Genomic DNA, 72,089 nt, shown 5'->3' on the forward strand with positions numbered 1-72,089 from the left:
TGGATATGATGAATCGGATCTTCAGACCGTATTTGGATCAGTTCGTAGTTGTGTTCATTGATGACATTTTGGTCTATTCAAGAGACGAGACCGAACATGCTGAGCATCTGAGGCTAGTGCTGCAAATTTTGCGGGATAAGCAGTTATATGCTAAGTTCAGTAAGTGTGAGTTCTGGTTAAGAGAGGTTAGCTTCTTGGGTCATGTGGTATCCGCGTCGGGTATTCGAGTTGACCCGAACAAAATTTCAGCCATACTTGACTGGAAACCTCCGAGAAACGTTACTGAAGTTCGGAGCTTTTTGGGGCTCGCCGGTTATTACCGACGATTTGTGAAAGGTTTCTCGATGATAGCCACACCAATGACGAAGCTACTTCAAAAGGATGTTAAGTTCGAGTGGACGGAGAAATGTCAGAAAAGTTTCAACCAACTGAAAACTCATTTGACTGAAGCTCCAATTTTGGTGCAACCCGAATCAGGTAAAGAGTTTGTCATTTATAGTGACGCATCCCTACTTGGGTTGGGTTGCGTATTGATGCAAGAAGGTCGAGTCGTGGCCTATGCGTCGAGACAATTGAAGCCACACGAGAGGAATTATCCGACCCATGATCTCGAACTAGCTGCCATCGTGTTTGCTTTAAAAATATGGCGACATTATCTGTTTGGTGAGAAGTGCCATGTATTTTCGGATCATAAAAGTCTCAAATATTTGATGACTCAACGAGACTTGAATCTGCGACAAAGACGTTGGCTTGAGTTGTTGAAAGATTACGAGCTTGTCATTGATTACCACCCGGGAAAGGCTAACGTGGTTGCAGACGCCTTAAGCCGGAAGTCATTGTTTGCTTTACGAGCGATGAACGTGCATTTGTCTGTTCTACCAGACAGTGTGTTAGTAGCTGAATTAAAAGCTAAACCATTATTGACTCACCAAATTCGTGAAGCTCAGAAAGTCGATGATGAATTGGTTGCAAAACGGGCTAAGTGTTTTCCGAACGAGGAATCGGAGTTTCAAATTGATGATGATGATTGTTTGAGGATCAGAAATCGTTTGTGTGTTCCAAGGAATTCGGAACTTATTTCGATGAATCTGAACGAAGCCCATTGTAGCCGAATGTCAATTCACCCGGGGAGTACGAAAATGTACAACGATTTGAAACGTCAATTTTGGTGGCATGGTATGAAACGGGACATCTCCGACTTTGTTTCGAGATGTTTAATATGTCAACAAGTGAAAGCGGAACATCAAGTGCTTTCAGGATTACTCCAGCCGATCATGATACCCGAGTGGAAATGGGATCGAGTCACAATGGACTTTGTGTCCGGACTGCCCTTGTCAGCAAGTAAGAGGGTTGCGATATGGGTTATTGTTGATAGACTGACTAAGTCGGCTCATTTCATCCCCGTACGTACGGATTTTTCATTGGATAAACTAGCTGAATTGTACGTTTATCAAATTGTGAGATTACACGGGGTACCTGTTTCTATCGTGTCGGATAGAGATCCGAGATTCACCTCACGATTTTGGAAGAAATTGCAAGAAGCTCTGGGTACTAAGCTGCATTTTAGCACTACTTTTCACCCCCAAACCGATGGTCAATCCGAGCGGATAATTCAGATACTTGAGGATATGTTGAGATGTTGCATCCTCGAGTTCAGTAGTTCATGGGAACGGTATTTACCTTTGATTGAATTCGCTTACAACAATAGTTTTCAATCAAGTATTAAGCTGGCACCTTATGAGGCTTTGTACGGTCGTAAATGCCGTACACCATTGTTTTGGACCGAGCTCGGTGAAAGCAAAATTTTCGGAGTTGATTTGATTAGAGATGCTGAACAGAAAGTAAAGGTAATCCGTGAAAGTCTGAAGGTATCCACGGATCGTCAGAAATCGTACGCAGATTTGAAACGAAAAGACATCGAGTATCAGGTGGGAGACAAAGTGTTCCTTAAGGTTTCACCTTGGAAAAAGATACTCAGGTTCGGCCGTAAGGGCAAGTTGAGCCCAAGATTCATTGGGCCGTATGAAATCTCCGAACGAGTTGGTCCGGTTGCGTATAGATTGATTTTGCCCCCGGAGCTTGAAAAGATTCATGACGTCTTTCATGTTTCGATGCTTCGACGCTATCGATCTGATCCATCGCACATAATTAGCCCATCGGAGGTTGAAATTCAAGTCGACATGAGCTATGAAGAAGAACCGATGCGTATCCTAGCTCGTGAAGTGAAGGAGTTGCGAAACAAAAGAGTTCCGCTAGTAAAGGTTTTATGGCTCAAACTCGGGATCGAGGAAGCTACTTGGGAGACCGAGACCTCGATGAAAGAACGATACCCAAACCTATTTACCGGTAAGATTTTCGGGGACGAAAATTTCTTAAGTGGGGGAGAGTTGTGACAGCCCAAAGTTGACCCTAGTCGGGAAGTGGTTTCGGGACCGCTAAACCGAGTCACCGAAATGTTTGAATGTGATACTTATTGTGTAGAATATGTAATTATGAATGTGTGAAAATTTCAAGCTTCAATTTGGTTGATTTCATGTGAATTTAGTCAATAGGACTTATGTGAGAAAATTCTAAAATGTGATAGGTCAATGTGTGAGGACCTACTAGTGCATGTGGACAAAGGGGGGGACTTGTATGTCAAATTCCCCCCCCTAATGAGTAGTGGCCGGCCATGACAAGGAAGGATGGGCAAAACATGTCATGAAACATGTTTTGTTAGTGGAAGAATAAAATAAGGAGTATGGGTAATAAAGAAATGGAAAACAAAAGAAAAAAAAATGTGTGTGTGGTGTTTGTCCCCCCATTGCCGTGAGCTAAACAAGAGAAAGGGAGAATTTTGTTCATCCTTTTCTCATCTTCATGCTTGCCAAAAACTAGAAAGAAAAACAAAGAAAAATTTTCTCATCCTTTGGTTCATCCTTGGCCAAAAATTTTAAGGAGGAAAGAAGAAGAAAGGTGAAGAGATTCGGCCATGCATGTAGCTAGGCTAAGGTATGTTTGATGATGTTCCATGAGAGGCATGCATGTTTTAGTTGTTAGCTTGAGTTCTACCTAACCCATGGTCTAAATCTTGCTATGTGATGGAAATGGCACTTGACCATGGATGAATCATTCTTGGTTGATGTTTAATGTTGTGGTGATGAGGCATGAGGATGAGTTAAGATTCGGCCTAGGTGGAGGTGGTGTTAATGCCATTGCATGCAAAATATGAAGCTTGTTAATGATGCATGTGATGATGGCTTGATGATTCTTGAACCTCCTTTTTAGCATTTTTTTGTGTGAGCACATATGTGCATTGGTTGCTAAATGGAGAAGAATCGGCTAGCAAGATGTGTGCTAAGGCCGAATGTAACTTTGCATGTTAATGAGCAATGCATGTGTTAAATTGATGAAAAGGGGGAGGATGCTTTACTAGTGTGTATATGTGTGTATTAAGTGTTGAAATCGACCCCAAAAATGGACATGCATATTCGGTCAAGGGCAAGAAATTAGCTAATATGTGGTGTTGATGCATGATTTTTGCATGTATGAGACTTTAATGTCTAATGTATAAATATGGGCTAAGTGCCTTGTGTTCATCTTTTGATGCCTAAAATGATGAAATCAATTTATTTGTTTGATTAAGCTCAAGAGCAAAGGGGAAATAAAACCGATAAAGGGAAGGAAAAAGTGGTTGAATAGCTAGCGGAATCGTTCGACAACACCCGAGGTAAGTTCTTGAGTAAGAGAGCTTAAATTTCGATGTGATTAAATCATGCTCTATGTGTGGCTATTGAGCCGAATGTGCAAGGACAATATGTGCCTTGTGTTTGAGTTTCGTAAACGAAAATGAAATATGAATGTGCTATGAATTATTGTTAGATGTGCATGATTAATTGAATGCTGTCCGGGCTAAGTCCCGAAGGCTTTGTGCTAAGTGAATATATCCGGATTAAGATCCGAAGGCCTTTGTGCGAGATACTAATTCCGGGTTAAGTCCCGAAGGCATTCGTGCGAGTTATTAAATCCGGGTTAAGTCCCGAAGGCATTCGTGCGAGTTATTAAATCCGGGTTAAGTCCCGAAGGCATTCGTGCGAGTTGTTAAATCCGGGTTATGTCCCGAAGGCATTGTGTGAGTTACTAAAACCGGGCTATGTCCCGAAGGCATTTGAACGAGGAGCTATATCCGGTTAAATCCCGAAGGTACGTGATTTGGTAATGAATGAGCTTGCTGTAAAATTCCAGCGAATACTCGAAAAACATCCCAATATGGGGATATGTTACGTATGTGTTGAATTTAATCGAGCCCTTACAAATAAATGTTCGCTCAGTTGATAAACGAGCTACCGGCCTTCGGCCAAGTTAGTTTATTGTGTATGTACATAAGGGTTGTTAATGTTGTGAAGCAAGTTTGATATCGGTAAATTGCGTATTATGAAATATTCCGTTTAGCTAAATGTGTGCTATTCTTTGTGCATGCTGGAATTCCTTGCTCAAACTTACTAAGCATAAATTGCTTACTCGTTACATTGCTCCTCTGTTTTATAGATTTTTGGTTCTCCAGCTATCGGACTCGGGATCTTGAAGTCGAAGTCGCCCACACTATCAAAGGCTCTTTTGGGTACTATTTTGGTTGAATTTTGTTATGGCATGTATAGGACTACCCATTGTTGTCTTTCGAGTACTTTATGAAATGTATAAGTGTACAGCCATGCGAAGATGGCTTGTAGAAGTGGAGTATGGCATTAGACCATTCGTATTTATGAATGTATAGATGGTTTCATGATGTAACTATGTTGGAATGGAAGTGTTGAGCAAATGATCAGCCACTAGAATGGCTAAGTATGATCATATGTGGGCTTATGTATGACAAGGCCTTAGTTGGTCCATGAAACCCCAAATTAGGTAAGGTTCACTTTGAAAACAGAAGCTGATAGCAGCAGTGGTGTGGATTGGAAAAATCACAAGAATTCGTAGGAGTGGAATTAAATAGTGAATAAATTATGTAATCGAACCTTGATGAATCTACTTTCATATGGAAGTAACGAAACAATTATAGGAACAGTACAGAAAGAGATATTCGGGTTCTTGTGGAACAGGGCCAGAACAGTTTCTGGATTCACTGTTCCGCCTTTGGAAATTCACTATAAATTGACCAGAGATAATTAGGGGTCATACCATATATGTATGGATTCCTCTCTGAGTCTAGTTTCCATAGAAACAAACGGCATCAGTATTGAAGCTCTGTGCAGAGAGATATCCCAGTCGTAATGGGAAAAGGTCAGTGTAGTCGACCCCTGTAACATGGGAGACTTTGACTAATAAACTGTACTAATTGGCCCGACCAAAAATTCTAGAAAAAAATCTATAGGTGGGGACATGAGTCTAGTTTCAGGGAAAAATCACAAAACTGATTTTTGAGTTGTGAAACTCAAGATATGATTTTTGAAGCGACTAGTACTCAGACTGGGCAGTGTCTGGAAAATTTTTTCAAAGTTTGTTAACATCTCGTGTCCGACTCCGGTGTCGGTCTCGGGTTCGGGGTGTTACACAACTCGTAGAATCACACTATCCTGAGGACTCTTTTGGTAGATTTTGTAAACATTTGGCTTATATGGCATGTAATAGGGCCAATAGGTATGATGTTATATTTCATAGCTATGTGGGATGTTTGGTACGCTTGATGTTTAAATGATAGTCCTTGTGATATATTTGTTAAACTTTAAGTAAGCTTGTGTCTGTGGACATGAAGTGGTAAAGGTCATGTAGGTTGGTATGAATGTGTTTGAAATGGATTAGATTAGGTGTATGTTATGACCCATAAATGACTGCTTTGGTAATGAGTAGTATGAGCATTCTAATGTGTTTTGGTATATGATACCTTGGTGTGGTTTAGATGAATGACATGTTTTAATTGTCTTAAGGTGTGGTTATAGACTTGTGAACATTGTAATGTGTTTTGGTAATTACATGTTTTAGTTGTCTTAAGGTGTGGTTATAGACTTGTGAACATGTGCTATGAATTTATTTATGTACTTGTGCAATTAGGTGAGGAATAAGCATGAAATTGGTCACTTTTAGGCACACATGGCTTGGGACACGGGCAACCCACATGGGTGTGTGTCCCAAGCATGTTAAGTGTAGGGTTCACTCGGGTTGGGACACATGGCTATGTGACCCAAGTCAGAGAGTTACACAACCTATGCACAAGGGCGTGTGAGGTGGCACACGGGAGTGTAGGACAGCTACACAACCATCTCTAGAGCCACACGGTCTAGGCTCTGTCACACGGCCGTGTGACCTCTGTAGTGGAAATTTTTTGTTTTTCCCTAGAAGTCCTGATTTGATTTGAATTGATCCCTAATTGTTCTTAAACTATTTTTAGAGCCTCGTAGGCTTGAATTAAGGCCCGTAAGTGTATGCTATATTCCATACTGAATTATATATGTATTTGTCAAATTTATTTGATAAATGCATGCTATTTATTATAAAATGTTTTGATTTGTTCGGTAACATTCTGTAATCCTATTTCGACGATGAAAATGGGTTATGGGTGTTACATCGATAGTGGAATGAACAAAATTCTATTAACCTGATCGCGGTCAAAGAGATGGCTCAACACATCGAACTTCTAGGTATAAGAACTCACATATATCAAGTCAGCCATAGAAGTAAAATTAATATTAATGAATTGACCCATCGCTCTCCCTTGTCCAGGCCCCGGCAACTAAGAATCCCTCAAATTGTTGATTGTCGCACCACTGCCCACCTTTCATCCCCCACCTTCTTCTAACACCCTACGCGGCGCCCAAATACTCTTCCACATATATGAAGGGTAATATTTTAATTTAGCATTCATAAAATCACTCCCCTAATACTACTTAGCTTTCATTACCCGTGCTAGCAAACTATCTGGCTTTATCAATAATCTCCAAGCTTGTTTCGCTAATAACGCTACATTAAAAACACCAAAATCTCGAAAACCTACTCCACCCTCAGATTTCGGCCTACACAACAAATTCCACTAGCACCAATGAATCCCTTTTTTCATTTTATTATTGCGCCACTAAAACTTACTAATGATACTCTCTAGTTCACAACAAAGCGTAATTGGTAATAAAAAGCATTACATAGCATAAATCAGGATTGCTTGTAAAATGGATTTAACAAATACCTCTTTACCCCTTATAGAAAGGTGTCACTCACTCCAACTTTCAATACGTTTCAAGAGCCTCTCCTTAAACCACACAAATGCCTCATTCTTTCTCCTGTTGATTATTATTGGTAAGCCTAAATACTTTTCTGGGTTACTCGAGATCTGAACCCCCAAAATATCTCCAATTCGATCCTTTGTTCTTCTATCAACATTTTTGCTGAAATAAACCAACGATTTATCAAAATTGATCACTTGTCCAGAAACACCTTCATATTGCAATAAAATTTCTTTCATTTCAACCACTCTCTCCTCCTTTACCTCCCCAAATCGAATACTATCATCGGTAAAAAATAAATGCGTCATCGTCAAATCTCATCTCCCCAGCCTCTCACCTCTAATCGTCTCCCTACACTTCTGCTTCCATAAAATTAACGAACAATTCTTTGTTCATACTCTCCGAGATAGCAGGCATGATCCCAGCCAGCACACGTTCAACAATCTGCAATCGAAGAAGCCATAAATAACTCTCTAAAATAATAGATGCTACCTCAGTCATTTGTCTTTCCTCCGATACCCATACTCCATCCTTATATTTCAATCCTCTAATGGTATTCTTCTTCCCACAACAAGAAGCAAAATTATGCAAAAAAATCGTATTCTAATCACCAAATTTGAACCAATTAGCTCTCGCCCTCTGTTCCCAAAATAGTACTTCTTTATCAGCCTCCATATTCAAAGCAAGTTTAACATCAATCAACTCCATCAAACTATCCTCATAGGTTCAACTGAGATCAACGCTTCTAGTCTAGAATTCAACTCCTTCACTTTCTGATTCTTGTGTATTTGATCTTCCCTCGCCCATCGGTTCAATTCCATTCCCAATTCTTCTAACTTCATTGGTACATAAAACCTAGAGGAGTCCCAAAATACCTTAATGTGTGTTTCATAAGATTCCTCAAAAATCCAATTCACATTGAATTGGAACTGTGAATTAACCCATCCCCTCTGATTATTTCTATTACACACATTATCCACCAAAATCAAACAATGATAAAAAAAACATGCTTCAGATTCTTAATAGAAAACCCGAGAAATAACTCCTACCAAGCCAAATTGGCCACCCCCTATCCAGACATTCACGCACATTATTATTTGGCATTCGCCCCATTTCCCAAGTAAATCATTACCGGAGAAACCCATATCACTCAAATCGCATTCTTCTAGCGCATCTTGAAACCTCATCATTTTTCTTTCATTTCGCAATCATCCTCCTCGCTTCTCAAAAGAAAACATAATTTCATTGAAGTTACCCATCACCAACCACGGTAAAGAACTATCCCTACCCAACAATTTGAAAAGATTCCATGAATCCTCCCTCCATCTTTATTCAGATGACCCATAAAACCTAGTGAATCTCCACTTTGGCAACCCTTCACCCTCCTCAAGTTCAATATCAATATGCAAGGTGGAAAAACTTCTTAATTGAACCGTGCAATCACTTGTCCAACCCACTGATACCACTAAAAAAGTCACACCTTTCTTGAACCCGCCTCATATGCCTTGCACTTAACTTTTTTTTTATAAGAAACAATATTTGGGTCTAAAATAATAATATTGAGACCTAAATAAGTAAATAATGGTTCAAGTTTATAATACTAAAATATCTTATATTTTATTATTCTACTTTGAAAAGGTTTTAAAATATATATGGTTTCAAATTTATGTGCTCTAACATGGAAGAAATTAGCTATACTGTAACAAGATTTTAATTTGACATGTTTAACTTTTTAATTTAACTCAAACAATTTCACTCGGTTCGAATTTTATTTTATTTAACTTGATTCGAAAAAAATTCAAATCTAGTTATGATGATAAAATATGACTCATCAACTTGATTAACTCAAAATTTTTTCACTCGATTCGATCGAACGCTTACTCCTAAAGCTAATAATATGAAAGATAAAAAGATTATTTTTAACGTATTTTTATCGATTACAATTTTACTCCAAAAATTGAAATAATTGAACTATTGTTTTTGTTTTCATTTAAAATTCTTATTTTTCAAGATAAATATTTATTTTTCAAATATTTTAATAATTAAACCATTACAAAATTTTATAGTTAAAAGGAAAGTTTAATTAAAATAATTATTTTAAAAAAATTGATATATATTAAAAATATTTGTAAATTATTAGCTTTCAATATATTAATATAGATTTCAAAGCATCCAACGTGTCTTTACACCAAATTAATACATTAAAAATCATAATTATCCATTAAAGACAAAAATTTACTCTGATTTTAGTTTAGTTGGCATTGATATTATTGTCAGTGCAAGAAGACGTGAGTTTGAGTACACTAAAATGCATTATCCTCTTATTTAAAGATTGGAGAGGGGCTATGAATAATTTTAAATATTGTATCAAAAAATAAAGACTAAAAATCATGATGCTATAAAAGAAACTAAATAAAAAAAATGTTAAACATGAATAATGTACTATATCCCTTTAATTTTGCCAAAATTTTTAATACCTTATTTTTTATTTTAAATTTAAATCTGAATAATGCAAAATATTTCTTTAATTTTGTCTAATTATTTGATATTATTATTAATGAATAACATAAATTAATTAAATATTATTCAACATTTAAATTATATATATTTTTTAACATTTTGATAGAGAGTTTTAAAATTATAAATTTACAATATTTTATAAAAAAATATTGACTATTGCGTACCAAATATAGATAATTATTTTAATTATTTTTACAAAATTGTAAAAAAAAATTCCCGTCCTTATTTTACATTTATCATAATACAAACTATCATAATTTTAAAAATTAAACATATATATATTACTTTCTCGATCATAAATGTTACAAATTTTATAATAAACTTTTAAAAAATAAATACAAGATATTAAAATTGATATATACAACTTAACTTATGCTTCACACGAAAACTAGTATATTTTTTAATCGCATTTATTTATCCTGTATTTGATTTGTTTTTTTTTTTTGATAAAAAAGAGATGAAATTTTGCAGTAACTTATTAGGCCTAATTAAAATTTGCAACCATTAATTTTATCAAGTACGATATACACATATTTATTTATTTCATATTTAATTTATAAAAAAAGTAATTATTGATTAAGTATTAATTTAGTTGGCATAGTAACTTAGACACGATAAAAAAAATATAAAAGAAAATTATAAAAAAAAGTGAAATACTAGATAAAAAAATTTGATTAAAAAATAAACATGCGAAAAGCAACTCTGGAAAAAGTTGTAGGAGGTTAGAATTCCCTTATTCAATTAGAAGCTCTGCAGGTACAGCAAATGCCAAAGCAAAAATCAATTTGGAGGAGGATCAGCCTATTGCAAAACTGCTGCAAGGAATGGAACTGAAAGTATGGATTTTGTGTAGTAATCTTCAATTACATATCTTTCGTGTCTTATTTTTGTGCTTGTTTACCTTTAAAGACATGAAAACGATTATTAAAACACAAAAAAGTATGTGATTACATGCCCTGCTGATGCGAACCTCGTTCATTTTTATCACTTTCTTAATTCCCACATTGCCAAGTGATGACAATGGAGCAGAGTGCTGGACCTATATATAAGAGCCCAGCTCCCACTGCTAAAATCACTTACCTGGACGGGGTCAATGGATGATCATGAAGATCCATGGCTTAGTGTAGTGGTTTCCATTGCACTTTGGAGGGGTGCTTTCCTAAGGTCTCCCCAAGTGGGAGAGCCTACGTCATAATTTGTGGCAGTGAGGGCCTGCGTTCGCGCGGCATTTACCAAGTTAAGTTCAAGGTTTTGTTTCTTTATTATTAGGCGGTGTATCGAGGTGAAATTAGCACCAGGATTTGCAGTTTCAAGGTCTCTCCTTCTTAACTGTTGGGGCCATTGCTTGCTCTGCTACCTTAAACCCTTTCTAAAATCTAGACAGAAAACGAAATACAGGCAGAAAGGGTTTTAATTTTAGTGTCAAAATTTTCTAAATTTAATACAATTTTATTCTTAAATAAATTCATGCTTTTTAATTTTTAAAGGGCTATTCTTTTAAATATTTGGGGGCCAAGGGTGGCCCACTAATCCCTACCGTTGATGTTTCAGTCATTTGGACTCTACTCTTCTATTGAATAAATTTGAGCATAAACATTTCAATAGCATAATATCTAACATGCTGAAGGTTTAACCCTTTAATAAGTTCATTTAAAAATTCAAATTAAGTAGCATTCTAAATTTAAAGATAAGCATACTTCAAATAGAAAAAGTACGTAATAACATATACCTTTCCCTATTTTTATTAGAGTCCGTTTGTTTACTTGTATTTTGTTTTCTGAAAAATATTTTTATCATTTTCCACAGTTTGTTTGGTGTAAAACAAATTCTCACTGTAAAAGCTTTTCCAAAACACATCCAAAAATGTCTTACACTTTTTTTTTCGGTAAGACATTTTCCAAAACACAGGAAAATGATGCCTTCTTCTCCCCTTTCCTCTTCCCCTTCCCCTTCCCCTTGGGTTGCAAATCAATCCTTCAATAGAAGCTGGGCTCAGCAGAACGAAGAGAGTTACCAATTGCAGTTGGTGCTGGCTTTGCGAGTTTCTTCGCTGGCTGCTTCTGTTGCTGATTCCAACTTCTTAGATTCCAATTCTGATGCTAACACCAACAGAGTTTCCTCCTCTTCCTATTCTTCTTCTTCACCTTAGCATGTGTCTCATCGATTCTGGGTATCACTTCATTTTTTCTGTTTCTTTGAGTTTACTTCTTTTTGTCCTTGAATTATTGGTTAGTAAAGGGTTTTATGCTTTATGGTTGATGATTGAATTTATGTTACTAATTTTTCCATGATTATGAGGATAATGTTTGTGTCGTATACATTAAATATTGGGTTTTCTATCTATAATGTTTCTGCAATTTCACTTGGTCATTTTGTTCAAGTTTTCATGTTTATAACTTTTTAGAATTAAAAATCTGAGTGACCATGTCCTTCATAGTTTTTGTGATGTTTATCTCTTGTTGGTTGAACAATGTGTTTATATTTAGAATATTTCTATGAAACCATATTCTTTGTAATAGTAATAAAAACATTTTTCGTCAAGTTTAAGCAGTTAAATAGTATTTTATGTAGGAAAAAGTAGTTCTGGATTATTTTTCTTGGTGGTTGATGAATTTTACATCCCAATGGCGAGAGAAGTTTAGAAAACAAGCTTAATGATTCATATGAAGAATTTCTAAGGTACTCTGATTTCCTTTGGTTAAGGTAAATGACATTTTGTTTATATTCTTATAATTGTTGTTTTCTGCATTCCAGGTCGTTCCTACTTTACAAGGTATGGGAATTGGGACAATAATAGTTAAAAGGATTGTAAGGTTTGTTACTCTTATGTTTTTACTAATTCTGAAACTTTTAACTGAAGTAGTTGTGTTATCAAATTTTCCCTCGACATATATGCCTGCTCCATGTAAGCATTCTATTGTAATATTGTCTTCTTTTAAACAAGAGCCAGTGCTTGCATGCATACCTGCTTCTTCTAGAAATTAGTATCATGTCACCTGCTTCAGAATCATAATTCTTATAGTTCAATAGCAGGTAAATTCAATTTGTTCTAGCATTTATTCAAGTTTAGTTGTCTAATATAAAATAAATTCCTCAGGAGCCCGAGTCAGGAACTGCACAATGGAGATGACATTATTTTGTTAAATCCTTATTCTTAACCTGCAGTTTGTGAAATGTATACTGGTAGTTACTGAACTTATATATAGAAGTTTAACATTTTTGTTCTTACCTTTTGATACGGGGTTGCGCGCGGACCAAGATCGAGTTGCCAAGTCACGAGAAACTCCTACGAAAACCCTAAACAATCAGATCCGAAACGAAACAGAAAATTAAAAGATTAGATTTTGAATTTCCAGATCTGAAATAAAATCCCCAAATCAGCAAAGAATCAAATTGAGAATAGAAATAAGTGATAGGGTTCTTGAAACCCTCAAGGAGATTGTGATTCTGCCCAATTGAACACCAAGATAGTTTTCCCCAAATTTCGACAATCTAATTTCACCCAAAAAGAGTATGGAAAAACCCTAGAAATTGGGGATTTTTGGGCTGATTCCTTAAGATAGAAAAAGGCTGAAAACACAATAAGAATAGAAAATAGATTAGATAATGATTCAGCACAAGTAGAAATAAAGAAAGAATTGACAGTAAGAAATTAAAAGATAAGTCCTAAGAAGCCTTGAAATCTCGAAAGATCTCACAACTCCCTTCAAACGGCTCTAATCTCCCCTCCAAAGAATATCAATGGCAAGAAGAAGGTTGAAGATGGTTCCCACAATCACAAGATTGTTAAAACAACTTCTAAAGAAAACTCAAGAGAGAAATCTTGGAGAAAACTCAAAGAAAATTCTGCTCTCAACAAATCTAAAATTTTAATAATAATGATAAGTGTTTAACAAGGTGGACAGCCATGCCTTTAAATAGGCCTTATAACTAGTCCTAATCTAATTAGAAAACTAAAATAAAAAAACTCCTAATTATTTTAATATGGAAATTCGGTCAAAGGTCATTTTATCTGGGACTCTTAGACTGAATATTGACATAAAAATTTAAACTAAGTAAATAAATAAATAAATAAATAAAATAAAAATAAAAATAAAACTTTACAACTTGGGCCACTTTGACAATTTGGCCTGATTTTCAACTAAGTATGGATGGATTTCTTGATTGGGCTGGGAATTTGCTTATTGGGCCTCGCCTTCAAGAATTTGGGCTTTTGTGACTCGTATCACCTTTGCTTCCAGAATGCTCACAAGTAGAGATATTTATGACATAGCTGCTCTTTGTTCTAGAAAGGAGAGGTAACTCTTGTCATTGTGCTGAAATGTCATAACCTATGTGTTGTCTTTAGTAAGTCTGTTTCATATCCCCCTGGTTTTATTGGTTTTACCAGTATGCTGCCTCTCTTTCTTGCTTTGAAACATGTTGCAAAGTCCTTCTAACAAAGGCTGGCTAGGTGTATTACAATTGACTGGCATCTTACTGATTGGTTTTTATGATATCTGGCTCAACGGCTTTCTTCTGCTACCTTCACACCAAATCTAAAAGGGCCTTAAATTTTATTAGATAGGTGCTTTCATTCTTTCATTGAACTGCATAGTTTATCTCATTCAATAAACATCATCATATAGACTAGTTGCAAACAAGTTATGTAGAAACTTGAGATAATCAAGGGAAAGGGGGTTATCGAGGTTTGAATCCTCGACCTAGTGTCGACCAAGACCTGAAAAAAACATAAGTCATTTCTCAGTTGCTATTACACCAGTGGCTTGGTTACATGGAAAGTTGGGATTGAAATATTTATATATATACACACACATATATATGAGGTTACTTTGGCAGGGTCATTGATGAAATGATTTGTATTAATTGTTCTTGAAAAGCATGATATGTATAGCTTATTTCAGGTTATTCTTCAAAGCATGTGGATTCAGAGATGATATCTTGGGCTCTACTACGCTGATGTATAGTAGGACAATTTCAAGTACTTGTTTTGAAGATGAGCGGATGGTTAAACAAGCTGGTCGAAAACTGTTGTTAGTTCCATCACTCCAATTGCCGTTAGCATCTTTCAAGATAACTAAACCACAAAGTTAAACTGAATCAAACATATGGATTTAGAAAGGCCGAGAAATTATTTCCTTTGTGCATTCAAGCTTCAGTTTCTTTTTTAGCTTAGAAGATTGCCATTTTATTTTCTAGTCACATATTGATTTTGAAGTATGATGTATTTGAGTTTAGTTTTCTTCAATTACACTTGTTGGTGGACTGAAACGGATCGAGTTCGGGGAGAAGCTGAAACAAGAAATAATTCGGGCTACTCATCCAAAATTTGTGCTTACTATTTATTATCTGTTTTTTTATACAATGTCTAGAGCTACTCATAGTCCCACCCCAATCCTTAAATAGGAGTCCCACCCCAATCCTTAAATAGGAGGATAACGCTTTTCAAATACATTTTCTTTGCATTTGCAAGTTTATCTTGAATGTTGAATGGGAGTGAAGGGTCTTCAAGTTTTATGCATGGCGAAGTGTAAGCTTAAAGGACTTTGTCTAGTAAGTAATTATCTTTGGGACATATGTGATAACTCCAAGTTCCAACTATTAAATGTGGTGTAATATTAGTTATGCACTTGGACAATGTTGTTGTTATTATGTGGTGTACTACTAATTATGCATTTGGATAATATTATTAATTTTTAGTATTAATTGTGATTTGGAAGCTAATTTATAATTATTCAATCCTTGTTTTTTATTTTTTATAACACAATTACAAATAATTTATTTGACTTTGGTCGTTTTCAATTTATGACGGTTAATATTTTAACTTAATAATTGAGTATTATTATATATTTAATTTGATTTATTTATTTATTTATAAATAAATCATTGCAATATATGTAAAAATAATTTAAAATATAAATATATATATGTAAAAAAAACTTTTCCGGAAAATATTTTCAGAAAATCTGTTAAACAACAGAAAATATTTTACATAAATTCATCCAAACACTAAAAAAATAAATCATTTTTAGAAAAGTAAATCATTTTCTAAAAATCATTTTTCAAAAAATATTTTACAGGCAAATAAACGGAACCTTAATGAAATTTTATTATGAATCGGGTCTCCATTTAAAACTACGAAAACCATCATTCTGCGACTAAGACCACGTGATTTTGGGGTTAAGAGCACTAGGGGCTAGTTTGGATGGGTGGTGTGTTTCCTCCGGTGAGGTTAAAAACAGCGGTGGCGGTGAGATTAGTTACTGTAGCGGTGAGATTGGATACTGTAGCGATGAGATTAGAAACAATGGTGGAGTGTGTGTTTGGATTCAAACGTAGCTGTAGCGGTGAAGTGAGAATAAAAAATGACTATTAAGGACATCAGGTTAGAATTGATATATAATAGAAGTTTTTAAAATTATTTTACTTTTTAAAATTATTAAAATATGTGAATTTATAAATTCATTTAATAAAATATTAAAATGTATCTTCCAATATTTTAATGAATTATATAATTAATTTAAATTATTTATTAGATAAAATGATAATTATTTTTAATTTTTTATGGTTAAATATTTTTTTATAACAATGGTAAATATTAGAAACTGCCGTTTTGTTCCCAAATCTGAAAACAAATAAGATTGAGAAAGAAATTAGTTTAACATCTAAGGATAAAATGGTAAAATAATAAATTAAAGTATGGGTATTATTGTCTTCTAAAAATGTCTACTGCTCCAATTACACCTAACTGGAGCTTTTACCACCAGTCAGCTTAAGGCTGTCCAGTGCAGCAGAAACTCACTATGTTGGAAGCCAACACATCCAAACAGGTAATACTGCAGCTGTGGTGCAGTGAAATTGATAATAAAGGGGAAAAAATTTAACGCACTGTAGTGCGTTGGCATCCAAAGTAGCCCTAGGAGTCCTTGTTAAATTTCTCTGGGGAACTAACTGCTTTAGCTAATTGCGTGATATCCCACATCGCCGTGGGAAGACTTAACGCTCCATGGCCTCGATTATAAAAAATGGGCAAACGCCTTAAATAATTCATCTTGTGCTTGGGGCAATGACGCAGCTAGTGAGGTTCTAACAGAGGCGCGTCTATTGCTGGCTGAAAACTATTTCCATGCTGCGGAATGAGATCTGAAAAGAGAGAGAAAAGAGAAATAGGAGGAAGAATAAGAAATTGAGAGAAATAGAAGACAGAAATCAGCAGAAGAATACTTGCTTTTTCATTTCATAACCTCCCAACGATACTATTTTGGTGTATATAGAAACCAACTAACAGCATCCAACAATAAGGTCTAAACACATCGTTTTAAGAACTCATGAAACGCACCGTATAACTAACTTTAACATTTATAAAACGCAGCGTTTACGACTCAAACAATTAAAAACAATTATAATGAAAATGTAAACCAAAATGACCGTTAGCTGCTGCCATAACAATTGCCCCTCCTGCAAAAGGATCCTTGTCCTCAAGGATCAAACGTTGGGAAGCGTTGTTGAAGCTCTTGAAGCTTCTCCCATGAAGCATCTTCCAGAAAGGTGTCCGCCCACTCGACCAGGACCTCTACAACAGCATGATTCCTCTGTTTAACTAAATGCCGATCCAGAACTCGCACAGGTGTCTTAAGAAGAGTGCCGTCAGACCCAATCAATGGAAAATTTGAAGCACTCACTGCTGAGCCTATATGATTTTTCAATTGTGAGACATGAAAAACAGGATGAATACGGGCCGATGATGGCAGCGAGAGTTTGTAAGCAATTTGGCCGACTCGAGCTTCTACCGGAAAAGGTCCAAAGTATCGAGGTGCTAACTTTTGATTTTTAAACTTATGCAAGGAATGTTGACGATATGGTTGCAGCTTCAAGTAAACCAAATCGCCTACCTGGAATTCGCGTTCCGACCTTCGTTTGTCAGCCATCTGTTTCATCCGATCTTGTGCCCGAGTGAGATGGAACTTCAGAACCTTGCGCATAGCCTCCCTGTTTTGCAATGTTCTATCCACTGTAGCCACCGGAGAAGCCCCCGCCACATATGGTAAGTGGAGAGGTGGTACTTGCCCATAAAGAGCCTCGTACGGAGTAATGTGGATAGCCGAATGATAAGTAGTATTGTACCACCATTCAGCTAATGGCAACCAAGCTGACCAAGTAGAAGGTTTCTCACCCACTATACACCTCAAATACCCTTTGAGACATTTGTTAAGAACTTCAGTTTGGCCATCCGTTTGAGGGTGATATGCCGTAGATCGTTTCAATTTGGTGCCCATTTGTTTGAACAATTCCTGCCAGAACGAGCTTAGGAAAATTTTGTCCCTATCAGACACGATAGACTCAGGAATTCCATGCAATTTATAAACATGAGAAAGGTATGCATGAGCCACAGTAATAGCAGTGAAAGGGTGAGCCAATGCAATGAAATGACCATATTTGGTCAGACGATCAACCACAACCAAGATGGTCGATTTACCCTATGATAGCGGAAGACCCTCAATAAAGTCCATGCTGACATCACGCCACGCCCGGTCTGGTATAGGTAAGGGCTGCAATAATCCTGATGAAGCAGAATTTTCAGCCTTGCAACGCTGACAAATAACACACTCACGTACCCACTGTTTAACATCCCTCGACAACCCCTTCCAATACAAAAATGCTGAAATTCTATTGCGAGTGGCATGGACCCCTGGATGACCTCCTAAGGCTGTGTCATGGAAGAGACTAAAAATATGTCTTCAAAGTTGAGAATCATTACCGACCACAACCTTGCCCAGCCGGCGAAGAAATGTACCATGCCATGAATATTTTGGGTGCAATTGAGGCTGATTTCGAACGTCCTGACACAATTGAGAAAGCTTCTCATCTGTTGTGTATGACTCAATGATACGCTCCCATACCGTGGACCAATCCGGCTCAACATTCCCCTCACATTGCAGCAACTGAGAATCAAGATCAAGGGATTTCCTAGATAACGCGTCAGCCACTGTATTTTGAGCCCCCTTACGATACACAATTAAATAATCATAACCCAACATCTTAGCAACCCATTTCTGTTGGAACGGAGTAATAGCCTGCTGATCACTCAGAAACTTCAAACTTTGGTGGTCTGTTTTAATAAAAAAATGCCTTTCGACAAGATAAGAATGCCATTTTTTAACAGCCAAAATTACTGCAAGCATTTCCTTATCGTAAATGGATAAAGCTTGATATTTGACGCCCAAGGCCTTGCTGAAAAATGCCACCGGTTTACCCTTTTGTTGTAGGACAGCTCCCACTCCATGACCGCTCGCATCCGTTTCGACACAAAAGGGTTCCTGGAAATTCGGTAAAGTCAAAACAGGTGCTTGACACATAGCTGCCTTTAGTTGGTCAAAAGTTGTTTGCTCCACCTCTGACCAATGCCAAGGGACATTCTTCTTCAGTAAGGTAGTAAGGGATGTGGCTAGAAGTCCATACCCTCTGATGAACTGCCTATAGTACCCCGACAGCCCTAAGAAACCCCGCAACTCTTTAACTGATTTCGGAATAGTCCAGTCCAAAACACCATTTACCTTAGTTCGGTCCATACTAATTGTACCTTGCGATATTACATGCCCAAGATATTCCACCTGTACAGCTCCAAAAATACATTTCGATTGCTTAGCATAGAGTTGATGGGTCCTCAATAATTGTAATACCTCCTGTAAATGGGTCAAATGATCTTTTCATCCCCGGGAATACACAAGTATATCATCGAAAAAGACCAGTACTGATTTTCTCAAAAAGGGTCAAAAAATTGAGTTCATGAGTGACTGGAAACTTGATGGCGCGTTGGTCAAGCCAAACGGCATTACCAAAAATTCGTAATGGCCGGCATGAGTCTTGAAAGCTGTTTTATGCACATCCTACTCACACATTCGGATTTGATGGTAACCCGAACGTAAATCTAACTTGGAAAAGTAATGAGCCTCCCCCAACTCATCTAACAGTTCCTCGATAATTGGAATAGGGAATCTGTCCTTAACCGTCAATTGGTTGAGCTGCCGATAGTCGACACGCAGTCTCCAACTATCGTCTTTCTTTTTAACCATCACCACCGGAGACGCAAACGGACTATTACTGTCTCGGATAATTCCAGCTTGCAACATCTCCTGTATGAGCTTCTCAATTTCAGTTTTTTGAATTACATGATATTTGTAAGGTCGTACCTTAACCACTTTGGACTCATCCGTCAACGGAATTTTGTGATCGTGTAACCGTGGAGGTGGTAAACTGGTAGGAGTGTGGAAAACGTCTGCAAATTTGACAAGAAGTTTACTCAACTCTTGAAGACAACTGCGTTGGACGCATGGTCAAAGTGGTCTGCTCGCAAGAAGCCAAAAGCATTGGACAAGGACCGTTACCCACTAAACTCAGACATTTAGACAGTTTTCTACTCGGAACAATGTGCATAGAGCCCGGTACAATACCCCGCAAAGTACAGCTCTGTGCTAAATGAATAAACTGCATAGTCAAGTCAGAAAAATTCCATACAATGGAACCTAAAGATAGTAGCCACTGAATACCGAGTACAAAATCAAAACCTTTCACAAATAGAACTAGGAAATCCGTTGTGAACTTATGTCCTTGTGCTTCCCAATCAACAACCCTACATAACCCTTGAGTACATAGTCTGACTCCGTTTGCCACCATAACTCTCATATTAGGGCCCGATTCTATTGGTAACTCCAGCCGTTTCGCCACCTTGAAGTCTATAAAATTGTGGGTACTACCCGAATCCACCAAGACTATCACTTCCGTATGATCAATCACAGCAGGGAATCGCATAGTGCTATGCCCTTGCAGCCCCTGCAGTGCATGTAACGAAAGTACAGGAGTAGGACTCTCTAGAGCCTAGTCCACTGAATCTAATTGCTCCGGGCAGTCTTGGAAGTCTTCCAGAGAAGGGCTCCTCGAATCAGCATTATAATCCCCCAACGGCTCCACTACAAGCTGGTACACCTGAGATTTTGAACACTTGTGGCCAGGCAAATACTTCAATCCACACCAAAAACACAAACCCTTTTTCCTTCTATCTTCTAACTCCGCATGGGATAGGGATTTTGAAGGAATTCGTTACCCCGGTTTACTACTTCCTACAGGTTCCCCTGCTAGAATCACGTTTCCCCCACCACGCTGCAATTTGGTGTAGGAAAAAAAAACCTTGCTGTATTAACTCCGCCACTAACGTGAGGCTCTTTTTTCACAGGCCCTAGCACAATGTTCTCCACTTGCCTTGCCAAATTATACCCCTCCACCAATGTTTGAGGTTTAAACAAATGGAGATATTGGCCAATTTCAGCTTTGAGATTACTAATAAATATGCTTAACGCATAAGGTTCCGGTAGATTCAACTGGTTTAGCAGACTCAAGAATCCATCATGAAACTGATCCACTGATCCCTGTTGTTTGAAAGTTACTAGTTCAGCCATAGGATCTAAAAAAGTCTCAGATCCAAATCGTTCTCTAAGTCCCCTCGCATACATCTCCCAAGTCAACAATGGTAACCCTCCATGCCTTTGTACAAAAAAATGATGCCAATCTAGTGCTCTCCCTTCCAGATGCAGCATAATAACCCTAATTTTTGCATGGTCACCCACACCCTCCGCCTCAAAATATTGTTCCAATTTTGACCACCAGCCCCTAAATTTATCTCCATCAAAACGAGGACAATCAACCCGAAAAGAAGAATGTTCAATCTCAGCTACACCCCCCCGAGAAGACAGACTCGAATGACCAAAATCATGCATTGGAGACACTACCAAGGGTTCCTTTGCTGGAAACCCAAGAGGAGAACCTAAAACTCCTTTTCCCTTCCCGATCACCTAACCCGAGGCAGCTCTTGGAGGATGCTGACCAAAGTATTGTTCAAATAAGGACTGGAGCTCCGAACGAAGCTCCGATCATACTTCAGAACGTACCTCTGTTTTAATTCCTTCCTGAAATTCTTTTAATCGTGCATCAATTCGAGCATCCAACTGAGTGAGCTCTGTTTGCATTTGCGAAAACTCCCCTTGCAATGTGCCCAATTCCCGCTGCATTCTGGTGGTTACTCCATCCCCGGCCATGAGAATCGATAGCTCTGATACCTTTGCTGCTGAATGAGATCTGAAAAGAGAGAGAAAAGAGAAATAGGAGGAAGAATAAGAAATTGAGAGAAATAGAAGATAGAAATCAGCAGAAGAATACCTGCTTTTTCATTTCATAACCTCCCAACGATACTGTTTTGGTGTATATAGAAACCAACTAACAGCATCCAACAATAAGGTCTAAACACATCGTTTTAAGAACTCATGAAACGCACCGTATAACTAACTTTAACAATTATAAAACGCAGCCTTTACGACTCAAACAATTAAAAACAATTATAATGAAAATGTAAACCAAAATGACCGTTAGCTGCTGCCATAACATTCCAAACCCCCTCTTAGGCCTGGGTTCAGCCTTGGCCTTCGAGAATTTCTGGAAGGGCTCCCTTCGGTGTAGAGCCCTGCAACTTTTAATATCAAAGTTCATCTTTTAAGGTTTGTAAATTGAACTCAGTAGATGATTCCTATTTGGTGGACGTAAGTAGAGGTGGGCTGGGTTCAAAATAAAATTTAAGTACAATAAAATATTAAATATATTTTAATTGATATTCTATATTTTTATAATTAAATTTAAATTTTAAAGATATATTTTACTATTCAAAATATTGAATTTGGGTTGGGTTGGTTTAGATAAAATAAGTTCGAGTTTAAATTAATTTTACTATTTAAATAATTTATATCTTTTTAAATTTTAAATGATTAAATTAAATTTTTAATATTTTTAGATAGATTAAAATGTAATTTTATTTTTATAAATTTAAAGAAAAATTTTCTATTTTAAAAGATAGGGTACCTGACATGATTATAATAAATATTATTTAAATTTTAAAATCAGTACAAGTTGTTTAGTAAAAGAAAAAGAAACGAGAAGAAAAAATATAGTTGTTCCTATGATTGAAAAAATCATTTTAAATTGAATTAAAAGCTAAAAACAAATTATCAGAGCGGATAAAAGATTAAAAATAAAAAATTAGTTAAAATATGATAAAATAAGAGTTTTTCTGCATGTCTTTTATAAAAAAGAAAAGTTATGTTTTGATTATTTTTATTTTTTAATTTATAAATATAATATTTCTAATCTTTCAAATATTTTGCCCTACAAAAGTTTTATTAGACATGAAAAATATACAAAAACAAATACAATTTTTCGCCAATAAAATGAAAATGACGTATTTAAACCTCCGTAAACCCCCCCCTTCTCTTCCTCTGTTACGGGGTTTTATAGAAATTCCCGTTTTATATGATTGTTTACAGTGTGTTTAACGGAGGGTCATGTTCAGTTGTTCTGTGTGTGACTAAACAAGAAAATATTCAAAGAGTTGTTGTAACAAAGTCTCTCCTCTCTTAATTTCTCCTTCGCTGCGGGAGAACCAAAACTTTCCCGAAATGGCAATCTCTCCCCTCCTTCATCCCAAACCACGGGGACTGCATTTCAACGCCAGAGGTAACAACAAAAATCCCATACCAGGATTATATATACTTTTTATTCTGCTAGCAATTTTATCAAACAGTTTCTGGGTTTTCCCTTACACCCACGAATATACGTATATAAAACTATTGCAGGACTTATCCGTTCAACGAACTGTTACTCTTTTTCTTCTTTTTCCAGTGGTGGGTCTCAGAAATTTTCGTTTTTGAAAGGATTGAAGGCGTCAAAGGGGGGCAAAGCAGGTGATAAAGAACCCCAGAAGTGAGCTTTCTTTCTTTTTCATTTTTGTTTCCTTCTGTTATTTACTGCTGGAATTATTTTTTATTGAACTTTGGATTGATGGAATGTGGATTTTGGTGATAAATTTCCTTGATCTTGATATATAAATGTGTATTTCAGTATATAGTTGTATGCATTGCAAATGACTGTTCTTATGCCCGAGTGAATGCAATCCATGTTTACAACCCATTGTGTTCTACAACTGATTGTACAGAGAAAGTGGGACATGGTTTAAGGGAATTCTATCAAACATAAAGCAAACCATGCTAGAATGTCCTTTGTTTCAGAAATCCAACGCCAGGGAAACATCGGATTCCAAAGTTGACACGGAAGCATCCGAAGTTACTGTGACAGAGAATAGTTCGCACTCCGCTAAATCTTGAGTCTGTAAGGGTACCTAAATCACTGGAAATCATAACAAGGTCTCCTGGTGGCACAGAGGGTGTTTCATCCGGTTCAACATCTGATACAATTGGAGGAAATGCTTTTGAGGGTCCAGTTGTAAATGCAACTTCAGAGTTACATCAAATTCATTACAATCCCTATAAGGTTGGGCTTAGTGACATTCAAAGTAAGGTTCAGCCACCAGAAGCTGTAATAGTTTCTCATGGCAATGAAAGGATGAATTAAGAACTTTAGCTACTGATGTAGTGGTGGAGAACTCTTTGAAAATGAATAAACCGAAACGACTTTCAGATATATTTGTGAAAATGCTGGAAAATGATGTCGAGGGATTTGAAGGGGCAAAGTCAGATGTACTTGGGCCAACCAGTGAAAAACTTGTAAGATTCCTAGATGGTACAAATGACTTGTCTGAAATTATGAACTATCAACCTGGGAACAGAACTGCTACTTCTGTTCAAAGGCCAAGTGCAACCACTATTTCATGAAAAAAGCATGCATCGTCCAAAAGATCTTCAAGAATTGAGGACTTGATGAAAGTTATTAATAGAGAAAAGAACGATCCAACAGCAGGAGAAATGGCAGGTATTTTGCGTGATAGTTTAGCATCAACTGAATCTTCGAAAGGGAACAAAATAGAGAAGGAAAAAAATAGTGACTTGTCTGAAATTATGAACTATCTACCTGGGAACAGAACTGCTACTTCTGTTCAAAGGCCAAGTGCAACCACTATTTCAGGAAAAAAGCATGCATTGTCCAAAAGTTCTTCAAGAATTGAGGACTTGATGAAAGTTATTAATAGAGAAAAGAGCGATCCAACAGCAGGAGAATGGCAGGTATTTTGCGTGATAGTTTAGCATCAACTGAATCTTCGAAAGGGAACAAAATAGAGAAGGAAAAAAATAGTGACTTGTCTGAAATTATGAACTATCTACCTGGGAACAGAACTGCTACTTCTGTTCAAAGGCCAAGTGCAACCATTATTTCAGGAAAAAAGCATGCATCGTCCCAAAGTTTTTCAAGAATTGAGGACTTGATGAAAGTTATTAATAGAGAAAAGAACGATCCAACAGCAGGAGAAATGGCAGGTATTTTGCATGATACTTTAGCACCAACTGAATCTTCGAAAGGGAACAAAATAGAGAAGGAAAAAACCAAATCTCGTGAGAGGAAAATCTTGAATGTAACTGATCAACAATGGGGGGTTCCATAAAAATGTTTATGGCCTGGCTAACTTGCAGAACTCTGATGTTAAAGGATGACATACATCATTGAAACTACTATTAGTGCGACTTGGTGAAGAACCAACTATAAAGGGTCAGGGGAGTAGAATCTTGGATGTGACTGATCAATGAAGCAATGGAGGGTTCCTTAAAAATGTTCAGAGCCCAACTAACTTGTAGAGCTCTGATGTTGAAAGAAGTCATACTTTATTAGAGTCAACTATCAAGGATTGGGAGAGGACAATCTTGAATGTGACTGATCAACTTAGCAAAAATGTTTGGGGTGCAGCTAACTTGCGGAACTCTGATGTTAAAAGAAGACATACGCTATTGAAACATCATATGAGCAGCGGCAATATTTCACTCGACATTAAAAAAGAGTCGAGTATTCCTACAGAATCCATAAGTGACAAGGAGGATAGCAATTTGGATTTAGCCAACTCTGGTCATGTAAAATCAGGACCAAACTCTCATGTGTCTCTTCCAGTTAGCAGAGAAGAGCTTAACCATTCACAAACTTGTTTTCTTAGCAAAGAAGGATATAAGGATAACAAAGAACTGGTCCGGTTTTTGACCAAAAATGTTAAGAAACTCAATATCCTTGCAGCTTTCAGCGATTGTGGGCTGATTGTGAAGGTCGAGGAACTTTCTTCTACTAAAGAGAGCAGTTTCAAAGACTTTTTGGTACATTTTAAGGTCAGTTCTTTAATTTTTTCTTCTCACCACCACCTGCCTCCCCCCCCCCCCCACGCCACAAATAATAATAAGGTACTAGGTTCTAACTGCATCTCAATTGTTTCTCTCCAGTGTCCTTTTTATCGGATTTGTTGACATAAAAATTTTATAGGCATTGGGAAAAATGAAATAGTCAAACTTAACAAATTTCTAGTCCCGACGAGCTTGATTTAGGGCCAGTTCTTCATTGCTTTTGAGAAGTGCTTTTGAGAAGTACTTTTCAGAAGTGCTTTTGAGAAGTGCTTTTCAGAAGTGTTTTTGAGAAATTTGAGTGTTTGGCATTGCTGTCAAAAAGTGCTTTTGAAGAATAAAATGTCCATTTTAGACATGAGATTATAAAGTAACAAATATGTCTTTAAATAATGTTCAAATTAGTTAATATTATGATATTTTAGCAAAAATATAAAAATAACTTATTATAACTTATTGTTAATATTTTAATATATAATATTAATTTTAAATATTTCTAAGTAATTAATATTAATTATTTATAAAATTTAATTAGAATATATAAACTATATTTAAATATTTAAATATAAAAATTAAATATTTGTAATTAGATATTGACACGATTGTATTATTATAAAAATTATTTTTTACTTTTAATTAATTAAACACCTATCAATTTCGTTCCAACTGTCATTGTATTGTTCTACTATATGACAATGCACATTGTTTGTCATATTTTTGTTCCGATTTAATGCACACTACTATTTTAGTGTAATGTTTGCCAATAATTGTTTCAAAATGGTATGAACTTTGGACCAAAAGAAAAAAAAAGTTATATAAACAACAATTCAATAGAAAGCCGACAAAATTAATTGAAGTTGGTTCGATTCAGTTAATTATTTTAACAGAAAAAAGCTCAATTCAACTAACGGTTTAGTTAATTATAGTTCAATTAACAATGGATCGAACTAACTATTTCATCACCCCTTAGATTAAATGTTTGAGAATATAAAACAAAATACTTAGAATTATAAAAGCAAACATAGTTTCAATTGAACAGTTTAGCGTGTATTGCATTTCATTTAAAGGTTCAGCTAAAATCTTTAAACAGAATCAGACCTATAGTAATAAAACTAGTACATACCATGATGTAAAAAAGTACAAGAGAAACAGAAGAGCAAATTTCAGTCCACTCAGATGTTGAACATATTTTGAATAGACCAACAAAATCAGCTATCCACTGTAACATACTTGAGAACTCTATAGGGAGTTGATACACATAAAGCATGAAAATGCTGAAGCCTGCATAAAACTGGAGAGCCTTCCACAACCTTGACAAAAAAGAAACAGAACATAAGCTACTAAAAACATTAACCAATGATAAAATCAAATTCATTGACAAAGAAAATGAAATAGAACAATGTACAAAGAGTCAAGAAGCAATCACCTGAATAGTCCTAGAAAATTGCTAGTCAAAGACCAATCCACTAGCATTAATACTAGAAAATTGCTAGTCAAACAGGAAGCAACTTTAAGATGGAACCTTTCATGAAATAAACATTGGGTTAAGAATCTGAGCAAGCATTAATACTTTGGGTTAAGAATCGTCAACAGCAAGCAGCAGCTATATCCATATTCTAAAACAAGGAACTCAAACATAAATATGGTTTGAGTTACACATGATATCACCTTTCAAAGTTCAAGCCATGCTTTCCAATCTCTTTGTCCCACTTAACTGAATTAATCATACTTTTTTCCTACTAAAAGTAAAAAAAAATATCCAAAAAATACAACAGTTGCAACTTAGGAGTTAACAGTTCTTTTATATGTTAACTTAGGAGTAATGATCACTTGTAACTTGACACAGTGGCTACTTAGCTGACACCAAAGAGAGCAATTATATACATATAATTACTTATTAAAAGAGGGAAACACCTGTATGTTCTTCATTACTACTAAAAGCCAACTGCCTGCATCTATTTGCTCAGCGCAGAGCCTCACACTCTCCACCAAAGGTCACATAATTCACCAACATCAAATGCTAGCATCTGAGAATATCATATTCTACCTGGGAACAAATTTACAAACAGAAGGCTGTGAGCCAAGCGCCGTAGAGAGAAGAATGGCTCTTGATTAAATGTTTTAAGTATAAATCAAGCTTTAGCAGAGAAAAGCCAAAACTTATGTTAAAAAATGGAACAGGAATATACCCCAATGGGCACTTACTGGCATTAGATTCTTTTACCAAAACAAAGAAATATACCATGTTTAGCTATTCACAAGTTCTCCAACTAAGTTCCCAACATTAAACAAGTTCATCTATTCTCAAATCCAAGCAATCACGTTGATCAAATCAATTGTTATATTAGATAAGAATTAATTCCAAAAGCATCTTACTAACTACTTCCAAACCACAAAGTAAAAACACCAAAAATGGAAAGAACCAATCAGGTTTTCATTACTTAAATATCATTATTAATAAATAAAACTCTTTGCTTCTTCTTGATTTTTCTCTCGATTCTCGAATGCAAAGAATGCAACAAGCAGAACCAATTCCATATTTTACTAAAAGAAGAAAAGGGACTTCAGCCTTTAATATAATCAAACAGATCTAAGAACAATTACATAAACTGAGCAAAGTTGGAATCTGCACATTCAATCTATTTGGCTTTTCTAAGAAGAAAGGCCTTGCTGGTTATCAATTTGAAAGTACTTCACAGCATTTTCAAATCAAACCTTCCCCTTTAGCTTGGATACGAATCTGATTCATTGCAAAATCCAACCGTTGAATGTGATTTTATGATCATTTATATAATTAATTTTCAGTATCGAAATATCAACAATAGATTGGAGAGCTTGAATTCGAGTAATTAGTAATGTTTCTTATCGTAAAGCTAAACCCTAGAAACAATTAAAAAGAACATCATCAAAGCTTTTAAATACAAAAGATACAGAAAATTCACCAACGATATGGAATTTGGATACGAATTTTGATTTAGTCTATATTTCTTCTATTTTTATCAACTAAAATAGTTTGGAATAATTACAAAACGGTAAAGCAAAAGAGGCAAAGCAAAGCAGCAGTAGAGGAACAAAGCAGTAAAAGCAAAACAGGCACAAAAGCCAGAATTTTCCCTCTTTTTTTTTCTGTTGGAAGAGTTACTCTCCTGCGGAAGAGGAACTAAAAAGCAACTAAAAACAAAGCATAATTAATAATTAAAGAGAAGAAGAAGAAAACAAACTTACCTGCGGAAGAGGAACAAAGAACAGAAAAGAGCTTTCACAGTGAAAATGTGAAAAAAAATGGGTATAGAGCTTTCACAGCAGAGGAAAGAACGTTTTTTCAAGGGGGAGAAATAGGTTAATTTGGTCTTTTATTAGCCAAAAGCACTTCCAGCGCTTTAGATGGTGAAATTTTTAGCTTCTCCATCTAGAGAGAAGCACTTTTTTGATGGAGAAATTTTAAGAGAAAAAGGAGGATGTTCTTTGCTCCTTTTAAGAGAAAAGCACTTTTGGGTGAAAAAGTGATTCTCAAACGGGCCCTTAGTATATATGACACATTTTAGTTTATGAAAGCATTCTGTTTCACCGATGTAGCATCTTAGTCTTTTCTGGCTTTGTTGCAGACAAGGGAAGGTTCCCAACTTGCTCTCAAGAAAAATGACGTCATGGTTATGGAAACAGAAGCCTTTGTGGAGCCAACTACTTCAGAAGACACGGCTGGTGCAATTATTTCCATTCCTGATCCAATTAGCGATCCTGAGGCTCCGACTGCATTACTGAAGAATCCTACTACAGCAGCTGAAGGAAGCCCTTGCCTTTCATCATTCTAGCATATCCAACATCTTCTTGGGTTCTACAACTTCTGTTGTATATGTGGAGTTCGATGTGAACCTTATCTCTCTTAATTGTTGGCGTCTAAGAATTTTATTGTCCCTTCAGGTTCTATTATGTAACTTTGGTTTCGTCTTTTATGTACTAATTTACGAAGTCTCACTTCTCAGACAGAAGATGCCAAAGAGAGGCACTTGCACAACAATCCCTACTTGTATCGGGGAAGGAGCTGCTGATCCTCAGGATTGATGCACCAAGGACAACAGTAGTGAGGATATCAAACATTAAACCCACCAGCAAAGCTTGGACAATATGCAATTCTTATGGACAAGTGAAGTATTTGGCAAAAAAAGGTGTGGGAGTTGTGGATGTGCATTTCAAGCTTGCTGAATGGCCTAACATGCTGAATATTGTTAATAAGTGACGTGATCCGGCTCGGTTGATTGAGTCGAGTTCACTTAAGATGCCCGATCGTCGACGAGAAGTTCGTTCGAAATTGTTTTAAGATGAAGATTGTTTTCAGTTTAAATGAAGACTTTTAAAAAGGGTTCAAAAGATAGGCTAAATTTGGATATTTTGTAGGTTCGGTTTAATAAGAAAATAAATAAAATTTATATTTAATAAATAGGATGGAAATGGAAAAGTGAACTTAAGTATCAAGAACGATTCAATACTATAGAGAGTATTGCCCCGAGACTTATATCACTTAAGGTGGAAAATACGAAAGGTAGAAGATGGACCTTGACCCGTTACCTATAAAGAGGTAGGAACCAAATGTATAAAAAGATGGATGAACGCCACACCAGAATGGTGATAAGTTCAAAGAGTCAGGTTGACGCCACTAGCTAGCTAGATAAGTCAAAACGAGACTCAAACGAAATAAGAAAAGAGATAACCTCACAATCAAGTTTTAATAATCAAGAATGTCTAACTTTTTTACAAAGAGAAATAAACTATTTATAGTTTTCATATGATAGCCGAATGGATAGAATTCGATAAGCTTAAAGACTAAGTAATTTGGCTTTAAATGAGTTAAACTAATCTAGAAATGTATTCCTTAAAGCTATGTCTAAATTCGGCTGAATGGGTCTTCAATGGGCAGCTTCATGGTTAAGGAAATGAACTTAGTGCCTGGTGAATGCATGGGAAGCCAAAAGCCTTGTCTAGGTTCGGCCAAGGTGTGAATGGACACTCCAAAAGATGCCTTTTGGCCGAATAAGTACATAGGAGATTAATGGGCAGCAACCGATGCATGTAGATGGACATTCATGCACTCTCCTATTCAATGTAATGAACCGTTCATGTATCATCCTTAAGGCAACCATTCGTTGTAGGTAGTCATGCATGCACCCGAACATACATTGAACCGGCCCGTTCATGAATCATCTTTAATGGTATTGCCACATTCGGTTGTACCTACATGAATCACAAATACATTAAATCCCAAAATATATTCAGCTGAACTAGACATATAAGCAACAAAACATAGTAATTAAAAAAATAATTAATTAAAAACATAGCTATTAAATTCGGCTAGCTCAAATAGTTAGGAAACAATTAATAAACTGATTTGAGTTAGGGAATTCAGTCTTGAGCTGTAACAAGCTGAATTAATTAAGCTAATATGTAATTTATTTAAATGATAAAATTAACAAGCTGATAGAAAGCTAAATTGAGCTCAAATGGACAGAATTGAGCTCAAATGAGCTGGTTGGAGCTGAAATGAGCTAAGGGAGCTGAAATTGAGCTAAAATCAGCTTGCACTAAGGTGCATGGATTCTTCAATGGGTTAGCTCGAGCTTCTCCATCATCAATGAGCACGTTCCTTTGGGAGCTCAATGGAATCAAGAGGTGGGCTTGGTGGAGCTTGGAACGTGGTCACGTCAATAAGTATGCTTTTTATCTTTGAAGTTTTTATGATAATCAACCCAAGCATTCCTCTAATATATTATAGTGCTGCAATTACATGCAGTTTGAATGGAATTGAAGTGGATGAAAACCGGTGGCTTGCACAGCCGGCTCCTGTCTTTCCTGTTGAAATTCTCAGAGCCCTTTGGAGTCGACCAGAAGAATGGGAGTTGAGTCGGTTGACTAACCTTGCTACCAGGTATTATTATGGCAAAGAAATTTAATTAACCTTGCTATCATAATCAAGCATGAAAGCATAAGGGATTCATTAGAGATTTATTAAAAATTCAACAATTATTGTTATGTAAGCGATTAATATTATTAACGAGAAGCATTATTAACTACTAGATTTTATCACTCAAGTGAACGAAAATATTTATATTAAAAAAACATTTTTATATATTTATAAAAATATATTAATAAATGATTATAATTCCAAACAGTGTGATGTTGCATTCTTCTACTTCTTTACATCTTGTTAAGATTCAAAGGAAATTCTTATAAGTTTATAATTCCAAGCAATAGACCACTTTGAGTCATTAGGATCCCAAGTCTCCTTAATGAGCATGGAATTACATCCAATCCAATTATTTTAACGTAGTCAAATCATTATTCTAAGAAGTCTACCTTAGTTATCTTTTAGAAAAGTCAAAACACATCAAACTTCTTTTGTCTTAGTCAAACCGTTGTTCTAAGAAGTCAAAACACATCAAACTCAAATACAATTTCAAAATTAGGTCAAATACCCTAATTTTCATGAAATCCTAATTATTTTATTTTTGGGACGAAGATGTCGACATTTATCCTATAGATTTTGATATTGTTTCTTAAATTTGAATTTTTCATTATATATGAAACTTTGGTCACATGAAAAATTAAAAATTTTGCATCAATTGGAAATTTAAAAAAATCAAATACATTCCTAATCAAAATCTGGAGCTCCTTAGGGGAGGATGTTTACTTTTCATCTTCTTGGTACGAGCTCTCTATTCTAATTTTTGTTACAAGATTCCTAATATGTTTCTAGCTCACAAAAATTTCTAATTACAATAAATTTAAAAATCTACATGGAAATTATAGTCTACAATTTAATTATATATAAAAAAACTTACATACAATCATTCTAATTCTAGAAACCACAATCTTGACAAAATTATATAATAACAATTATAGAACTCATCAACATCCATTCCTATATGTTTGAACATGTAAAAGATACTAAAATACCACTATCTATCAATTGAATCCATACACAAAGAGAAGAGAGTTTTAGATTATATAATTTATGTTAATAACTAAATCGAGATGGCTCTGAAACCAATTGGTGGAAAAACATATAAAGTGTGCGTGATGGAATTTTAAAAATTTTAATACATCCAAAATCAACTCGGATATTTAATAACAATAGATCATGGATAATCTAATACTTGGATGTGTCTCGATTTGCTTTGCTTAGTTGGAGAAGTTGTGTAACACCTTTAACTCGTATCCGTCACCGGAATATGGTTACGGAGCATTACTGTAAAAACATAATGTAAAATAGACATTTCCAAACATTAACATAATCATAGAATAACTCAATCATATACATGCATATCGTCCCTTATTCAAGCCTTCAAGGCCTTAGAAACGATTTGGGACTAAATCGAAAACACTTTAAACATTGAGGAAAAAACTACAAAATTCAAATCTGTAGGGGTCACACGACCGTGTGGCTAGGCCGTGTGACTCACATGGCTGAGACACGTGCCCGTGTTTCAGGCCATGTAACAATTGAAACCCAGCCTGTGTCTGTGCCCGTGTAACTCTCTGACTTGGGTCACACAGCCAAGCCACACGCTCGTGTGCCAGACCGTATAACACTCGAAATGACCTCACACGCCTATGTGCCAAGCCATGTATTAGGCCGTGTAACTACCTGACTTGCAACCTTTAAAACCTACAAGGGATACACGACCATGTCGCATGGCCATGTGTGACACACGGCTGAGACACATGCCTTGTGGACAAGAAATTGGCCAAAATCAAGCCATTTCTTTCACCCATTCAAAGCATGAACCTAAACGCACCTACACGTAAGACCAAGGCATCAAAATCTACCCAAAACATGCATAAAAATGACCAATTCACAAGATCATTAAACCATACAACCAATATGCCATATATGCACCTCAATCACAATCCATCAAACATATCTAAACATATGCCTATTTGACCATATGTCAACCAGATACATCTACTTATTTCCATACCAAAACATACCACAATTGACCACATTCCAAGCTACATCATCACATACCAAATTGGTCATTTAAAGCATACATCAACTTAGCCATATCAACACCAACTATCAAGGCTTCAAAGTACCATAAGTACTACAAATTCAAAGCAACATTTACATGCCATAAACATCAACTAGACATTAGACACAAATCCACCTATACATGCCATTATAACATTGACCAAAAGATCAAAATCTACCGATATAATCACTGGATAGTGTGATAGGTCTCCGACGAGCTTCCAAAGTGATCGAACTTTCGATAATCTATAAAACATAGGAAAGAAAAACTACGTAAGCATATAATTCTTAGTAAGTTCGTAAATCATGAACATAGCTTACCATTTCAATGTAAAACCTCATAATTTAAACATGAATCAATCCAATATAAGCTTGACACAAGCCTAAGCATCACCAACAACACAAGTTAGTGCTTTAATACATAACTTAACAAAATCATCACATGGTAAGATAGATTTCATGAACTTTGTACAACTTAATTCATACTTTCCCTAAGTATAGTTATACATACTTTGATCATTATAAATTCATACCTTTTCATAAGTTCATAACATAGTCATAGGAACACTTACCGTTCCTTCCCTTTCATGCCCATTGAACCACTTAGAATAATATCGAATACGCGGGAAGCTCACACAAAGTGTGCTAAACATATGGTTGAAACCATTCATTTCCTTTTCCTTTACATCATTGTTCACTCGAGCCATAAATGGGTCTACTCACACAAGCTGACGGTCGGAATATAGTTACATGATGCCGCTCACACAAGCTGAAGAGTATCCGTAACAAATGCTGGAACTTAGTCATCAGTAGGACATTCAAGACCAACACCCGAAACATGGTAACCCTAATGACATGTCATTTGTATTCTATATATTCCTAAGGTTCAAACAGGGCTCGATAATTGTCGTACGTCGTCGAATTTCCATCGTTTCATGACATGATAAATAACACAATAGCATGCATATATCAAATAACATTAAAACATTATTTAAACATACAAACTTACCTCGATTTTAAGGATGTCGAAATAAAATCACTAATCTAAGGCTTTAGCTTTTCCTCGATCTAGATTCGTCCGAGGTTTATCTTGATCTAAATAAGCAAATTCAATTCATTTAATACACATATTATTCAATTTAGTCCAAAATTCATACTTTTACAAATTTACATTTTCCCCTATTATTTTAACTTCTTTACAATTTAGTCATTAATCTCGTAAATGGAAATTTATGCAATTTCATCCACATTTCATACTAGCCGAATTACCAAGGGACTTATACAACCTCATACAACTCAACATTTCACAAATTTATCATGATATTTTACTATTTTTACAACTAAGTCCCTAAATGATAATTTCATCAAAAATCACTTTACAAAACTTGTTTATTTAGCAACAAGGACTCATAATCTTTCATTAAACTTTAAAAATCATGCAAGAACATTCATGGAAAAACCCTAAACCTTTAACAATTTTGCAAATTGGTCCATGGACTAGCTAGATTAAGTTACAACAACTTCAAAAATATAAAAATCATTAAAAATAGGACAAAAACCACTTACATGCAAGTAAGGAGAAGTAGCCAAATGTTCAAAGCCTTAAAATGGTGCTTTTTTATTGTATTTTCGGTGGCGTTTCTCAAGTAAGAAGATGATACCTTCTTTTGCATTATTTTTACTTCATTTATTTATTAATTTACTTAATTAACCTTTAACTTAAACTACTTAAAACATCAATTTCATGTCCATATTTGTCCACTAAATATAATAATGGTCTAATTACCATCTAAGTCCTTTAACTTTAAAGTTTCATAGCTATTTGATACCTTTAGCTACTAGAACTCTACTTTTGCACATTTTACGATTTATCCCTTTTCACTTAATTAAGCATGCAAATGACAAAATTTCTTAACGAATTTTTTATACGACACTACTAACATACCATAGACATTAAAATAATAATAAAATAAATATTTTCACGTCGGATTTGTGGTCCCGAAACTACTATTTTGATTTCACTAAAAAAGGGCTGTTACAAGTTAATTTGCGATTAAACTCGATTTGCCCACAGAGAACTTTACTCCTTTACAAAAACAACCATATCTCAAATTACAAAATTAACATTTCAGTTATTCAAAAACCATTGCTAAGAAAGGTTAAAAATCTACAATTTGTGCATAATAATTGTTCCAAAAGGTAGTCAAATGGTCTAAATAAGTCTAGTAAAAGTTACGCTTGTGAAACACAACAATTAATCATGAACTTCCCTCAGAGAATTGCACTACTTTATAAAAATGATCATATCTTGGGCAACAAGAAATGAAATCAGGTTATTCAAAAATCGTTTTAAAGATAACTCAAAGTCTTAAGAATCAGACACTAGAATCACCCCAAAATCTAATAGGAGCATTTTGGAAAGAAAAGCAGAAGTAAACCTTAAAAAATCCTATGAGATTGGTTTCAGATTCTCACATAACTTCAATCATTGCTTTTATACGATTTGATCTTCTCTACTATTTTCTAACTCACAAATCGCATGACTACTAGAGATTGTTCTAAATTCAGAAACAAGTATTCAATCGGAACTCCATGAAGAAAAATGATTCTGAACAAATTCTCCTTTTTAGCTAAATAAACAATTTGACAACTAAGGATTTTTAGTTGTCACCAATTGTGGATTTTCATCGATCTTATCTCGTTAGATAATAGAAATATTTATAAATAGCTTATTAAAAGTCTAATTATTCAAACTTAGCAATAAAATAAAGAGTCTTAGGTTAAAAAAATAATATGGGTAGCAAATTGAGTCCAACGAGGACTCCATATGCCACCCACCTTACTTGCTTGTACGACATGGATATTCCCCTTATGCACAGACCTGACTTTGACCCTAGTTAGGTCACCTTAAGGCTTACATATATCGCTAAAATGTGTAACGACCAAACAAGTTGTTGCTAAATGTTAAAATATTTGCAACAATCTTAAATTGTCGTTATGTAATTTAATTTTATGCTTATTCATTGCAACGACAAATCGTGTTGTTGTGAATTTGTAATAAAATGTATAACAACAAAACAAGGTATTATTAAATGTTAAAATATTAGCAGCAACTTTGAAATGTTGTTACATAATTTAATTTTCTACTTATTAATAGCAATGACACAAATTGTCATTGTGAATTATTAATAAAATTTACAACGACAAAATTAGTTGTTGTTAAACCTTTAAATACTAGTAGCAACCTTAAAAAAATTGTTAAGTATTTTAATTTTTTGCTTATTGGTCGCAACAACACGATTTACCGTTTCGAATTCTTAATAAAGTTTGTAATGACAAAACAAGTTGTTAAAAATTAAAATATTAACAACCTTAAAATGTGGTTGATGTGGTGACTGCGTCCTGAAAAATAATGGCTATGTCAGATGCAAATTGGTCTATAACCGTGCCATTAAATTTGAGTTTTTTTAAATGGTTGATGATTTCGTATTTTTATTTCATCGTTGGTTGGTTCTAAAATTTTGTCATTATATAGATCATTTAAGATGCTATTCTTATTGGGTTATTATCTGTTTAATTGAGTTGCTTATGCGAATATGTATTGATCTTTTGCAAGTGTTTGACAATATGTTTAAGATGGAGTTTTTAATAAAATTATAATGTTAATTAACTGGATATATGTGTTTTTTTAAGTCATTGAAGAAAAAAGATAGTCAGATTAACACATGATGCACATCCATTCACAAACTCTAATTTGAGTCAAAACACCACCATATACGAATTCAATACTGAACATATATTTTTGTTTTGGGTAAGCCATATGAAATTTTAATAAAAAGAAAAGCTTTTAGAAAACATGTCTGAAAGACATTTTACAGTCACAAGAGTCAAACAAAAACAATTAAATAAAAGTAGGGGTATAATGGCCAAGCTAAATACATTTTCTTTTGAATAAAATTACTATATCAAAGAATTTATAAATCCTAAAATTAGAAATAGGAAGTAAATATTAAACTCCCTTCCAATTTAACTGACCAGCTGGTTTTATTCAATCATTGTTGTGGGAAACAGTTCAAAAATGTTGGGTTGATATTATAAATGCAATAAAAATGTAAATTCAGGCAAAATTCAAAAAATGTACCTCATAATAATATTATTAAATAATAGTTACAAAGTTCGAGAAGAGATTGAAATGAAATGAAGAAATAATCGTGGGAAAATGGTTCATTTATATAAGGGATTAATCGATAGTTATATTATAAAAAGAAGAAGAAGATAAGTTCCTACATTATAAGGATGAATCCCTTTCCAATAAAAAATGTTAAAAGGATTGACACCTGTATTAGTTTCTTCCACAAAATCCTTTTTTATTGAAAGTTGATCAAAATCAAAATATTTATAAATAAACAATAGAGGTTCGCTTTCAATATTCATTGCTAAACTTTTTTATCTTCTTGAATATCTTCAGATTCTTTTGGTGCTACAGTGAATTTAACAACTATAGATTTAACTTAACATTTTCCATTTTCTTAGGGTAGATTTAATTATTATGGTTTTGTAATTGAAGAGATTAAGTAGTTTTGAAAATAGCAAACATTGTATTTTGTTTTATTAACTCAAGTAATTTTGTAGAATAAAATGTTAGAGTTATGTGACCCAAATGCTAAGAGATTGTTTGCAAGTTAAGTTAAACAAAATATATCTTCTTTCTAGAAGATTTAGTATTTATGAGTATAATATATTTAGCATTTATTAACATAATATATTTAACTTTGATTAGAATTAGGTTTTTTCAACCTATAAATAGATGTAGTCGAAACTTCTCTTGTTATCATTCGAATTTGATATAGTGAATTTTCTTCTCCTCTGCTCGTGGTTTTTTTCCCTAAAAAATCTGCGTGTTATTTTTATTTCTCTTTTCTTTGCGATATATTTTCATTATCGACGTTTTATTTTTACAAATTGGTATCCGAGTTTCTGGGTTTTTCATCTCGATCACGATAATGGTGTCTTTGAAGTATGAAATTCTGCTGTTAGATCACACCACCAATTTGCGTTGTGGCAGATTATGATGTAAGCAGTTCTTGCGCAGATGGATCTGGAGGATGCCCTGCTAGGGATAGATAAGATGCATTCAACATTAACAGGTGAAGAGAAGAAGCATAAAGATCGAAATGCGTTAACACAATTACATCTGCATTTGTCTAACGAAATTTTGTAGGATGTGATGAAGGAGAAGACCGCTACTGCATTATGGAAGAGGTTGGAACAAATATGTATGTCAAAAACTCTAACCAACAAGTTGCATATGAAACAGCGTCTTTATGCTCATCGTTTGGAGGAAGGTGTGTTTGTGCACGAAACATTAACAATGCTTAAAGAAATTCTCTCAAACTTGGAGGCCATGGAGGTTCAGTATGATAAGGAAGATCTAAGGTTGATTCTACTTTATTCGTTGCCCTTGTCTTATTCAACCTTTAGAGACACGATTTTATATAGCATCGAGTCTCACACAATTGATGAGGTTTATGATACTTTGACCTCGTATGATAAGATGAAACATCTTGTGGTTAAACTCGACTCTAACGGAGAGAGTCTCATTGTTCGTGGGAGACAAGAACGAAATGCTGATGATGATCATGGAAGGACACAGGAACAGAATTCTCGCGGTAAATCTAAGGGTAGATCGAAGTCTTCAAACAAAGGTAAAACTTGTAACTTCTGCAAGAAGAAAGGGCACATTAAATCTGAGTGCTATAAGCTACAGAACAAGATCAAAAGGGAGGCTGCGAATCAAAAGGGAAAACAACCAGAAAATTCTAGTGAAGCTGATGTTATAGAAGACTACAACAATGGTGAACTTCTAGTCGCTTTTGTCAACAATTCTAAAGTAAGCGAGGAATGGATCCTTGATTTGGGCTGCACCTTCCACATGAGTCCAAATTGGGATTGGTTTACAACTTACGAAACAGTGTCTGAAGGTGTTATCTTGATGGGAAATAATGCTTCGTGTAAAATTGCAGGTGTTGGAACGATTAAAGTTAAGATGTTTGACGGAGTTTGTAACACCCCGAACCCGAGTCCGACACCGGAGTCGAACACGAGGTGTTAACAAACTTTGAAAAATTTCCAGACACTGCTCAATCTGTGTACTAGTCGCTTTAAAAATCATATCTTGAGCTTCACAACTCGAAAATCAGTTTCGTGATTTTTCCCTGAAACTAGACTCATATGCCCATCTACATATTTTTTTCTAGAATTTTTGATCGGGCCAATTAGTACAGTTTATTAGTTAAAGTCTCCCATGTTACAGGAATCGACTACCCTGACCTTTGCGCATTACGACTTGGATATATCCTTGTACAGGGCTCCAATACTGATGCCGTTTATTTCTATAGAAACTAGACTCAGAGAGGAATCTATACATATATGGTATGACTCCTAATTATTTCTGGTTAATTTATAATCAATTTCCAAAGTCGGAACAAGGAATCCAGAGCCCGTTCTGGCCCTGTCTCACGAGAACCTTAATATCTCTTAACATACTGTCCGTATGATTGTTTCGTTACTTTCCTATGAAAGTATATTCTTCAAGGTTTGTTTACATAATTTATTCACTATTTAATTCCATTCCTACTATTTTTAGTGATTTTCCAAATCTACGTCACTGATGCTGTCAGCATCTACCTTTAAGGTAGGCTTTACCTATTTCATGGTTCAACTAGCCCTTTTTGCATACATAGCACAATTTATGAAAGTGATTAACCATCCCCGTGGCCAATCCTTGTCAAGCATATCCACACTAAATGATTATAACATTATACTTAAACACATATAAGCCATTTTCACATGGCTATCCAAAACTTATACATCACATAAAGTACTCGAAAAACAACAATGGGTCGTCCTAAACATGCCATATCAAAATTCAACCAAAAGAGTACCCAAAAGAGCCTTTGATAGTGTGGGCGACTTCGACTTCAAGATCCCGAGTCCGATAGCTGGAGAACCAAAAATCTATAAAACAGAGGAGCAATGGAACGAAGTAAGCAAATTATGCTTAGTAAGTTTTGAGCAAGGAATTCCAGCATAACGAAAGAATAGCACACATTTAGCTAAACAGAATATTTCATAATACACAATTTTCCGACATCAAACTTACTTCACAACGTTAACCCTTATGTACATACACAAAAGACCAACTTAGCCGAAGGCCGGTAGCTCGTTCATCAACTGAGCGAATATTTATTTGTAAGGGCTCGATTAAATTCAACACATACGTAACATATCCCAATATTGGGATGTTTTTCGAGTATTAGCTGAAATTTTACAGCAAGCTCATTCATTACCAAAATCACGTACCTTCGGAATTTAACCGGATATAGCTCCTCGTTCAAGTGCCTTCGGGACATAGCCCGGTTATAGTAACTCATACAATGCCTTCGGGACTTAACCCGGATTTTAAAACTCGCACGAATGCCTTCGGGCTTAACCCGGAATTAGTATCTCGCACAAAGGCCTTCGGGACTTAACCCGGAATTAATAACTCGCACAAATGCCTTCGGATCTTAGTCCGGATATAGTCACTTAGCACAAAGCCTTCGGGACTTAGCCCGGACAGCATTCAATTAATCATGCACATCTAACAATAATTCATGGCACATTCGTATTTCATTTTCATTTGCAAAACTCAAACACAAGGCACATATCATCCTTGCACATTCGGCTCAATAGCCACACATAGAGCATGATTTTCATTTGCTTAAAACATGATTTAATCACATCGTAATTTAAGCTCTCTTCTCAAGAACTTACCTCGGGTGTTGTCGAACGATTCCGCTAACTATTCGACCACTTTTTCCTTCCCTTTATCGGATCTATTTCCCCTTTGCTCTTGAGCTTAATTAAACAAATAAATTGATTTCATCATTTAGGCATCGAAAAGATGAACACAAGGCACTTAGCCCATATTTATACATTAGACATTAAAGTCACATACATGTGAAATCATGCATCAACACAACATCTTAGCTAATTTTTCCCCCTTGGCCGAATATGCATGTCTATTTTTGGGGTCGATTTCAACACTTAATACACACATATACACACTAGTAAAGCATCCTCTCCCTTCCCATCGATTTAACACATGCATTGCTCATTAACATGTAAAAGTTACATTCGGCCTTAGCACACAACTTGCTAGCCGATTCTTCTCCATTTAGCAACCAATGCACATATGTGTTCACTCAAAAATGCTAAAAAGGAGGTTCAAGAATCATCAAGTCATCATCACATGCATCATTAACAAGCTTCATATTTAGCATGCAATGGCATTAACACAACCTCTACCTAGGTCGAATCTTAACTCATCCTCATGTCTCATCACCACCACATCAAACATCAACCAAGAATGATGCATCCATGGTCAAGTGTCATTTCCATCACATAGCAAGATTTAGACCATGGGCTAGGTAGAACTCAAGCTAACAACTAAAACATGCATGCATCTCATGGAACATCATCAAACATACCTTAGCCTAGCTACATGCATGGCCGAACCTCTTCACCTTTCTTCTTCCTTCCTCCTTAAAATTATTGGCCAAGGATGAACCAAAGGATGAGAAATTTTTTTTCTTTGTTTTTCTTTCTAGTTTCGGCAAGTATGAAGATGAGAAAAAGATGAACAAAAATTCTCTCCTTTCTTTTCTTTAGCTCACGGCAATGGGGGGGGACAAACAACTACACACACACATTTTTTTTTTGTATTCACCATACTCCTTTTCATTATTTTATGCCCATGCCCCTTATTTTATTTGTTTTATCCCAACATTTTATGACACAAATTAACATATTTTATTTGTGCCATACTTATGCCATAATTTCCATAAAAAAAATTGCACAATTGCTCATCATGCCCATCATGGCCGGCCACCTTGTTTTAAGGTGGGAAATTTGACATGCAAATCCACCTATTTCATACTATAAGTTATTTGGCCACTACAAATTAGCCTATAGCATTTGCAAAAATTTTCACATGAGTCACATTTCAAAATTTCACTCACAATTGGCAAAATCAAAGCATGAAATTTTCACACATGCACTTTCACATGAAATAAACATAGGATATAACATCTAATTATTATTGTGACTCGGTTTAGCGGTCCCGAAACCACTTCCCGACTAGGGTCAATTTTGGGCTGTCACAGAGTTGTCATAACACTTAGTAACGTGTGACATGTTCTAGAATTGAAGAAAAATTTAATTTCGTTGAGTATTCTTGATTCAAAAGGGTACAGATACATAGTTGAAAGTGGGGTTTTGAAGATTTTCAAAGGTTCCCTCGTTGTGATGAAAGGGCAGAGAAAGACTGCCGAGTTATATGTTTTGCAGGGTTCTACTGTTACTGGTGATGCAGCTGTCGCTTCCTCTTTCTTGTGAGATGATGATATTACTAAACTTTGGCATATGCGCATAGGGCATATGAGTGAGAATGGCATGGCAGAATTGAGCAAAAGAGGACTTCTTGATGGGCAAGGAATTTGCAAACTAAAGTTTTGTGAATGCTGCATTTTTGGGAAGAAAAAGAGAGTTCGATTCACCAGAGGAATCCATAACATGAAGGGAACGCTAGAGTATATTCATTCTGATCCGTGGGGGCCATCTAGAGTGCCTTCGAGAGGTGGAGCTAAATACATGATAACTTTTATTGATGATTTTTCCAAAAAAGTTTGGGCATTCTTCCTGAAGCAGAAAAGCGATGTGTTTTCTGCGTTTAAGTCTTGAAAAACTATGATTGAAAAAAAGACAGGAAAATAAATAAAATACCTCTGCACAGACAATGGCTTAGAGTTCTGTTCTGATATGTTTAATAAACTGTGCAAGTCAGAAGGGATTGTAAGACACTTGACAGTTTGTCATACTCCACAGCAAAACAGCGTTGCAAAATGAATGGACAAAACGATCATGGAGAAGATTCGATGTATGTTGTCAAATTCCAACTTACCAAAGTCACTTTGGGCGAAAGCAGCCTTTACTGCATGTTTTTTTATCAATAAATCTCCATCCGTTGTCACTGAGAAAAAGACTCCACAAGAGGTATGGTCTGGTAATTCTACTGACTATTCTAATTTAAAGATCTTCTGGTGTCCTACATATGCTCATGTTGATAATGGAAAATTAGAACCGAGATCCATTAAATGTGTTTTTCTTGGTTATAAAGTTGGTGTTAAATGGTATAAGTTATGGTGTCTTGAAAATAGAAGAGTTGTGATTAGCAGAGATGTTGTTTTTGATGAAACTGCTATGCTACCTAACTTATCTCTTAAAGACTCTTCCAATAAAGAAAATCAAAAGCAGGTGGAGTATCAGATTCATCCAAAATCTACAACAGAGTCGACTCCTTAAACCAGTACAAAAATTTAGAATAGAGTTTCTTATTTACCACAATACTATATTGCCAAAAACAGAACTAGAAGAGAAATTAAACATCCAAAGAAGTATGCCGAGGCTGATCTAGTTGCTTATGCTTTAAATGTGGATGAAGATATAAATGCAAACCAAGAGCCATCTAATTATTCTGAGGCGGTTAGCTGTGAAGACTCAAAAAAGTGGATGTTTGCTATGCAAGAGGAGATGGAATCACTCCACAAAAATAGAATATGAGATCTTATGAAACTTCCTAAAGGTAAAAAGAATGCTCGTTGTAAATGGGTGTTTAAAAAGAAAGAAGGGACTGTAAGAGTTGAAGAACCCAGATATAAAGCAAGGCTTGTTGCAAAGGGTTACAGCCAAATTCCAGGAGTGGACTTCACAGATGTGTTCTCCCCAGTTGTGAAGTATAGTTCGATTCAAGTTTTGCTTGGTATTGTGGCCATGCATGATTTGAAGCTTGAGTAATTCGATGTAAAAACTGCATTTTTGCATGGAGAACTTGAGGAGGATATTTACATGCAACAACCATAGAGTTCTACAGTCTCAGAAAAAGAGGACTATGTTTGCTTGCTGAAAAAGTCCCTTTACGGTTTGAAACAGTCACCAAGACAATGGTACAAGAGGTTTGATTCCTTTATGACTTATTATTGTTTCAAAAGTAGTTTTGACAGTTCTGTTTACTTTAAGAAAAACAGTGGTGGTTCTTTTGTATATCTACTCCTTTATGTTGATGACATGTTGATAGCATCAAAAGATAAAGAAGAGATAAGAAAGGTAAAATCCCAACTAAGTGAAGCATTTGAGATGAAAGATTTGAGACCAGCAAAGAAGATCTTTGGTTTGAAGATTCTCAGAGATAGAAAAACAAATAAATTGTACCTAAGTCAGAAGGGGTACAATGAGAAAGTTCTTTGCAGGTTCAATATATAGAGTGCTAAGCCTGTTAGCAGTCCTTTAGCAACTCATTTCAGATAATGAGATTGAGTACATGTCACATGTTTCATAGTCTAGTGTAATGGGATCTCTCATGTATGGTATGGTTTGTTTACATCTAAATTTATCATATGCAGTCAGTACGATTAGCAGATAGATGGCGAATCCCAGTAAAAAACATTGGAAAGTAGTTCAGTGGATTTTAAGATACTTACGAGGTACTACTGATGTTTGCTTACAGTTTGGAAGAACTAGAGATGGAGTCATTGGGTATGTTGGTGCTAATTTTGCTGGAGACCTTGATAGAAAATTTCTCAGAGGTTATGTCTTTACAATCGGATGTTGTGCAATCAATTGGAAAACCACTTTGCAAACTACAGTCGCTTTGTCTACCACTGAAGCTGAGTACATGGCGATTACTAAGGCTTGTAAAGAAGCTATTTGGTTGAAGGGACTCTTTAGTGAACTCAATGAAGACCTTTAAATCAGTATAGTATTTTGTGACAGTCAGAGTGCCATCTTCCTTATAAATTAGTACTCATGAAAATCTTGTAGATATGATGACTAAGTCACTTCCTATAATCAAGTTTGAGCATTGCTTAGACTTGGTTGGTGTTCATTGTTGAAGTTAAACCCTTATGGGGTTTTATGGAAGAGGTGAAAAACTTGTTCATTGAGAATTCGTGTCAAGGTGGAGATTATCAGAGTTGTATAACCCAAATTCTAAGAGATTGCTTGCAAGTTAAGTTAAATAAAGTATATCTTCTTTCTAGAAGATTTAGTATTTATGAGTATAATATATTTAGCATTTATTAGCATAATATATTTGACTTTGATTAGAATTAGGTTTTTCCAACCTATAAATAGATGTAGTTGAAACTCCTTTTGTTATCATTCGAATTTGACATAGTGAATTTTCTTCTCCTCTGCCCGTGGTTTTTTCCCAAAAGGGTTTCCATGTAAAAATCTGTGTGTTCTTTATTATTATTGCTCTTTCTTTACGATATATTGTCATTACCGACGTTCTATTTTTACATAAAATATGTAAGATTTTAACAATTAATTTATATTGTTCCTTCCTTTTATGAGTTAACTCAAGATTTACAAACTTTTTCAAAAACTTTTGTGGGAAATTAGAGGCAATTGCCTACCACTTTGGCACAAAAAATTTTCACCACTAAATTAGAACCCTTTTGTAAAGAAGTATTGAAAATTGTTTTGGAAGTTCATTCTCCCAATTGTCTTTTCTTTTTTTTTCTTCGTGAAGGAAAAAACACTATATATATGTTTTTAATATATATGTTATTATATAAGATGACTAGTCGAGGTAGAGGAAAAGGTACACTTCTAAGGTTTCATGATAATTTTTTCAAAATAAATCACATATCTAGAAGGAATTTTATAGAAAGGGAACTTGTTGATGAAGATGAAACTCAACTACCAAATGATACTTGGAAAATTGAAGAAGATGAATACAACTTTTCAAATGAAATCAATTGTCTTTGCTTCTTTTTCTTTATTGCTTATATATAGATCGGAGAATCACTATCATAGAAGATGTTATCAAAGTATATATAGATATGTAACTCGTGTTAGGTTGGGGAAATTAGCCTACATATTCATTGTTTTAAGTGAAAATTTTAGTTTGATGATGTAATATTAGCATTATTTCTACATGCCTCCATAGGTAAGTAAAGTACTTCGTTGTATCCAATGTTTGGTTTCTTTTTCCATTTCATATTTGGTTCGTAAAATTTTGCAATGTTCCTCGTGTCCTTCCAATAGCTTTCAAATAGATATGCCTCAACTTGTCCCTTAACAAAAGGTTGCGACTTAATTAGAAGTTGTGATATTTAATATAGTATTTTTTGATGAAGCAAGTGTATAAAGTCGATGATATTTTGGTTGTTTCTTGTGACAATAATCAAATGATTTTGTATAAAGTCAATAATATAATATTTATTGAAATTCTAATTTTTATTGTATAATTTGCCAATTGCATGATAAAGTTTTACTATGGACAGAACTATTTGCATGTGCATTAATTCAAATTTCAAACTTTGTTATTGTTTAAGTGATGTAAACATTTATTTTTCTTGCTATCAATTTTTATTAATATGTTGCTCGGTAATGATTTTAGTAATGGTTTATATAAACTTTAGTTCTGTTTGTATTATGATACAATATATATGATTTTACAATTTTCAGACTTTAAATTTTTTGAGTTATTTCAATTTTAATTGTGAAATTAATTTTTTAGGGTAAACTACATTGATAGTTACCCAATTATAAAAAATTCTTATTTTAGGTATTCAAAATAAAATATTTGTAATTTAGACACCCATTTACATGATTTGTTCATTTTAGTTTCTCCCGTTAAAAACACTAAAATAAATCTGAGCATTTTCAAGCAGCTATTAAAATGGTTTGTCGACAGTGGACTATGGTTTCTTCAACAACAAACGTTCTTCAACTTGCAGTTTGATATTCCAAGCGATTGGATCATCCATTCATCAACACCTTGCTTTTTTTTTTTGTGAACAACTAAGCAACCATTGCTACATGTCTATTCATTATTTTAAGATCATCCAACAAGGGATTCGAGCCAAGCAAAAAACAACAGAATTAAAACTAAGATTTTCTTTTTATTTAAGCCATTGTTAATGAAATAGGAATTGAAAATTCCTTGAAAGATGAAATGTGGAAACATGAAAGTAAGCCTGCCAATATCTTGCCTTAAAAACTTCTTTTAATTTTTTTCGTTTGGAGGTAATTCCTATTCCTTCTCTCTCTCTCTCTCTCTCATGAAAGGAAACAAATCATAACCCATTTTTTTGAATCACTTTTGGAACTCTGGTGTTTGTTTTCTTTCTTTCTAATTTGATATGGAAAAGCAAAATTTTGGGGTTTCTTTTAATGGGGTTTGGTGAAACGACAAGAATGTGTTGATGAATAGATGATCCAATTCCATGGAATATCTAAGTGCAAGTTGAAAAAGGTTTGTTGTTGAAGAAACCATTGTCCACTTTCAACAAAACATTTTAATGGCTGCCTTGAAATGCCATTTAGTTAGAGTTTTTAACGAATTATATAATTATATAATGTGAGTGCTAGATTACAAAGTCTGTATTTTTTGTGCCTAATAGGAGAATTTTTTATTGTTGAGTGATTATCTGTGTAATTTACCCTATTTTTATTATAATATTTCTTATAAATTTCTTTAATTTTGTTAGATTTTTATTTTAATTTAATTGCAACTAAATAATATTGTTTCTAAACAAATAAGGATAAATATCAAAATTATACATGAACTTTGATTCAATGTGCAATGTCACACATGAACTTTGAATTTGTGAAATTTTATATATGAAATTTTGATTTGATTCCATTTTCACAAATCAATAAAAACATTATCGAATTAATATCATTTTACATTGATATATTGCATACACAAAAAATCATATTAATCAAATATGAAATTAAAAGTATGTATTCATTTCTTTAAATTTATACAATTGAATCAAAATCAAAGTTTCATATATACATATGAACCACAATTTAAGTTTCATGTGTACACCAAATCAAAGTTAATGTATCAAATTGCACATTAAAACAAAGTTCTTATATACATTTGATATTTATTCCAAAAAATAACTAGCATCTTTAAATTGTTGTTGCCTATTTTTTTAGCAATTGGATTATATTTTACTACAAAATAGAATTATAGCAATAAACCTTAGACCGAAATTGTATCTATGTTTTCGGATGAACGAATCCTTGATATTTTTTGACTTTTAACCAAACAATCTTTTCCGCTATTCTCGTACAACGAACTGCTTCGAGTGTGGGCTCAAACCAATTGAATCAAAATACAAAATTAGAAAAAGTTTTCTTTTCCTTTTGGGGTGAAAACGAAAATTTTCTCTTCTTTAATAGAAACCGGTAGAATTGTTATTCTGGAAAAATATATTTAATAGTTGAGAAAAATTCTCGCTATTTTTCGGTAGAGAAACAATAACTTAATGTCATTGTAAATAGCTCTACCGGTGTCATCTATTTATAGGAAGAGAAAGTAAAACCCTTATTGAATTGTAGAGGTTTATTTCAAATAGAAAAACAACTTCCTAGTCCAACTAGGAGAGAGAGAGAGAGGAGGGCTAATAGGGTGTGGATCCCTTCATATGTATTATGATGGGGATTCAAGCCTCTCATTATATTTGGCCCAATTATGTGTTTTTTGGACTTTTAACCCAACACTTTATAATTTAATCCAACCCAATATTTGTTTTTCTATTTCCCAAAAATAAACTTCAATATATATAATCAATTAAATAAATTTTCTCATCCTAATTTTACCCTAGTAAAATTTCTAAGGAAATATATTTAATATTTCACAACTCAACTAGTTCATTATGACCGAATGGTTTATTTTCATTTCTGGGCCCTAAAATAGCTCAAAAACATAAACTCATTCTCCCGATCATTTTTTACTAATTTATCTACATTTGCAAATGAATCATTTATCATTTCCATTTCCATTTTGAGAAAACCACATTTATTTCCAAATGATTTTATTTCTCCATTTCGAAGAAAACCATAATCATTTCTGAATGTTTTCCTTTTTTCTATTTCTATTCATTTTGTTCATTTTCGATTCAACACATTTATTTTTAGTTTCAATGAGCTAGCAGAGGGGCTGATTGGATATATGTAATTAAGGCTCAAATGATTTATAATTAAGTTCCAGTTTTTCGCCTATTAATTATAAACTCATTTAGTCACGAAGTCATTCCACTATAGTATTGTGACCGAGTTCTCCATAATGACATGCCATTATAAAAGTAACTACTCAATGTTCGTCCAATAACTTTGTCATAAGTCTGTTACCCTTATAGGATATCCTTGATCTCTTTGAGATAATATCCGCTCTCCTAATATGATCTTATTTTATCTCGTGGTAACCATTACATCTTGCTTCATGAAAAGTCAATCACTATCAAATAATAATCAAGGCATTTATCACAAAGACAAAAGATCCATGGCCACATTTACTTTTCATCAACCATGTAATGCCAATGAAAGGATATCATTTATCATGTCTTAGGCTATGAATTCCACTATTGTCAATGACGTTGTATACTGCAAAAGTCGTACACCCAACTCACCAGCTTTCGGTTCCTTATCTATTCAAACATAGGCTTTTACTTACATCAAAGTGTAGGACTCACGCATACATAGTCCGTCATCCACTCAAAATTTAGGTATGCCACAGTATGAATGTCACAAGTGAATAAATCCATAAACGGCTTCATGATCTATTCTACTTGGGTCTTGTCCTATATACTATTAGTCCAATCAGTCACATCTATGTCTCTATCTTCTAGGAGTCATCTGTCCCGATGCCCAAGACAATCATCTCCCCACTTGGACTTGATAGATGACATATTAGTCTTTCAATCGGTTTGCTCATTTTCGATTAGACTAAGGAAATGTTTAGGTTCGTCTACTAATACAAGATGTCTTTTCATATTACGATTCAACCACGTAATATCGCTTAATATTAGTTAAAATTTAAACAACTAGTAAACAACATTTGCTTCCATTTTGCTTTGCATGCAAAAACCATGTGAGGAAAATATACAAAATATTAATGTAATTCATGTATAATTTTATTAATAAATTTGTTTGAAAAAATTACAAGTGTACTTAGATGAAAATACTACACTTAGGGCACCAGATCTAACAGAGACCGCCCAACAAAATTTGAGAACTTTTCAAGCTTATCAAGTAATATCTTTCCTTGATTTTATTATTTGCACATTAGAGACAATGTGACAACTAAAGTGTGAGGGGTAACATAGAAATAAATTAAAGTTTTATTATTTATGCTTGTTTTTAATCTATTTTAGTAGTTTTTTTTTCTGTTGTGTGTTTTTCTATGTGCTTGAGATTGTAGAAATATAAGTGCTTGGTGAGGAGCATGTACATAGGTTGATTTTTTAAATTATAAATCTAACTTGAAAATAAATAATTTATGTTGTTTATATTTAGAATAATTAGTTCGGTTTATTAATCTGTAAATAGGAAAAAGAAATTAAATGTACAAGTGATAAAGGTAGATACGAATAGGTATTTATGTTTTCTTAATCATAAGATGTTTGAATTAAAATACTCAGCAAATAAATTCATGGTTATTGAAACGGTGTAGTATAATAAGTATAATCTTTACAAGCCTATGCTTAAATTAAAATGAATTGGGGGAACAAAAGCATTGTAAGTGCGATAAAACATAGAATGGGATAAAAGCCAAGAGAGTGTTGAGTGTTCACAGTGAAATAAAAATGTGAGAAATTGAGAAAAATCTCACTCATATTGGCACAAAAACTTGTAAGTGCTTATGCTTATAAATATTGTATTAGAGTTCAAAACATGAATAAAAAGTTGAGTAGGAAAAATTTGAACTAAATATATTATTCAAATATAAATGTTACTTTCGTATATACATTTTGATAGAGTTATATGTTTAATTTTCTTTAACTTGTTTACTTTGTAATTTGTTGAACTAACCTGTTTGAGTATAAATAATTGTAAATTGTTTAATTTTCTAGCTAGAGTTATGTGTTTAAGCAATTCTTCCTGGTGTTGATGCTTCGATCCAATCTCGTGTACCAAGATTGCTCAGGTACATTTTTGTGCATTTTTTTTGTCTTTGTTTTTGTTTGGTTTGCTTGAAGACAAGCAAAAACTTAAATGTGAGGGTATTTGACCTGCCACCAAATGTGGTGGTAGTTTTAGTACAGTTCGACGCTTAGGGGGCTTATTTTTTGGTCGTTTTAAGTTTTAATTATTGCATTTTTAACTATCTAAGTTTAATTATTTGCAAAATAAGCATTTTTACACAAGAATTGATATTTGTTGACCTATGAGGCCAATTTAAGACTTAGGTAGTTTTAATATGTTGAATTGAGCGTGCAGGATGTGTATTTAGCAGTCAGACGACCTTATGGATGACACCCGAGTGTAGCACAAGTTTCTCGAGGTGTAACACGTGAAACCAAAACTCCAGCCTCATGAAATCAGTGTCATGTCATGATACATTTTGGCTGTGTCACGACACAAGCCTGAATGTGGGGCACAAGACTCGATAAGGCTAAAATCGTCCTCGCAATCAATATTTTGTAGGATTATGGCCTGTAATCGACCTAATTAGGGTTTTTAAATGTCATTATAAATAGAAAGGTTATTGCTAATAGGCAAGCAAGCCTTTAGGAACTGTAGTTAGTAGATTTAGGTTTTAGTTCATTTTATAAACACTTTATTTTTTCACCTAGGTTCGATTTGAACCTAAGTATTTTCTATAAAAGTATTTACTAGTTTATTGTATTGTTCTTTTGCAAACATCAAGATCAGTTAATGATTGAGGGATTATACAACTCTAAAAACATCTAATTTAATCAATTGAGTAATTTCTTAGCCCTTTCTCTTACTTAATTTTACTTGTGTTCTTTTGCATGTTTAAATTAAATCTAAGAGTTATAACATCTAGATCCATGAGAGGCTAAGTCTCTAGGGAGATTAACAAGTAGATGTGGGAGTAATTAATGCAGGAATACGGGTTTCCCCTAAAAATTAACTAGTTTGAAATTATGTGTACCAAAACCCTAGGATTGACGACCCTAAGAAGTAATCTAGGTTAAACGAGGTGAAGATATAAGCGAATACCTGTCTATTAGTTAATTAGTAGAGGTCGGGAGGTAATACTAGTTAATTAATAGTTAATTCCTTTTAAACCCAATTTTTGAAGTTAACTACAACTATTGAAGTGAGTTAGGGTTAGTTCTTCATTGCTTAAAAAAAGCACTTCTGACTCCAAAAGCACTTTTGGAAGAAAAGCTGTGTAGAACAAGTTGCTTTTGGCTGAAATTTTAGCTTTTCCTCTTCCAAAAACACTTTTGGTGCTTAATTACTTTTTCACCCCTCCAATAACATAGTACTTTCCTTTTTTTTCTTGGTGCTTAATTAAAAATGTGTTAAAATCACTAATTAAAAATAAAAAAAATAGTTTTTTAAAATACTAATTACAAATATTACAAATTTTTTAAAAAATCTTCTACCTGTTAAGCTGATTTAGTTGTTTGTTTATTTCCTTTTTATTTAATTTAGTTTATGCTCGTTATCGATTTTGTGGTCTATTCGTAATATAATATTTAATTATTACTATTTAGACTTGTTATTGTAAAAGTAGGTTTATGATTGAATTCGTCCTCCCTTGGGTACGATCCTCGAAATACTTCCTTGTATTCCATTGTAACACCTTAATATATTATTATTTAACCCATATACTTGCGGACATCACTATTTTATTTCTATATATTTTGCTGTAATATTTTCTATTTAAACATTTGCACGTTTGGTGGCAATCACAGCTTGAACCCGAAGATCGGGTCAAGTATGAGGTGTTACAATGTTTGACTCATATTTGAAATCCATTGTGTTAAGTGGGACTTATGTATAATGATGTTAATAATTATGACTATAGGGGGCATATGTTTAATTAAAAACCAATGAGCTCTCCATAAGAGTCACATGTTTGAAATTCATAATGCAAATGGCTAATAAATTATTAATATGCAAGTTGAACCCATATGATTCTATAATAAGGGTTAGAACCATTAGTAACACTAAAATGTGGCATGATTGAATTTTGTAATAAATACTTCTAAGGGGCTCAACACTAATAAAATATAGGATAAGTGTCGCGTGTGAATGTGTAATGCGAATGTGCAAGTATACACATCGAATCAATTAATAAAGTGATGAGTGAGTATCGTCTCCACAGGGATTGAATTTGACTAAAATAATTGGTTGTGCTATTACTATGAAACTAACTAATGAAACTATGCAAAAAGAACAAGTGATTAATTGATAAAGAATGTAATGAAGGATTAATAAAATCAATTATAACCAAAAATATGCTAGGGCAATTAAAATGCTATGGCAATTCTCAAAGAATAAGTGGGAAAGAGTTTGTATTGTTGAATGATGAAGGTTGGAATCATTTGGGTTTATTTGTACAACATAATAATGCCATGACAAAATCTTGACTATTCTACTGTTCAGGGAATCACTACTGTAGTCTGCTTCTTTCAAAAGCCAGACTTTTAGTTATCATTCTGAGTTTTTGTATGTCTACAAAACTTAAGAATAATATCCAGATTTTTCTCCTTTTCCCTGTACAGATCGCAACTTCTATGTCTAGAGTGCTACAAATATTCTTTCGAATACTTGCCTATATCATCCGATTATAATCCAATCTAATTAATATTTTCAGAATTAAATCAGTTGTAATAACATGCTACACAGTCATCTATGTCTAGAGCTTGCATGCATGCATTAAAAATAATCACAAACCGGATGAAACAATATTCAGTTCAAAATCAAACCATAGTCATTACAGATAATAAAAATTCACCCAAAATAATTCCAACCCAAAGAAAATTAGCTTGTGGGTTGAACATACAAATCCATAATAAAATCATTCAACATCATTGTTTAAATTCTCGAATCACAAGTTCAAATCAGAAAATAAAGATAGAATTGCAGGAAGCTTTCACTACTCTAGCTTTAACTCTAATAATGAGATTTGATGCATAACCTAGGGTAGATTTCTCTTCCCCTTCCTTGCGTCTGTAATTCTTCTGCTCTGTAAGCTGCTACCCTCTCCATTCTTTCTAAAAATTCATGAAAATCTGATGCAGAGAGATGGAAACCATTTTTCTCTCTTTTTCTCTCTCGTCGATCCTCCAATTTTCTTTTTTCTTTCCTTCTTTATAGGGTAGGTCCCTCCCTCTCAGTAAACACCTTTTGCTTCCTCTTTTTCAGGGTGGTTTATCTGGTACAAGTACAACTAGCTGAGAGTGACGAGGACTGAGTGTTGCGTCAGCTTCTTGGAATTTCCATGGCATTCGTATTAGCAATCTAACCAATATTTTGTCATGGCAATATTTCACTTCCTTCATTTTCTTATTCTTTTTCTCTTCTCTTATTCATCCTCTGCCCTTTATCAACTACAAACAATACCTTTCTTCCCCAATAATAGAAGTAACAAATAATTACATGTATAGCACAATTCAAATTTTTTTTTATAATGTTCTAAAAATGCAAACATATTTACTTAATTACAAACAATTAATTCAATTTAGAGGCTTGAAATAAACTTTTTTCAAGAGTTATCAATAAGTAGTATTACCCTTTTGTACTTATTAAGCTCTTTAAGCTAATGAATTTGTTGTTTAAATGCATAGGTTAAGGATTTCCCAAGAAACTTTAGATTTCGATTTGGGTGCATCTGCATCACCATTCAAGTTTTGAGGTTGAAATTCATTTTTTTTTGTCATTTGTATTAGAAACTTAGCATGTACTTAAAAACTTAGATTGAATTTGTAAAGTGTAATTTTGAATTGTAAATAAACCCTTTTGAGTGTTCTTAATAGAGCATTGATTGGTTATTTAAATCGAATGCATTTATGATTTGTATTTTGAGTTTAAATGGGCCCAAGCTTGTCTTACAATAATTTGAGACTTGTTGACCTGGTGTGGAAATATTTGGCTATAAATGTGGGTGCTTTTGGACTATTTTGTTAGCTTTAAGGGTCAAGGTTCCGGTACTTGTATTAAAAGTATTGAAACATTACACATCAGTAGCTAAATAGCTACAATTTCTAGCCTAAATATCAATACATAGGACATATGTATCGATATCTTGCCTACGGTATCAATACATGGGGTATATGTATCAACACATAGCCTCTGAATTTTGTACCTCTACATTATTTTAAACATTTTGAGCCCACTAAAGCCTAGAATTAGCCCTAGAGACCTCCAATCACCCACTAAATGTTTCTAAATAGTTTTAAAATGATTTTAAAGACTTCAAAACTATTTTTAGCTAAATTTTTATGAATGAATTAAATTATTTCAAAGTTTATCTTAAATAGCTTTTGAAATTTTTGTGATATATGTGCTCCAATGGTATTGGACACTTGGACGATGAGGGGTGTTACATGTTGTAAGCTGATTTTTCTTCCTATTTTGAAAATATATTTTATATTTATAAATAATTTAAAAATTGTTTTATATTTGTAATTATTTTTTTAAACAATAAAAGATTTTAGATGGACAATTATCTTATCTCTTATCAATTAAAAAAAATTTGCAATTGGATTAGAAACTTGTCACATGTATTGCATTTATTGTTTGTGGATTTTGCTTTTTGGAACGAGGACTCATAAGTAAAGGACATGTTTTTACACTATAAAAAGAATTTATCATAGAAGAAAAAATACATAAATTAAACAAATACAATTCTTGGTGCCATAACACCAATAGCATCACTACCAAACTGATCAAGAAGCATCATTGGAGGAGAATAAGAAAAAACCCAATATCTCCACTTCCCATATTGAACATGAGCTAAAGAGTCTAGAAAACCCAACAACCCATTCTCCATTCCAATCCCGTATAACACCCCCACAAGCAGACACACCAGTAGATGGCTTTTGAGCACCATCAATGTTCAACTTGTACCATCCCGAAATAGGTTTACTCCAGCTGACCAAGTGCACATTCCTCAAACGACTGCTTATGATACTGTTATCAGCATTCTCCATCGCACCAATACATTGTTGTTGCAGTCTCAAACTCCTTTCCAATACCGATCCAAGCTCTATAAAATTACTATAAAAAAAAATCTATTCCTACGTTTCCATAGGTTCCAACATAATACTCCAAAAAGAACATCCCAACCAGCACCATCTTAAGCAAAGTAACTGGGATTAGAAATATTCTTGTTCACCCATTCAGGAATTTGCATAGTCATGAATTCAATGAATTTCTCCTCCCAAACCAACCACTTCCAAATTAACAACGCTACTATACATCCACGAAGCACATGGTCCAAACCAACCACTTCCAAATTAACAACGCTACTATACATCCACGAAGCACATGGTCCAAAGTTTCATCCTCTACTCTGCACACTTCACACCTCGCACCGATGGTCATGTGCCTTCTCTTCCTTTCATTGTTTGTTAACAATTTAGCCAAGCACATTAAAATTTTGATATATGGAAAAGAAAGAAAGTATTTTTGGAGAGAAAATTGCAATATAAATCCCTCCAGTTTGCTTATATTTTCATATAATTTTTAATTATGTTTTGCTAGTTATATTTTTCATAATGAATCCTTCCAATTTACTTATATTCAATAATTCAACTTACAACCTTACATAAAAATCCATTATAAATATTAAAATAATTTAAAAAGGTTATTTTTAAGTTTATAATTATTTTTACAAATTAAACACACTATTAAAATTGAAGTAGATATTTAAACATATAAATAATGTAACAAAAAGAATTATTCAATGGTCACAAGATTTAAATTTAATTGATAATTTACATTGACTAATTAATAATTAAAATTAAGTTAGAAAATATAAAAAAAGAATTTCGCACCATGTACTATTATAATATTTATATTTTAAAAATAATTTCATCATATTGTTTATTTAAGTTTTGCCTAATATCAATATCATGTATTTAAAATAAAACTTATATATTATTATATTTTAATTTTGCAATTATACTATTAATAAAATGTTATAAATTTTATAAACAAATTATAAAAATTAAATATAATTTAATTAATATATGTAATTAACTCGTGTATCGCATTGTAAATAAAACTAATTATATATATTCCCAAAACTATTTTACAGTCAAACTATTACTTTGGGATCCAATAAAAACAAAAGCCTGTTTGGGCCATTGGTCTGCTATTCTTTTTGTTATATGATGGGGGCGTAGGTACCGGTCACATCAAAGATAAGAAAAGTGATTGGGCTAATGTTAACCAGTCATAGTGATGAGCTTGTGGTTGAGATTATGATGCTAAAATCAAGGATATATAGCTATGGTAAAAATTGAATGATTTAAAATTTTATTTCAATGTGTAAAGATGAAAGGAAAGAGGCTGGCATGTTATAATTTTATTGATTGGATCTCTATTTTAGGTGATAAAAACGGTATAATTTTATAATTGCTTATAGGTTGATTTAAGGTTTAATATATGGAATGTTTGTGTAGTTTTTAAAGTTTAAGATTTAATTTATATGCTTTAATTTTGAAAAATTAAATTATTTTTCTATTAAAAATTTTGGTTTTTTCGTTTATTTTTGTTGCTAAAGTTAATGACATTAAAAGTAAAATAACTTTTTAGCCTTCAACATTTACAAATTTTATCAATTTAGTTTATACCTTTTAAAAGTACATAAAAAATTTAAAAAATAATTTTTTCCATATTTTAAATAAATAACATATGCATATAAAAATTATAAATTTAAAAAAAATATATGAAAATAATTTAAAAATCTTTAAAATTAAAGAAAATAAAAATAAAAATTATTTTAAAATATTCAAAATTCAATGTTATCTGAACTGGATTGGACCAACCAGCTAGACCGATTGGGCTAGGAACTAGTTGGGGTTTCTACTCAATGAGAGGTAAAAAATCAATTGACACATGAACTGGTACGGATTGATTGAACAAAGATTAAAAAAAAACTAGTTGAATTGATAGTTGAGTTGATTTTGAACTGTTCTAACCAATTAGTTCCCATAACGATTAGTCTGACTAGTTCAAAGCAAATAAATTATGAAAAAAATTTTAAAAAAATAAACATTACAAAAATCAGTTGATTTTTTTAGCCAGGTTCAATAAGCCTGTATCGGTTTACAGGTCAACCAGTTTTTTTTATTGTAACACCTTGAAATTTCTTATTGGACATGTGGTGCTATGTCGATGTTGAATAAGTGAATTCATAAGAAAATTTGGAGAACAAGTAAAATAATATTTTAATGGGAATAAATTTTATTTTGGATATTGGAATTAATGAAAAGAATTTTAGAAGTGAAAAGGGTGATTTAAGGACTAAATCAAAAAATTCGAAAAAATTGAGGACTAAAGTGAAAATTTAACCAGAAAGAGACATGTGAGCTGTTAGTGACTAAATGGGATAAGAATAAGTTGGATTATATGTAAGTGTGAAAAAATCACTTTTGGGACCAAATTGGGAAGAATTGATAGTACATGGACTAAATTGTAAATTTTTCAATTTTATTGAGAGAAAGAAAAATGTAATTTTCATCACCTATGGATTTGTTTTAAATATTATAAGTGAATTATGAGATTTGGGGTCGATAATTGACTATCACTAAGAATAAATTGTGCTTTGAGATAAAATGGGGCAAAATGATAATTTTACCATAAAAGGGTAATTTGGTCATTTCACAAGTATATTATGATCAAAATATTATTTGGAAAATATATTTGATACATGGAAGTTATTTATATGGAAATCGGTTGGGGTGAAGCCATAAATTTTTTTAGGGGGACCGAATGAAATTTTAATTTTTAATATTCTATATCTTTATAATTTTTAAAGGATTAAATCAAATTTTTATAATTTTAGGGAGGGCAAAGTTGATACATGCACGGATGGGGTGAAATTTATTATATTCCAATCACCAAAGTTGTCAATTTTTAGGCTTGAAAAATTAGCAGACTTGTGACGACTTTTTGGATGGGATCCTGGCATTTTGGGTTGAGATGTCTCATGGCATTTGAAGATTTATCTCTTAGCTTCGAAACACATTTTGAATCACTCAATTTTGAGTTTGGGATCTCAAGTTATGACTGTTTCAGTGAAGATTGCGCAAGCAGAATTTCTGAATGGGATGATAACGGGAATTACGAATTTCAGGCTTTTAATTCGAGTTTAAATCATACTGGGTTCTGGTTTTAGGCTTAATTTTTATTATATATGACCCCAATATTGTATTTATCACTCTTATTATTTTATTCTGAATTTTTTATAATTATTAAGTATTTTAAGTTATTTAGGAGTTTTATGTTAACAAAAAAGTTTAGTTTAAAACTACTTCTTGTTTAGATTAAATTAGAGTTCTAGTATACTTAAGGTTTTTATTTAGATTTATTTAGCTAGCCTATATATAGGCATTTGCATTGAACACAATTGATTCAATTCATTATTATTCAACTTCTCTTTTAAGTTTATAAATTCTCTTTGAGTTTTTTTTTTAAGAATTTCTCTTGAGTTTCGTTTAGAAGAGTTTTAACAATATTTTTAAATTGTGGGGATCATCTTCAAAATTTTTCTTGCCAAGTTTTCTTTCTTGGAGGGGAAACTAGAGCCGCTTGAAGGGGGTTGTGGATTCTTCGTGCTTCCAAGGCTTCTTAGGACTTCTACATACCACGTTCTATCTTTCCATTTATCTTCTTTATTTTCTTCCTTATTGTTCTAATCGTAGATTTATTATTCTATTCTAATTATCTTAGTTATTTATTTTAATTATTTTATCTAACTTGGATTTGATTGCGTTTCAGGTTGTGTTAAAAATTCAAGTTTCTTTTCGAACGTCTAGAGCCCTAAGTCAAATGCGCGACTTTGACAAACTTTACGATCCGCTTCCACATTCATCCGTCTCACTCTTTATCAAAAGTGCAATTTTACCTTTATTAATATAAAATTAAAAAAAAATTAAAAGTCCTAAATAGAAATTTTCCATTTTATAGGGGGTCAGGCCCCTTACCAACCCCCTAGATTCACCTCTAGAAATTGGGCTTCAATTAGTGAACTTGGCTTTGAATTTTTTGTGTGTGGGCTTAGAAGCCCATTTGCATGATTTTTAAAGAAAAAAATAGAGAAAAATAAACCTCCATCAACTCGTACATTCTAAGCTCACCCATGGAGGTTTTCTCCATTCTTTTTTGCAATTGTTTGCAAGTTTTTCTTTCAATCCCTTCAAAAATCTCAACACCCATCTTGAGATTTTGCTAAAATCTTTTAAAAGACTATTCCATAAGATTGAATCTTCTTATAAATCATCATCTTTAGCAAGGGTTTTTTTTTTAGTTTAGAGAAAGTTAAATCTTAAAAGAAAAAGCTTACACCACGTTGTGGATGAACTACTGGTCGTCGTAGATGAACTGCTAGTAATAAAAATAGTAGATGAACCATAAGAGTTTTTGATAAAAAGTTTGCAAACAAGCTGCTAGTACGGTGTGGATAAACCACTCATCGGTGCAGATAAAAGCTACTAGTACATTGTGGATAAACTAGTCATTGGTGCAGATAAAAGCTACTAGTATGTTGTGGATAAACCACTCATCGGTCGAGATAAATCACTCATTGGTGTAGATAACTTGCTCACACTTCCTTTGATCATATCGTCGCACCCCATGCAATGTAATATGACATGCTTATAACATATCAATTCGCTTATAACATATCAATACTGATAAGAAATGAGGTAGATGAATGCGAAAGAGAATCGTAAAGTTTGTTCCAAGTGGCGGATGTATCCTAATATCTAGACGAACGTAAACGGAAACGAGAAATAACAAAAATAAATTAGTTGGCACAAAAAACAATCAAACAAACTTAAAACAAAAGAAAGATGAACTGGCTGGAAAAGGGTCCAATAGAGAGTGAATTAGGGTTTCTTGGATGGAAAGAAATCATCCTTGGACCTTAAGAAAACACCCCAACCAGATTTGGAAAACAAAACTCAAAACGAATTTGTTAGAAGTGATTTTAAAGATAAAAGAAAACTGTTTTGTGCAAGAATGTTTGGAACAATAAGAAAATATTAAAACTCCTAATTTTGATGTGTTTCTTGATGGAACAAGATAGGAGAACGTCTCTCTTGAAGAAATTTTAACCTAGAAAGAAAATCAATAAAATCAGTAAACCAAAACAACAAGAACTAAATTAAAATAAATAAGAAACAATAAATTAATGCTAAAAAAGTGAAGATGGCATCATAAGAAGCCTTGGAACCATTAAGAATCCACAACTCCTTTCAATGGCTCTGATTCCCCCTCCAAGAAGGAGATCTTGGCAAGAAAAAGCTTGAAAATGATTCCCACAACCTAAAAGATTGTTAAAACAACGTCTAAAAGAAACTCAAGAACTATTCTTGAAGAAAAACTCAAAGAGAATTATTATTAACTTAAAAAAACAAAAATCAATTGTTCATCTATAAAGGCGGACGTCTATGCTAGCTATAAGCCCTTAAAATAAGTTTTCCAAACCTTAATGGAATAACTGACATGACAACTCATCAAATAAAAAAATAAAATAATTCTAAGTGTGGACTTTTAATGAGAATTCAGTCAAAGGAATTAAATGGCCTCCTTGGCTGAATTCTTACATGATAATCTACCTATTAAAATAAAATTGGACCTATAGTTTAAATATTTTACAATTTAGGCCACTTTGATAATTTGGCCTGATATTCAATTAAATTATTTTCCAAACTTGAGGATGGGATTGTAGACATCTTATTGTGCCATTTTTTCAAGAAATTTGTCTTGTGATCTGTTTGCTCTCAAAATTGGGTCGTTCAAGCTTGTACATGAAATCCAATGTGCCTTGGCTGCAAGATTCAGTTTATTAGACCAAGATTTCCAAGATTTGGAATCTTGATTTTCTTGATTATTAAAATTGTCTGAAATAGCAAAATTGGACCAAGATTCAGTTTCTTAATTTTCTTGAAAATAAAAAAGTGAATCTTGATTTTCTTTTTCAATCGTGTGCGCATCTAAGGCCTTGGTAATGAAGTATTGGATGGTCCTGTTCAATCTTGCTCAGATTTGCTTGGCCTTCGACCTCACTATTAGGCCTTGAGAAAATTTGAGCCCATCACGTTCAGGAGCCTGATTTTGGGCCTTGCGACTCGTATCAAATATGGTAGCAATAGACATGCTTATATCACATATCAATACAGTAGCAAAAGACATGCTTATCATGTATTCAATTTAACAGTATCAAAAGACATGCTGAACATGCAATCAAAAGACATGCTGAACATGCAATCAGTAATACAAATACAATAGACATGTATTTTACACATATCATGCATATAACAATAGTAATTGAGTCACTCAGATCATGGATTCCAATATACATATTATCAAGTATTCAATTGGGTGAAATAAAACTTTAAAAATAGTTCGAGGACTATACAGAGACTAAATAGAACAATTCACAAAATTTTGGGCAAAACTGTAAAACAAAGGTTACACGACCATGTGGCTAGGCCGTGTAAGACACTAAAGGTCGTATAGAAGTGTTACATGGCATGTGGCCAAACCGTATAACAAATTGTGGCCGTGTGGTAAACATTAAAATTACCCTAGAAGATAGGCATGGTCGTGTGGCAAGCCGTGTGGATGGTTCTTCATCGTGTAAAAATTGAAGTACCTTAATGAAATAGTAGCACAGGGTCGTGTGGTGGTCGTGTAGTCTACACGCTCATGTGGAAGACCGTGTTGCCTTAAACCTACACACGGTTTGCCTCGATTCACTTGGTAAAGAACACACACCTTTCACCGAGGGTCCGATCGGCATTCCTTACGCTTGCTTTTGGTCTGATTCACCTAAATTCGGTCCTTCAAACTACATTTACACGCGAATTAATGGTTGGTTTCAAGATTTGATAAGATAATCAAACGATTTGGCAATAACTGTAAATGATTGATTAATCAAATGAAAGATTAGCGTTGGATAGTAATATTACGAAAATACAAGATCTATTAATTGGAAATAAGGTGTACTTATCGTCTTTTGGCAAAGATTGGGATGCTATTGATGGCAATTACAAAATTGATAGAAAAACGATTAAACGAGGAATTATTTAATTTGGGAAAATAAAATAATCAATAACTATTAGGATGAAAATATGGTGTAAAGAAAAGAGAAAGAAAATAAAAAGAGAAGAAATAGAAAGATTGAGAGCAAATTCTATTAGGATTTGAAACGGGACAATATAAAAATCTAATTAGGAAAATAAGAAAAAAGATGGTGGAATTCTAATTCTATTGGGATTTTGAGGTGGGGAAAGATATGAATTCTAAGTAGGAAAGAATTGGTTATTTGTGTGTCTAGGGAAACAAATAAATTGTGTTCATAATAGGGAAACAAATGAGGAAAAAATTGACTTGCATAATGAAATCATAGCCATAAGTGGAACTCACATGTGGATAAGCTAGAAAGTTAAGATAAAAAAGGCTATAGATTTAGATTGGACAATATTGGTAATCTTGAACATGAATTCTCCATGCAGATTTTTAAAGAACTAATAACCAATGAGTTGAGGTTCATAATTTGGTAATTGAACTTGAATTTGCTAAAAATAGCTAAGTATGATGAAAATGGAATTTGAATAATGTATGCTAAGGGGCTCAACATGTATATTATTAGGATGGGATAAGTAGGCTTATCATTGAATACTTACTGAGCTTTTTAAGCTCACACGTTAGTGGTTTAAATTGTGTAGGTAATGAGTTTAGTAAGAAGATTAAGGACCGAGCTTGGGAGCTTCGCATCATATTACGATTGAGGTTGTAATATATTTATATTAGTGTTATGTACAAGGATTCTGGCATGTACATACAGGGTTTAACTTGAATATGGTAATTGAAAATTTTGACTTGAAATTCAAATCGTTTTAATGTAATTATTTAAGCTTTTTTCATTATTTGAATCGAATGTATTTATGATTTTTATTTAGATTTTAAATGAGTTTTGAAAATGATTTTAATGTTTTGGAACATATGGAGATATTATGGACATGTTTATGGATGATTTTAAGTGTTTTTGGGCTGATTTTAAGCTTTAGAAGCCTAGGGTTTAGCGCACTTGCCAAGGGTATTGCACCCCAATTTAGCAGAATGCCAAAGTGTATAGTAAAGAGCCCTAGGTACCGATACCTAGACTTTAGGTACTAATATATAGGCCCTTGGATAGGGCCACTACATTGTTTTAGCCGTTTTGAGCCCTTTGAGGCTTGTAATTGACCTTGGGCACCTCCGATCACCCGAAAAACATTTCTAAATGGTTTCAAGTTTATTTTAAAATCTTCAAAAATGATTTTATATTATTTTTTACTATTTATTCAAATTATTTGAAAATTTAACTCTTGATAGAACTTCTATTTTTCTTAACATGAATATCATTTTTTTAAGCCAACGAGCTTCAACAACTATTTTATGATTTGGATGTGCCCTCGTAAGAATGAAATGACCAATAATTATTCCAAATCATATTTGATTCTTTCTTAAATTGTGAAAATTATTTTGGAAAATGAAATTTGGATTTCAAAATTTTAGCTTTGAAATTTATGATTTATGAATTCATTATTTTCAATTTTTTTGTTTGAGAATACAAATATTTGAAATTCTAGATATTGAATTATTTTGACTTGATTGTTTAGATGATTCAAATTTGAGTTTAGATTTTAACTAATTCTAAGTTTTAAAAACTTTTTTAATTAAATTATTTAGGAGGATTTTGAACATAGTTGTTTGAACCAGATCAAACTGATCGGTCGGACCGAGAATTAATCAAGGTACTGGTCTAGGATTCTTAGCTCTAAGGAAGGCATTAGACTAATTGGCCTAGGAACTAGCACGAGTCAATTGAATAAAACAAAAAATCAGTTGATTGGACGACTGAACCAATTGAACTAGAATTTCTTCATTTTTTACTTTTTTATTTTTATTTAATGTAACAAGGCAGACTGGTCAAACCAATTGTACCAATCGAACCACTCGTACAGTTGGACTAACAAACCAATACCTTAACCGTTTCAATCCTCATTCGATTATGAAAACCTTGAACTTGAATGAAAATTGTTTTTTCTATTTTATTATAAACAATTTAGTATGAAATTAATTGCTTCTGTATATTCTTTCAAGGAATTTTTTTTTAAAATTACACATTGCCCAATAGAGTGTAACTTTCCCATTTTATATTTTTCATAAATTTTTTGGTTAAAAAATTACAAAGAACTCTTTATTTCAATCTTTGAGTTAAACGAATCGAGTTATTCGAGTCAACTCAAATTTTTTTCAAATTTTGAGTTCGAATTGAGTTTAATGCTCGAATAATTCGAATAGTTCAAATAAACCAAATACCAAACTATAATATTTTACATTTTTACCCCAAATCCCCAAACCTTTTTACTTTTCCCCAATACTTTTAATCCCTCACACTTTCCCCCCAAAACTTTTACCCCCTCCCATCCCGCCCCCACTACTTCAAACCCATTCCCCTCCCCCCAATTTTTTTTTAATATTTCCCCCCTTTTATTTTCCTCCCAAAATTTTACTCCCCTAACCCTCAAAATTTTTTATTTTCCCCCTAAACATTTACTTTTCACCCTTTACCCCAAAATAAAAAATCATCCAAAAAATCTCTGAACCTAAATAGTAATAATTTTATTTATATCTACTATTTATATCATTAAATTAAATTTCAAATTTTGTACTATTTATATTATTGAATTTTTTAATCGTATTGAATCTTTATAAATTTCTGTTAAAATTGAATTATTGATGATGCCATAACTTTTATTTAAAAAAATCATATTTTTTATATTTAATATATTTTTAATTTCAAAATATGTAGTAACAAAAATCATAAGATAATTGAAGCAACTAAGCAAGCAAAGAAGTTAACTCGTATATAAAAGATTAATAAATAAATTATGAGGAGGTGAAAGTTAATAATAAATTTGATTATGGTGGGTGACAGTTTACAAAGACCCAAAATCATTTTTTTTAATTTAACTCGAACTAATATATTCGATTCGATTCGAATTGCATCTCACTCAACTCGATTCAAGAAAATTTCAAATTGAGTTAGGATGATAAAATAGGATTAGTCAACTCGATTAACTCAAAATTTTTTCATTCGATTCAATCGAACGCTCACCCCTATTTTACACTTTAATTAAATCATATAATTTTATTTGTATTTAAATAAGTTGACTTACTTAGGTGTAAATTAAAATTCATGGGTGTATAAATTAAATATCAAGGGTTTATAAATTAAAATTGTAGAAATTATGGTCTAAAATAGAATTTCAAATATTTTTATTTTATTAAATTTAATGCATGAAACTTCATTATTGCTTTCAGAACCAAACTAGATCGACTAGTCAGGCCGATTGGATTGGAAATTGATCGAGGTACTAGTTTGGAATAATGGGTCAGACTGGCTGACCTTTGAAACAGTTGGACCAATCGAATCGATTGAACTGGTTTTTTCAATTTTTTATTTTTAATATTTATTCAATCAAATTGGTTGGATTAGTCAAACCAGTTGAACCGAAAATCAATGGTCTGACCGGTTTGCCCACCGATCTAGTCTAAAAACCTTGAGTTTCGTTGATGATATATTATAAGTAAAATTAATTACTTATTGCTTGGATTTTGAAGGAAATATGAAAGAAGAGAGAATAAAAAGGTTCCCGTGTTTTTTAATCAATTTGAAAATTTCAAGTTCTAAAATGGATTTTAGAATTGGAAATTTAACTCTTATGAAATTGGACTTAGATTTGCCCAAATTCAAATATAATTTTTTTATTTGTTATCCAAAAAAGAATTTAGATTTTAAAATCCAAATCCAAAGTTTTGTTTTACCCAAATCATGATTTCCAAACAGGCCATCAAGGAATTTTATAAAGTAGTAAAATAGTTTTTATTAAAAGAAAAGTTTTTATTTAAATATGAAGTGTTTTGTTAGCACTTCCTACTCGTACCGTATGTCGAGACAGATAAGAGGTGTTACATTTACTTTTCACTGGACTAATTCCCTAGCCTATTCTTGATCCAACTAGTCTGGTCCTGTTTAAATAACATTGAATTTTGAATTTTTTTTATATTTTAAAAAATTTCTTTTTATTTTTTTAAATTTAAAGAGTTATTATTTTTTCATAAATTTTTTAATTTTTTGTTTAAAATATGAAAAAAAATAATTTTAAAATTTTTAAAGAAAATTTACATACTTTTAAAGAGTATGAACCAAATTGACAAACGACAAATATAAATGTTGAGGGCTAAAAGAGTTTAAAAATTATAAAAATCGATTGACCCACGAATCAGTACGAACTAGTTGAATTGAGTTAAAAAAAACTAGTTGAACTAGTGGTTGAACCAATTTATTTTTTTTTACTAATTTTTTTTTGCTTTAAAGCAATCGAGCCAGCCCTTTTGAGAACTAAGTGATTGAACCAATTCGAAATTGGTTCAACTATCAGTTCAATCAGTTTTTAGTTCGGTCCAACTAGTCAGTGTTGGCTTGCGAGTCAATTGATATTTTATCTATCCTTGAACTGATACCATCTGGTTTCAGTCCAACAGGTCGGTCCGATTTGGTTTATATAACATTGAATTTTGAAATTTTTTTATATTTTGAAATCATTTTATATTTTGATCTTTTTGGAATTTTAAAGAGTTTTTTTTCATAATTTTATTTTTTAAAGTATTTTTTATATTTTAAAAATGATAAATTTTTATATTTTTATATTGTTATTTTAAGTATGAAAAGAATTATTTTTTGTAAAATCTTTTATGTACTTCAAATGGCAATGATTAAACTGACAAAAAACTATAAATGCTAATAGTTAAAAAGTTAATTTTCCTTTAATATCAGTAACTTTAACAATAAAATTAGATGAACGGATGGAAATTTTTAAATAAAAGAATATAGAAATTCAATGTCTCAAAATTAAAATATAAAAATTAAAACTAAAATTTCAAAAAATAAAAAAAAATTAACAGATTTAAACCTTGATTTATTTATTTATAATAATGTGTTTAAACTTTAAATTTTATCATCTTGTATTTGCTTACAGATTTATTTATGTTAAAATTAAGTGACTCGAATCCTTATTTAAATAAAATACAGTGGTAAAATAGAATAAAAGTAAAATCCCTATAGAACTACACTTATTTTATTTTATTTTAGAATAATGTTTTTTAAACCTTATTAAACTCCATCTATTTGATATTGATTAAAATAAGGTGTTTCAATCTTACTACACTCTATTAGAATATGATTTTACAAGCCTATAAATAGACATAATCTACTCCTCTTGTAATTATTCAAATTCGACATATTGAATTTTCTTCTTCTCTACCCATGGTTTTTTTCCCAAAAGGGTTTTCACATAAAAATCTGTGTGTTCTTTATTTTTATTTCTCTTTTCTTTGCGATATATTGTCATTAGCGACATTCTATTTTTACAAATTGGTATCCAAGCTTCTGGGTTGTTCATCTTAATCACGGTAATGATGTCTTTGAAGTATAAAATTCTACTGTTGGATAGCAACACCAGATTCGCGTTGTGGCAGATAAAGATACAGACAGTTCTTGCACAGATGGACTTAGAGGAAGCCCTGCTAGGGGTAGATAAGATGTCTTCGACATTGACAGAGGAAGAGAAGAAGCACAATGATCGAAAGGCGTTAACACATTTACATTTGCATTTGTCTAATGAAATTTTGCAGGATGTGATGAAGAGGAAGACCGCCGCTGGATTATGGAAGAGGCATGAACAAATATGTATTTTAAAAAATCTAACCAGTAAACTGCATATGAAGCAACGTCTTTATGCTCATTGCTTGGAGGAAGGTGCGTCTGTGCACGAACACTTAATAGTGTTTAAAGAAATTCTCTCAAACTTGGAAGCCATGGAGGTTCAATATGATAAGGAAGATCTAGGGTTGATTCTACTTTGTTCGTTGCCCTCGTCTTATTCAACCTTTAGAGACATGATTTTATATAGTCTTGAGTCTCTCATAGTTGATGAGGTTTATGATTCTTTGACCTTGTATGGTAAGATGAAGAATCTTTGGTTAAAATCGACTCTGAAGGAGAGGGTCTCATTATTCGTGGGAGACAAAATCGGAATGTTGATGATGATTGTGGAAAGACACAAGAACGGAATCCTCGCGGTAAATCTAAAGGTAGATCGGAGTCTTCAAACAAAGATAAAACTTGTAACTTTTGCAAGAAGAAAGGGCACATTAAATCTAAGTGTTATAAGCTACAAAACAAGATCAAAAGGGAGGCTGTGAATCAAAATGGAAAACAACCAGAAAATTCCAGTGAAGCTGATGTTATAGAAGACTGCAGCAATTGTGAACTTCTAGTTGCTTCTGTCAACAATTCTAAAGTGAGAGAGGAGTGGATCCTTGATTCGGGCTGCACCTTCCACATGAGTCCCAATCAGGATTGGTTTACAACTTACGAAATAGTGTTTGAAGGTGTTGTTTTGGTGGGAAATAATGCTTCATGTAAAATTGCAGGTGTTGGAAGGATTAAAGTTAAAATGTTTGACGGAGTTGTCTGAACACTTGGTGACATGTGACATGTTCCAGAATTGAAGAGAACTTTAATTTCGTTGAGTATTCTTAATTCAAAAAGGTACAGATACACAGCTGAAAGTGGGGTTTTGAAGATTTCCAAAGGTTCCCTCATTGTGATGAAAGGGCAGAGAAAGACTGCAATGTTATATGTTTTGCAGGGTTCTACTGTTACTGATAATGCAACTATCGCTTCCTTTTCCTTGTCAGATGATGATATTACTAAAATTTGGCATATACTCCTAGGGCATATGAGTGAGAATGACATGGCAGAATTGATCAAAAGAGGACTTCTTGATGGGCAAGGAATTTGCAAACTAAAGTTTTGTGAGCACTGCGTTTTTGGGAAGCAAAAGAGAGTTCGATTCACCAGAGGAATCCATAACATGAAGGGAACACTGGAGTATATTCATTCTGATCTGTGAGGGCCATCTAGAGTACCTTCGAGAGGTGGAAATAATTACATGCTAACTTTTATTGATGATTTTTCTAAAAAAGTTTAGGCGTTCTTCCTGAAGCAAAAAAGTGATTTGTTTTTCGCATTTAAGTCTTGGAAAACTATGATTGAAAAATAGATGGGAAAACAAATAAAGTACCTCCGCACAAACAATGGCTTAGAGTTCTATTCTGATGAGTTTAATAAATTGTGCAAGTCAGAAGGGATCGTGAGACACTTGATAGTTCGTCATACTCCACAGCAAAACGGAGTTGTAGAACGAATAATAGAACAATCATGGAGAAGGTTCGATGTATGTTGTCAAATGCCAACTTTCCAAAGTCATTTTGGGCCGAAGCAGCCTCTACTGCATGTTTTTTGATCAGTCGATCTCTATCCGTTGCCATTGAGAAAAAGACTCCACAAGAGGTATGGTCTGGTAATCTTGTTGATTATTCTAATTTAAAGATCTTTGGGTGTCCTGCGTATGCTCATGTTGATAATGGAAAATTGGAACCGAGATCCATTAAATGTGTTTTTCTTGGTTATAAAGCTGGTGTAAAAGGGTATAAGTTATGGTATCCTAAAAATAGAAAAGTTGCGATTAGCAGAGATGTTGTTTTTGATGAAACTGTTATTCTACCTAACTTATCTCTTAAAGGCTCTTCCAATAAAGAAAATCAAAAGTAGATGGAACATCAGATTAATCCAGAATCTACAACAGAGTCGACTTCTCAAGCCAGTACAAAAATTCAGAAAAGAGTTATTTCTTCACCACAATACTCTATCGCCAAAAACAGAACTAGAAGAGAAATTAAACCTCCAAAGAAGTATACCGAGGCTGATCTAGTTGCTTATGCTTTAAATTTGGCTGAAGATATATGTAACACCCCAAACCTGGTCTAAACGTTATGACCGAATCTGGCGATGTCACATTGTAACACCCCTAACCCGTATTCGACGCCGGAATAGGGTACGAGGCATTACTAGAAGACATACATTTGCATACGTATTAAACCGAGTTACAAAATTTCATCCGAAGTAAAACTTTTAAATTATTAACGTTCTTTTATAATTCTTTACAACATATCCTGGAAGTATTATATTCATAA

The 72,089-nt window shown here is 33.5% G+C and overlaps 2 protein-coding genes, 1 non-coding gene and 1 pseudogene across 3 annotated transcripts; all 4 read left to right on the forward strand.

Annotated features, from left to right (window-relative positions):
• Nucleotides 1-10,782: 10,782 nt before the first annotated feature.
• Nucleotides 10,783-10,943, forward strand: LOC121222790 (U1 spliceosomal RNA). The gene has a single exon (XR_005920161.1). It is a non-coding gene; the product is annotated as a U1 spliceosomal RNA (small nuclear RNA).
• Nucleotides 10,804-15,358, forward strand: LOC121222079 (uncharacterized). Its single transcript, XM_041101976.1, has 5 exons — nucleotides 10,804-10,874; nucleotides 11,619-11,823; nucleotides 12,465-12,523; nucleotides 13,952-14,008; nucleotides 14,615-15,358. Exons 1-5 carry the CDS (start codon nucleotides 10,804-10,806, stop codon nucleotides 14,802-14,804), a joined length of 582 nt encoding a protein of 193 aa, XP_040957910.1. The 3' UTR covers nucleotides 14,805-15,358.
• Nucleotides 15,359-16,759: 1,401 nt separating this feature from the next.
• On the forward strand, nucleotides 16,760-16,844 carry LOC121222661 (uncharacterized; annotated as a pseudogene).
• A 6,117-nt stretch (nucleotides 16,845-22,961) lies between these two features.
• LOC107915482 (uncharacterized) lies at nucleotides 22,962-30,095 on the forward strand. The gene is given in 6 exon segments (XM_041101977.1): nucleotides 22,962-23,264; nucleotides 23,384-25,849; nucleotides 29,464-29,630; nucleotides 29,632-29,725; nucleotides 29,842-29,857; nucleotides 29,860-30,095. Coding segments are annotated over 5 exon segments (867 nt in total). The 5' UTR covers nucleotides 22,962-23,264; nucleotides 23,384-25,495.
• Nucleotides 30,096-72,089: the final 41,994 nt, after the last annotated feature.

Source organism: Gossypium hirsutum, chromosome D10 (genome assembly GCF_007990345.1).
Source record: "Gossypium hirsutum isolate 1008001.06 chromosome D10, Gossypium_hirsutum_v2.1, whole genome shotgun sequence".
In the NCBI taxonomy this organism is placed as follows: domain Eukaryota; kingdom Viridiplantae; phylum Streptophyta; class Magnoliopsida; order Malvales; family Malvaceae; genus Gossypium; species Gossypium hirsutum.

Bases quoted from the DNA above. Each gene is read 5' to 3' on its own strand.
- LOC121222079 (XM_041101976.1), top strand. From the start codon at position 10,804: ATGGATGATCATGAAGATCCATGGCTTAGTGTAGTGGTTTCCATTGCA. The intron at 11,824-12,464 runs GTTTCCTCCTCT...TCTGCATTCCAG, and splicing joins CTGATGCTAACACCAACAGA to GTCGTTCCTACTTTACAAGG. The intron at 12,524-13,951 runs GTTTGTTACTCT...CTTTGCTTCCAG, and splicing joins ATAGTTAAAAGGATTGTAAG to AATGCTCACAAGTAGAGATA.